This window comes from Mustela nivalis, assembly GCF_964662115.1.
Source record: "Mustela nivalis genome assembly, chromosome: 5".
In the NCBI taxonomy this organism is placed as follows: Eukaryota; Metazoa; Chordata; class Mammalia; order Carnivora; family Mustelidae; genus Mustela; species Mustela nivalis.
Window position 1 is genome coordinate 142946198 of NC_139024.1, and position 50776 is coordinate 142996973.

Here is a 50776-nt window from a genome sequence, read left to right on the forward strand (position 1 = left end):
TTAGAATTACAGCTTTTAGAGAAGGAAATACTCTTTACCTTGTTTCTCTGATTTACTGTGATAGAAATGTATCTTGACTTAATAGGTGTTCTGAGAAACAGTGCAACATGTAAATTTCGGTGCGCATATCTACATACAACTCTTTGTTCTTAGTACTTCTGTCATTTCTTTCAACTGAATTTTATTTTCTTCAGAAAACAAGCAACAATGATCTCACTGGGTGTGTGTGTGTGTGTGTGTGTGTGTGCAAAGATTTGGACAGCTTTATGTATGGATTTTGAAAGCAAAACAGTTTAAAAGTGTTGTGAAATTTTAACTCATCCTTGTGAAAATTAAATCTATAATATTTGACACAAGGCCTGACATAAGGAAGGAGGTTGTGTTCATTATTACTATTTCTCAGAGGACATCAAATATTTGGAGAGAGAGATAATATTATTATTCCCATTTTAAAGCTAGTTGCAGGCAGTATTCAAACCATATTTTTCAGATAATCAACCTATTGAACCTATTCCACTACTCAGGGTTTAGAACCACTAAGATGTGCAAGAAGATGAAATTAGATTGTCTATACAATGTGACATTATGCTGTAGTACTGTAGACCAAGAAAGGAAGATAATAAAGTGAAGGAAAAAATTCTCAATTGTCAATGTTTTTCTCAAAGGATCATATCATTTTATATTCCAGTTGATTTTGAAAGCTTTCTTCCGGGCCCTCTCTGAACAATTAATAAGATGCCTAAGTCTTAGGGGTGTCCCTTCACTTGCAAGCAAAAAATAAACCAGGAACTGTTTGTAGATTGGGCACAAGGTCATAAGATTGAAAGACACCTCAAGGATTTATTTGAGGCATTCCCTAACTTCTGCAGTGTGACTAAGCCATTCCTTGATTGCTACATTAATTCAGTATCAAAAATCTGCAAGGAAAGAAGTTACACATGTGACTTCTTTTTGCATTAACTCAGTTTGGAGTTTCATTACTCTGGCTATTGGGAAAATGTTCAGTTCTCTCAAGACTATAGGGTTCTACATGGTGGGTATCATTAGCTTTATCAAAGCAAAGACAAATTAAATGCAATACATTAGTCTAGAGAATAGGGACCTTATTCATCTACAAATTCTATAGACGAGGCCTCACATAGAACATTATGGATAGTAGGAGCTGAATAAATACTTACTAAAGTGAACTGAAAAGGAGGGAGAAAATTGTCAGGTTACCGAAGTACAGATCACATTGAGCCTTCATTGCTGTGTTTTACAATCTCATTTCCTGACATTGTTTAAATTTAGTTTAAAAAAATATGAAAAACAAGCAAAATGCCAACTCTTCTATGAAGTTCATTCAATTATTCATTCAGCTAATATTTATTGAATATTACGTGCTAGGCACTGCTGCAACTCCTGAATGTTTTAAATATATGCTACCATGTTTAAATAGTGTGTAACCAGAAGCACCCCAATTGATTCTATGTAAACTCACTAAAAGTTCTTGATGTGAGAGTTTAATGCAGCTGTTCCTATAAACCCTTCATCATGGGATGTGTTCATGTTTGGTTAGTGATACCACTAACCAAATAATACCTAGTCTCTTAATGTTGCCATAAGGTAACCTGCACTTCCCCATTCAGAACCTTAAATTATGGAGTTAATTACTGAGGTGAGAAAGATAGTGTCATTTGCAAGAAAGAGTTCATAGACGAGGAATTCAGAAACTGGGCTTTCAAGCGGTGTCACCTCTATTCAATCACTTAATTCTGCAGGATTAGTTTTCTACCTGTAAAATAAAATGAATTAGAAAATTATTAAAGCCTCTTTTAAGTCTGGTAGTGTATAATCTTAAATTAATTAAGATGTAAGACTTCTAAATGGTAGGAAGAAGATAAACTGTACATTGTGAGTTTTGGCTCAATTCCTATTAATAACGCAAAAATTTCCCTTGACTGTGTTGTAATATCCAACAGATAATACATACATATACACAACAGACAATTACATACATATAAAATTATTTTTAAAGTGGTCACCAAGATCACTGTCTTAGAGGTGATTCAGTCCCTCTGTGCTTTGGCCAGATATACTTGGTGATTTAGCTAACACATGAACTTCTTTATTTCTCTTTGTCGATTTTCTTTTCCAGAAAGCAGAGCAGTTGAAAAATGCTGGAGAGGAGGAGGGGGCTGCCTAGTGCATATTTGTTATCGCCAAAATTTAGCTTTAATTTTTCAAGTTAAAAGGTTTCATCCTTCAAGGAGAAGTTAATAAATGAATTTGCTGTAGTTGTAAATCAGACAGCTCCTCGGGCTCAGATTGGACACAGAGAAAAGCAGCAAGCCAAGGGAGAGAGTATAGTTTCAGTCGTAGGGGGGAAAAAAAACAACAGAGGCTCTGACAATTTAGATAAAAAGAATATTGCAACGAAAAGAGAGCGAGACTAGAGGACGGCATTCAGGAGTAGGACCCCTCCGGATCCCTGGGTCAATAGGTGATTTCGGATGCTAGCGCCACGGGAGGCCCAAATTCTTGAAGCGGGAAGGACTGGATGAATGATACAGCGGGTCTATTTCTGTTTTAGCGGCTTAGAAATGTATTCTGCAGGTTGTGACCTAGCCAGATCAGCTGACTTACTTGAAGAAAAAAAAAAAACAAAAAAACCGCAAATTTTAATACATCTAAAACGTTGAGATATTTACACCCTTAAAAAAAAAAAACAAAACTTGTACGCAAACATCTTTATTAAAAGCATTTTGAGGCCAAAGAGCTGTAATGCCACAGAACCCATCCCACGCGCGTGAGCACCCCGGCTCCCCACACGGTGGGTCAGGGCTGCCCCGCACGCTTCGAGTCCAGCATCTCCGCCCCCAGCTCCGCCCCGCCGCAAGACTCCAGCTCACACCAGGCGCGCGCCCGCGGTCTGGGGGCGGGGAGGGAGTGGAGGTGGTTCCCTCGGAGCACCCAATCAGCGGCGGGGCCGGGCGGTGGCGCTAGTGACGTAGGCCGCGCTTCCCTCCGCCCCACTGCGGGCCGACGCTCGGCGCCGTCAGCCACCCGAGCTCGCGCGCGCGGGGAAGGGGAGGAGGAGGGCTTTGGGGGCCGGCAGGCTGTCGGAGGGCGGCGGGTCGAGGGGAGGGGGGAGAGTGAGCATGCGCAGCGGCTCCGGGGACGGCGGGGGAGGTGGGGACCTGTGCGCGCGCGCACGAGCGGCCCGCCGGCGGCCGCGGGTGGAGGGGGCGGTTCCTCGAGTGTCCGCGGCCGGAGGGTGGACAGGCTGGCGGCAGGTGCCGCTGCGGCCGCCGCCGCAGCCTCCTCCGGGTCCCGGGTCTCCTCGTCCTCCGGCGGTGATGAGCTGGGCCCCGTCGGGGGCTGCACCTGCCGTCTGCCCATCACCCCGGGCCTCCCTGCGTGACCTCGGCCTCCTCGCGTGCCCGGCCCCCGCGGCGCGGGGCTGCCCCTGAGAGGGAGCGGCAGCGGCAGCGGCAGCGGCCTCTTCCGCCCCGAGTCCTCGCTCGGGGGCCGCGCGGGGAGAGCGCCCGGCCCCCTCCCCTCCCCCGTCCGCCGTCCTCAATGTCTCCCCGGCGGGGAGGGGGCTGCCTGGGAGACGCGCTGAGCTGCCCCCCCCGGAGGCCCGTCGGCGGCAGCAGCAGCGCCCGGCCCGGCGCCCCGCAGCCTTCCCCGGCGGCGGCGGCGGCCTGGAGGAGCCCTGCACCCGCCGCCGCCCCCGGAGCCTCGCAGCCGCCGCCGCCACCCGGCGCCCGAGGAGAGGGCGGCGGGCGCCCCCCGGGGAAGATGAAGGCGGAGGGGGGCGACCACTCCATGATCAACCTGTCGGTGCAGCAGGTCCTGAGCCTCTGGGCCCACGGGACGGTGCTGAGGAACCTCACGGGTAATTGATGCGCCCGGGGTGGGGACGGGGATGCGGTGCCGCCCCCTGCCTCCCTTCTCGCTCCCGAGGAGGGGCCGCGCTCCTGCCGCCCCACCCCCGTGCGCGCCGGCGGGCTGGCAGGCGGTCCCAGGTCCCGGCCAGGAAGGTGTTAACTGGGGGCACTCCACGCGGGTCCCCGGGGCCAGACGCTCGACCCACTCCCAGGGCGCTCCGAGGGGCCTGATCGCGGGTGGAGAATCCACGACCCCCTCCTCCTGCCGGCGCGGGGAGGGCTGCCGACGGTGCTGCCTTGTGTAGTACGCGCGGAATCGCGTTAGTGCTGAGACTCGGGCACAGTTAGCGCTGGTTTCCCCCACACCCCCCGCCCCGCAAGCGCGCGCACACACCCCGCTTCTTGCTGCTAAAATCCTCTTCTTTCTGGCAAATCTCAAACCGGATGCAGGACTTAAATTCTCTGTTCACCATGATCAGTTTGCTTCACCTGTTAAATTGTTGTTGCCCTAGATGACTGATGAAGTAGGTTATAGGGGGTCAGGGGCTTGGGCCAAGATCTAGTGCATTTCAAGCATTTCAGCTTAACCATTTTCTCCCTCTTGTTTCTCTCTCTCTCTCTCTCTCTGGCCACAAGCTGCCGCTTCTGTGACATTTGATTTTTTTTTTTTTTTTTTTTTTTTTTTGCATTTCCCTTCATTCGTCAAGGCTGTCAAGAGGGAATTGGACTTAACTACATTATAATAATTAACCTCAATTTTGGTGGTAAAAGTGAGCAGTAATATTCTTTTTTATCGAATTTGTAGGTTTGGTTTGTGAAGAAACTTCTGCATTAATGTGGAAATTCTTACACTCTGATTTCTGAATTTAAAAAATACTCTTTAAGATTAGTGGTTAGAGGAAAGACATTCACTTGCAATGTGGTGTCTCCTCAGTCTCTGCTTCCCAAGGAAAAAACTTAAAAACATACTCAGGATTTAATTCTTGCAAATGTATAAAGCTAAATTTGGTAGGAACATTTAAAATACATTATGTCAAACTTGTTAAGTGTGAGGAGTATTTTACAAATATAACCTGTCCTGACATTATATACACATGTGTATTATATACATGATAAATATAGAGTATCATTTATAATATAGTAACATATGTATATCTTTATTATAAAATCTGGCATGATCTGGAATTAAGATATCTGTAGAGAACAATTTTATAGAATTTTTATACCGTAGAATGAATTTAAAGACACGGATTTTCTTGAATGCGGCAACTATAAAATTAACATAGATTCTGGATTGATTCATGGTGTCCTCACTTTTAATCTGTGGTTATTTAACTTGCTACAAACTGACCTTACATGATGGTTGAGGGTGAGGAACATATTTTTATTTCTAAAAAGAATACATTGACAGGAAGACCATTTCATGATTCAATAGAACTTGGAGATAGCCTATGTTATCTTACTTCTGGCTTTGCTTATATTTATCTACTGTTCATATTTCAAATGTTGTTTCAATAGTGTTTGTAGGATTGAAGTGAAAAGTAAGAACTTAAATATATGTTTGTATTTGGACTGGCTTAGCTCACAATTTATTTAGAGAAAATTAGTTTGGGGAGCTATAGAGTAGTGTAAATGTAACTTACCACTTGGCTAGATCTAACAGTATTTCTAAAATATTGACTTTAGGATTCCAATCATTATAGTGGCTTCCAGTTCTATGAGTCAACCAGTAGGTTGATAATAGTTTCAACCCAGGGTTAACTCTCATTATTGCTTAATATAATCTTAATAATCGTCTGTTGCTCATCAGACTTTGCCATTTCGTAAAGGATATGCTGAACATCCAAAACTAGTTCCTTGGGTGGGACTGAGGAACATGGGGACCGCTTCTAGGAAATATCGAGCCTGACTATGCAAAATGCTGTTTGTCTTGGTAGAAACAGAGGAAGATGTAGGTCAGAAATACGCTTCACCAGCAGGTGAGTGAACCACATGTTAGGAATCCATTTCTAAAAAAAAAAAAAAGTGGATTCTGGAAGTGGTAACATTTGACGTGATGTGATTCACTGTGGCCCTCTCATGCTGGTGACCTTAGTAATCCTATGTGTACCTTGGTCATTAGTCCAGAGATGCTCGCCATGGTGCTATTTAGGATTTGGTCTATTCAAAACAAACACACACGTCCTAAGACAAGACTCGACTGCCACTTACTTTGTGAGTGCCTGCTATGTAGCAGACACTTTACATATATTGTTTCTGATCTTAAGAATAACTTTCCAAAGTAGAATTGCAGAGAAGAGAGGCGAAGTTGCCCCAAATCATATCAACAGTGAGTGGCTGAGCAGGACTCTGAACCCCTGTCTTTGACCGCAAATGTACTCTTTCCCTTCTGCCACCTTCTTCCGCTCCTCCTTTTTCTTTTGGCAGAATGAGTTACTTACCTCACCCTGCTGCTTCTGCTCCATATACGTGCTTTTATTATTATATTGTTCAATTATAATTTTTATTTGTCTCTTCCAGACTGAACTTTTGGGGAGGGGGTCATTGTTGTAATAATGAAATTCTAGAGTTTTAGCATTATTCTGCCTGCACATATAAATACTCAATATGTGTTTATCGAATTGCATTTCTGAAATAATACTTAACAATTGCATTAGTTAAACACTCTACTTGCATTAGTTGGTGTGAATATATTGTTAACTAGGGGATGAGTTGTGTAAGCAAATTTTATGGCTAGATGTTGAACCTTTAAACTACTTAATCCTGAAACTACTTAAAATGCTTATTAAATATACTTTTCTGTGCTTGTTATCATGCCTTCATGTATTTGATCTTTTCGATAATCTTGAAAGAGATTATTGTTTATCTTTATGGATTCAGACATGGAAGCTGAGAGTAACTTGCTCAGCTCTGATAGCTAATAAGTGAAAATTTATTACCTTTTTTTCAGACTACGATAACACATTAACTCAGAAGACATATTTGTCATCATGATAAACTTAGAAATGAAACAGAAAGGAGCATAGTGTAGAACCAAATTAATTTGGATTTAAGAAATGGCTGTGTGAAGGATTGCAGAAATCTGGTTAATAGGAACTCTGGTTAATTAAGCAAAAGGAGAGTGTGTTCTCATCTCTATTTTTTCTTTACACTAACATAAATAGCAGGTGTTATTTATTCTCTTTGTATTTTATCCTAAACAAAGGTGAAGTAGGGAAGTTTTTATATTGACTTTTTTTTCCTTAGACACTTATCTTTAGGCAACAGTCTTGTGTATGTATTACTTCAATAGAAATGCATTTTCAAAAAATGAAAATAAGAGCTAGAAATTAGAACAGGCTTTAGAACTAGAACTTACATAGTTTGCTTCATTTCAGAAATACTGATGTATCACATCATTAAAGTAACATGGCTGGGATCAGTTACTCAGGGACAGAGGCAGGCCCTAGAAATGATGCTCAATGATGCTTAGTTCTGTGCCTTTCATTTCATTCCACACAGATTTTTAACTCAGGCACATCTGGTGATAAATCTTAAGATACTTCAGAATAGCCTAGCATTATTTGCCCTGATAAGCCTAATAACGTGTGAATGGAACTACTTTTTGTCCAGCAAACAAAAGATACTGGAAAATGTAAGATATTATTGAATAATATTTCTTTCCCAAAATTTTAAGTTGCCATTGCCTGTGTAAAAGTTAGTGATCCATATTTATTATATATGTAGCTTTAGAAATCCTACCAAATTTGCTCTGCTATTTATTCTTTCTCCTTCCTGAAGACACAAGTATAGGGATTCCATATAGAACAGATTAGTACCTGGAAATTCCATCTCTTCTGTTAATCACCATTGCTAAAGTTCTCTTCTCTATCCATCACTTCCCAAAGTGTGTCATTCACGGGATTCCAAAATTATTAATGGTGTGTAGCTTATCCGCTTCTTCAGCTTACTAAAGTAGAGATAAATGCCTTCTTTATGAAATAGTTTTTCTTTCTTTCCATATGTTCTAAGTCTCCTTTCCTCAGTCTAAAATTATAGTCAGTATGCATGTACTCTTTCAGTTTTATGGGTATTTTGACTTAAAAAAATAATCTACAGTGTAATACATTCCTTTGCTTTACTTTTATTTTCTTCAACTACTTTGGCTCCCAATTTTGTGTTCTGACCCAAATTTAGTTGCTAAGAATTTAGAGAAGAATTTTTTACTTAGAAAAACGCAGGATCCCTAAACCCGTGTGTAAACACAGAGTGAGACTGGTACTGGGAAAAGATAATTGGTCCCTGGGAAAAAAGGCACAGGCTGGCCTCGGGCTCATCTCCTTTCACAGTGTCTGATGCAAATGGGTGGCAGGTGCCCCTCTTCTGTGGGTACAGACATCGAGAAGCTGGGAATTCAGGCTTGAATGAAGGTCAGATAAAATATATATGTGCTTATTTTTCCTGTTATACATACACACTATTCTAGTTCCCTTTTAGACTTTATAGTGGCTGAGCTACTTTAGTGTTAATATTGACTGTCCGCAAAAAAAAAAGAAAGAAAGAAAAGTGGGGGGGTTGGGAAGTTTTTTATCCATTTTGTGGAGTTGGAATTGTCCATACTCACACGGGAATAACCAGCATCTTCCTTCAGTATGCTCCCAAGAAAGTGTGCAGCTTTCTGGGGTACCCTGCTCCCTCGCTTCCAGTAAATTAAGTTCTTTCTAAATGCTCTATTACAGGAGGTTTTTCTGCAATACAAGTGAAAAATTCCTTACTCTTATGTGGTACAGAGCCCATTAACTAGCGCTGCTATGATTTGTACTTTATAGGCTTTCACTTTTTGGAAGTTTTACCTATATGTCTTACTGAGAATGAAGCTACTGTAGTTTTTCCAAAAACCAGAATTGTCATCTATGGGTTCTTACTTTCTTAATCTCCATCTCATTATCTTTGAATCATCCGTATGATTCATCCATATCCTCTTGCAATAGCAAGTCCTAGGTCTAGATGACATTTCTTAAAGCAGTTTCTGGGTACGTCTTCGGACTGTGTGAGCTGTAATTTTGACGCTTTAATAGACTCTTAATATAAACTTACCTTTGCTTTGTTTGGTGATTGAAAGGAAGGACCGGAAAAGTAAGGTAATTCAGGAAGAGGAGTCAAAATCACTAGAGGTATTTGTCTTGTGGAGAGAAAGCCTAAACTGCAGAGGAAGCGTGAGTCCGGGGTGGGGCAGAGGCAGTGAAACCAGGAAAGGAAATTGGGATTAAGAATAGTTAGGTGTAAACTGCAAAGCTCCTGGAGAAAACAGAGGCAGTAATCTTTTTGACATTAGCCATGGCAGCATTTTTCTAGATCTGTCTCCTTGGGCAAGGGAAACAAAAGCAAAATTAAACCGTTGGGACTATAGCACGGTAAAGCTTCTGTGCAGTGAAGGAAACCCATCAACAAAACAAAAAGGCAATATACTGAGTGGGGGAGAAGATATTTGCAACTGATATATCTGTTAAGGGATTAATATCCAAACTATCAAAGGAATATAGATAATACCAAAGAATGAATGATCTAATTAAAAAATGGGCAGAGCAGCTAAATAGTCATTTTTCCAAGGAACACCTTTGGATGGCCAACAGACACATGGAAGGATACCATGGAAGGATACTCAACATCACTCATCATAAGGGAAGTGTGAATCAAAACTACAGTGATGTATTGTAGAGTCAGACCAGGTAGAGTCAAAATGACAAGAAATAACAAGTGTCGGTGAGGATGGGAATAAAAAGGAACTGTCACGCACGGTTGGTGGGGATGCAGACTGGGGCAGCCACTATGGAAAACAGTGTGAAGGTTTCTCAAAAAATTAAAAATAGAACTGTCATATGATCTAGTGGTTCTAGTACTGGGTATTTACCCAAAGAGAATGAAAACACTAATCCCAAGACATACATGCAGCCCTGTTGTTATTGCAACATTATTTACAATATCCAAGGCGTGGAAGCTACCCAAGTGTCCACTGGTAGATCAATGGATAGAGAAGATGTGGTATATATGTACAATGTAATATTAGCTATTAAAAAAGAAAGATTTGTGACAAAATGGATGGACCTGGAGGATATTAGAATGAGTGAAATAAGCCAGACAGATAAATCAGAGAAAGACAGATACCATGTGATGGTACTTACATGTGGAATCTAAAACCAGAACAAGCCAACAAATAAAAAACAGAAACAGACCCATAAATACAAAGAACCACCTGACGGTTGCCAGAGGGGAGGGAGATGGAGGGGTGGGCAAAATAGATAAAGGAGATTGAGAAATACAGACTCCGGTTATCGAATGAATAGGTCACCCAGATAAAAGATACAGGATAGGGATTATAGACAATGGTGTTGTAATAGCATTGTATGGAGACAGACAGTGCAGCCGTAGCGAGCAGATGCATAGGGCAGCCTCCAGACTTGTCCAATCACTGTGTTGTGTACCTGAAACTAACATCGTGTGTCAGCTCTTCCTCAACTAAGAAAAAAATAAAAAATCAGCTGTAAGAAGAGAGCCCCGAGACTATATAGCATGCTGAATTTACCACAGTATCAGATGAAAGATTCTAATAAATACCAAAGCTCTAAAATAGTGATGTTCATTGAATATTTACTACATACCAGACACAAGGCAAAACATTTGATATGCTTCTTTTTTCCTGTAATGGAAGTGACCATGTAACTTACTGCTGTATTAAATGTATGTGGTTATATCAGGTAGGATAGACTAATTGTGCTTTTCGTGGCAAAGTATTTTAGCATTAGAAGTATAATATAAAAAAGTAAAATAAATAAAAAGTGTAATATAAAAGAAGTATGATATTAAAGAAAAGTAAAAGTAGTATAAACAGTGGCAGTGGAATCATTTAAAAAAAAGGTCTCATTAGATTATCCAATTCCAGTGACCTTAGCTGAGGAGATTTTTCACCAAACCTTGTACAAGTAGGAAGAACCAGACTTTTACCTGGGTCCAGTTGCCTGTTCTTACAAATCTTGGGATATAATCTAGAAGGACTTTTTGTAAGAGTGAAGTGATATAATAGGAGATTTCGGAAAGCAGGAGGCACCTGTATACTACTCTCATATCAATGTCTAGCTGCGATGTTTCTGTCAGTGTTGTGGACTGGATTTTCATGATGAAACTGCACCCCTCTCCCATTCCCTGCCACGAATTACTTTAATCCAACATAGTTTCTGAACTTTGCTGCCTATCAGCATCACCTGGGTTGGGTTAAAGGTACAAATCCAGGGTTCCAGTCCCTATTTATGGAGGACTTTTGAGAAAGGGGTCTATGAAGCTAACATTTTTAGCTAGTTCTGGGTGATTTTGTTATTGAGAGCTCGAGGTTTGGGAACACCCAATTTTTAAAGATAAAGTTTTTGGTGATCAATCTGTAGCTATATTGTGATATATAAAGCAAATTAATATGGAGAATTTGGTATAACTAAAGACTTATTAAATTTTCAATATAAACTACTCATTTCCAGGAGGATGCTCAAACCCAGTTTTTAATAAGTGACTATCTTTTAATCCTAATTATTAATATTATTTTTAATATTTTAATCTATTTAATATTTTAGTAATGTTTCTTTATATGAACCATTAACTGTAGAGAATAATTCCTATTAAATGACCATATTTTGAAAATTCAAGATGGCTTAGCTACATTAGATCTGAAGTATGTGGGAGAATTTAGCATTAGCAATATTTATGTAAACACTTAGATAATGTGCAGCTATTGGAATTCTTCCTTCTGGAATAATCTGGGTTCTGTCAGATACTTGTATGCAAATAAAGAGTCTAAAGAAACAGTAGGATCCCTGCATTTATGGATCAAGAAACTGAGTTTTATGCTTGACTGCAACTAAATGGATTTTGCATGTTGGACAAGTCTCATGTTTCCCAGGCTCAGGTTCCTTGTGTGTAATACAATCTGATGCCAGCCGTTCTCATGCTGATGTTATGGGAAAGCTGAGTTAGAAATTAGAAAGTAGGGAGAGAAAAGTTTAGTTAGGGGCACCTGGGTGGCTCAGTCCGTAAGTGTGTGCCTTTAGGTCAGGGCATGATCCCAGGGTCCTGGGATGCAGCCCCACATTGCACTCCTTGCTCGGCAGGGGGCCTGCTTCTCCCCCTCCCACTTACCCTGCTTATGTTCCTTCTCTCTCTGTCAAATAAATAAAATAAAATCTTAGAAAAGGAAAAGTTTAGTTAACTATGAGTTAAGGAAAACGCTTACCATTTGCATATAAACTTATTTCTTTAATCTTTAAAATTAAGAAATTTTTCTTTTTTAAGTGCTGCTTCCTCAGGTTTTTAATAGGCTGATTTGTAAGGTGAAGCTTAGGACCTAGAAAAATCCATACTCTCTGAACACCATTTAACAGCTCTTAGAATGGGGCCTTCTTAAAATTTGGTTTAGGAAACTCTGGATTCAGTATCTGAAATTATGTCTTCGTTTAATTTCTTTTTGTTTATCCGTGTGTGGTGTAACTTCTTCCTCTGGATTATTGTCAAGTGATGTCCAAGGTGTGACACTCTGACCAGGTGTGCACATTACTTGCTAAATTTTCTTGGTTGTGCTTTTATTTTCTGATCTGTCATTCATCTGGCCCTGTATTTAGATTTAATTTTAGGAGTTTATTACATCGAGAATTTCATTATATGTTATGCTCATTGATGTAAAAAGTTCAATTTTCAGTGTTCAGTGTTAATATCCCTTGGAAATACTGTGTCATGAGATTGTGAAAATTTTATCAATTGCTGACAAGATTTTTTAGATCAGTGACTGATTCAAACAAACATGTTGTTACTGACTTTTTTTTAGTATGACATGTATAATTTAAGATACTTGAGGGCATACAAGTAATAACAATTGAAATCATTGTATAATGCTATAATTTCATAATAGATTCAGATTTTGACATTTAATTCTTATGCTTTTGTAACTGAGTAGCTAATCAATTACAAGGAAGAACAAGATGAGTGACATCTTTTAGAAAGACAGTACTATGGCTTGAAGATAGAGCAGTATTTGAACTATTTTAAGTAGCCTTAACCTGATTGCTTTAAAGCAGTGATATTTTGATTGTTTTAAATTAAAAAACTTGCTTTTTAAAGAAATTTCTTTTACTATTCAATGATAAGTACTGTAATTTACAGTTTGAAATTATATAATTAGCTGGCAAAAGTGTAATTTAGTGAAAGTGGGTAATAAGTGTTGCCGTAAGCTTTGAGAAAGCCAATGAATTAAGGCAAACCTTGAAAGTATCACCATTGAATTTAAAAACTAGTGTTTTTTTCTCTCTTTAAAAAGCAGAAGCAGATAGCTTTAAATATTTACTGTAGCTTCAACTTCTATGTTAATTGCAGTTTCAAGTGGACGAATACAGTGACTTATTTTTAAGTCCAGTTAATATGTTAAGAATGATTAAAAATAAGGAAAAATGTCCTTTATGTTTACCTTCATTTTAACTTTCTTTTTTGTTCATTTCTTTGTGTAGAGTTAAGCTTCCATCTACTATCATACTCCTTCTGTCTGAAGAGCTTCCTTTAATATGTCTTTTAGGTCCACTGGTGATTAATTCTCCCAGCTTTTCTTCTTTTTGAAAAAACTCTTCATTTCACCTTCAGTTTTGAAAGCTATTTCTCCAAAATATAGATTCCTGCCTTTCCAGGTTTTTTGTTTTGGTTTGGTTTGTTTTCCCCTTTCAGTCTTTAAAAAAATGTCACTCTATTGTCTTCTGGTTTGATGGTTTCTGATGAGAAGTTTGCTATAGTTTTTAATCTTTGTTCTCCTATATGTAAACTGTTGCTACTACTACTTTCAATATTTTCCCATTATCTTTGATTTTTCATCATTTCACTATGATGTATCTAGGTAGTGTGTAGCTTATTTTTATTTTATTGTGTTTTGGTTATTTTGGCAAGTCTTTATCTTGCTTGAGATTCTCTTGGAGTCTTAGATTTGTGGTGTGATATCTTTCATTATTTTTATAATTTTTCAACCATCTCTTTTCAAATATTTTTCTTTTCCATTCTCTTTTTCTTCTCCCTCTGTGACTCCAATTACATGTGTGCTAAACCACTTGAAATTGTTGCATAGCTCTTAGATGGGTGATTCCTCTTTTCCCTTAATCTCCTTCTTTCCCTTATTCTCCTCCTTTTGTTCTATTCTTTTTTCTCTCATATTTTAGTTTGAATAATTTCTTTTGGTCCATCTTTAAGTTGACTGATTCTTTGCTTAACTGTGTCAGGTCTATTGGGGAGACCATTAACAGAATTTTTTATCTCAGATAATATGGTTTTTGTTGTTGACTTTTAAAAAAATGTCAAGCATTTCCATTTGACTTTTACTTGGAATTTCTATTTTTCTGCTAAAATTCCACATCTGTTCATGTGAGTTTTCTACCTTTCCCATGAAAGCCTTTAAAATGTAAATTATAGTAACTGTAAAGTCCCTTTCTGCTTGTTGTAAAGTCTAGGTCATTCCTCAATTTGGTTCTATTGATTGCTTTATTTCTTGACAGTGGATTGTTTTCTTTACCTTCATGCCATTTCCAATATGTTTATTATTTGGTTAAATTAAATTTATTTAAAAAAAATTCTTATGTGACAGTGAATTCTCTTGGGACCTCCTTTGACATTGTCCTTCTTGTTCAAGCTTCTCTTCCGCATTACATCAGCTACCCACTGTGCTCTGAAGAACCCGAGTTATTAGAATATATGCCATTGAAATCATTAACTAAACACTCAACATGGCAGCTCTTGCTAATATATGAAAGTACTGTATTAAATTAATTAATGTACCATAGTAAATATTTTCAGCTATGCAGGCCATATCTTTGTCATAACTACTCAGTTTTCCTTTTATAGCATGGAAGTAGCCATAGAGAGTCTGGATGAGTCTGACTATGTTTCAGTAAAGTTTTATGGACACTTAAATTCAAACTCTGTGTAATTTTGAGGTGTGAAATATAGTTCTTTTGATTTTTCAACCACTTGAAAATGTAGGAACCATTCTTAGTTCACAGACTTTACAGAAACAGGTAGTGGGCCAGCTACAGCTCATGGAGCCTACTTTGCTGACCTCTGATCTAGGGGACTTTTTCAAATTATAAGTGCATCATCTTCCTGAGACTCTAATAAGTCACCTAGGTGAGATGCATCCCCAAACTGAGACGTCACTGATATTGGAAACTAAGGGGAGTGATTTCCACACTTTTAGATTTGCTGGAATGAGAGCAAAGCTTGAGATAATCTAATGTGAACACAGACTATCTAAAGATACAATGTGGACCATTTTTATAAAGAAGGTAGAAATCATGAACAGCTTCAACAGAGAAGCAGGCTCTCCGTGGAGACCATCAGCTTAAAGATGGATCAGAAGAAATTATTCAAACTAAAATATGAGAGAAAAAAGAATAGAACCATGTCTTACTGGCATGGTATTTTCTGCTGGAGACTTTGAGTATGTCGAGCATACAGTAAGAGTTCAGCACCTGTTAATGATTTTAGTAGAAAGGTGAGATAGTCTCTAGAGGATTAAAAATACATTTAGTGTTGTTTGTCTAATGAGATGGTTTTGTTGTTTTTATGACTTTGGGATTTTTTCATAAGCATCTCTTCTGTAACTTTAGCATGGGGTAGTAATTCTAATTTCTATTCCATGTTGTGATTATTTGATAGAGTTGACGAAAGAGTTGTTCTTTAGGTCCTACCTCCAGAGATTACTTTAATTTAGGGTAGTTCTTGTGAGCAGCCTGGGTTGAGGAACTTTGGCCTAGTAGAGCACCTTCATTGATGAATTTTAGAATGAAAAACTACTTTTTTGAAGACAGTATGTTTGCAGCAAAATTAAAAAATATACACATTTCAGGCAGGTTCTAAAAAATATAAAGAATATATAAAATAATATCACCCATCTCTTATCTTTAAAAGATAGCCATTGTCAAGTTTTCTGTTTGTGCTTTTTTTCTGTACATAAACATTTTTTAGTGAATAGGATTGTACAGTATGTACCATTCTTTGACTTGTTTTTACCCAGTTAATACATTTTAGACATCTAGAGAAAACCATTTCTCATAAATAATTTTGCCCAAGGATTAAAAACAAAAGCACAGAAGATAATTTTTGAGCAACTTGGCAACGGGCGCTGATGAGAGATACAGATTGGGAGCAGGGCTATTCTAGGATTGTTTGGAGGCCGGGACACATCACAGTTCTCCGTGCAACAATTCAGGCAAAATTTGTTTACGGTGAAGATTCCATAATCTTTGAATAGGGAGAAATAACCAGAGGAGATGCACCCAAGAAGAAGGAATATTTCCTTCCAGTGAACTAAGGTGAGTGTATGGATGGCAGGCTTCAGAATTTTCTGCTTTGTGCATTGTATTTTTAAAATTTTGTGTTGCATCTTGTTTAGCATGCACCAAGTCTCCCTCTGGCCTGTCCTCCTCTCACCGTTGCTCAATTGCTGGAGGCTTGGATTAGGTGGGCTGTTGGCAGACAGGAACACTGGGCCTGTGGATGTCCACATCAGCTGTATGGCCTAGGCAGTTGAGGAGAAGGTGGTGGTATTCCATGCCTGTCCTCCTAACATCTGTCCTTCCTCTGGGGCTCTTGGACATCTGGTCTTGCTCTCCTCTTAGGATCCTGCAGTTCTCTTCACCTGAACTAACCCAGCAGGCTTCCTCTGTTTGCCAGTAGTGAGCAGGGCCTAAGACAGACTTGTTTATGCAGAGGAGATCAAGTTCTTCAGAAGCCCTATCCACGGACCAGGTTGCGTGCATCCATCAGGTAATTCACAAGCATAGTGATAACATGAGGCCTAAGTTAGCTATAGATATTCTCAGCAGAGTTCAGTTTTTCCAAGATAAATAATAACGATTTTTTAACAAAGACAGAAATATGAAAATAAATTTAAGTTTAGGTAGTTTGTGCTCAATCTGCTTAAGGGATAACCCTTGCCTGGTCACTAGAGGACTCTTCGAGGTTCTATTTTAGTTGTATAATTCTTTGATATCTTGGGGCTTCATAGAACATTAAATTTAAAATTTACATTTCCAAATGATCAGGCCAATTTATTGTTGAAGCCAATAACTATATAGTCAATAGACAAACACCATTATTTATAATGTCAAATAATTTCTCACTCATAGTCTTAAATATAGTTAATGCTTTCACCCTATTTGTATTTCAAGGACAACAAACAAAAGTGTTTTCTGGGGTAGATCTGGTAAGCTACCAGAGCTGGCTTGGCCTACGAGGCAGATGATTGTTTTCTTTCTTTTCTTTCTTTCATTTTATTTATTTGTTTGACAGACAGAGATCACAAGTAGGCAGAGGGGGGTGGGGGAAGCAGGCTCTCCGTGGAGCAGAGAGCCTGATGCAGGGCTAGGGCTCGATCCCAGGACCCTGAGATCATGGTCTGAGCTGAAGGTAGAGCCTTAACCCGCTGAGCCACCCAGGTGCCCCGATTATTTTCTTTCTCAAGAGTATCTGCCTGTTGCTATCGAACCCTTCTTGTCTCAGCGCCCCCCTGATGAAAATGCCTTCATGTTCCCTTATATTCCCTTATATTTCCAGTTTTTTAGGTTCACTTTGAAAAATTACATCTTTAAAGATAGAAATATCTTCTGAGCAGGTTAAGCCTTTTTGTCTTTAATGCATTTATTATAAATTGAAGCTATTTGTTTGGGATTGACAGCATGAAAACACTATTTTCCTGAAATCTGGAAAGGCAAGCTTTGTATTCTTTTCCATAATGACCAGCATCTGTCTCTTATGCCACTGAGAAGCATGCATGGTCCTTCAGCACACTTTGGAAAATATGTCTGGTGACTCTTCCTTCAAATTATTTCACATTAACTGAGTCCAATCTGATTGTTACTCTTAAGAATTTGGCATGCTGAAATGATTTTATTTTTTAATCTGTTTTCAGTGTATCCTCTTTAAAAAAAAAAAAAAAAGCTTTTTACTTGGAGATGATTGTAGATTCACATGCGTTTGCAGGAAATAATGCGGAGAGAACCCCCTTACCCTTTACCCAGTTTACCCGATGAGACCATCTTGGAAAACCACAGTATAATATCAAAACCTTGATACAGACCTCATTCAGACTTCGCCAGTACTACTTGGACAGGTGTACTCAGTTATGTGTGTGTATGTATTTCTGTATGGAGTGACAAAACTGTACACTTGTACAAAACCACTGCAGTCAAACTATAGAATAGTTCCATTGCCCAAGACCCCTAGTATTTACCTTGTTCTATCCACACCTTCTTTCCTTCATGAGGTGTTTTTTTTTTAAGAATGCATATATCTATTAATTTATTTATTTATTTGAGAGAGGGAGAGCGCAGGGGCGGGGGGAACAGAGGGAAGAGGACAAGCAGGCTCCCCGCTGAGCACAGAGCCAGGCGCAGGGACCCATCCCAGGACCCTGAGATCATGACCGGAGCCAGAATCATGAGTCAGGTGCCTAACCAACTGAGCCACCCAGGCGCTCCACTTCACACATCTTTAATTTGTTTCTCATTTATGGTCATTACAATAATTATCTCTTTTTTTTCTTTAAATTTTATTTTATTTTTTTCAGTGTTCCAAGATTCTTTGTTCATGCACCACAGCCAGTGCTCCATGCAATAGGTACCCTCCGTGATACCCACCACCAGGCCTTCCCACCCCCCACCCCTCACCCCTCCAAAACCCTGTTTGTTTCTCAACCGTGAGAGACTGTGGACTCAGAAAATAATTATCTTTAAAAATTATATCCATACGTTAAAAAGTTTATTTTTAGTGTGGTTAAAAAAAAATGCATAAAATTTCCCATCGTACCTATTTTAAGTGTGTAGTTCAGTAGCATTTAGTCCCTTCACACCGTTGTGTCACGGGTCTCCACATCTTTCTTGTCTTGCAGAACTGCAGTTCTGTACCCGTTCCCTCTCCCCAAGCCTCGGGCAGTCATCATTCTGCTTCTCTGAACCACACTGCTTTGGATCTACCTCATGTGAATGGAATCACACAGTATGTGTAGTTTTCTGTGACTGGCTGACTTTACTCAGTACGACGTCCTCAAGCTTGAGCTCTGTCGTGGCATGTCCCAAGGTTTCTTTCCCTTTTGAAGCTGACTACTATTCCATTGTATGTGCCATCCCCGTTGGTGGACACCCGAGCTGCTTCCGTTTCTTGGCTGCTGTGAATAATGCTGCTCTGAACACGGGTGTGCAGATCACTCTTTGGGATGCTGCCTTTAATTCTTTGGCTCTATACACAGAAGCGGAATTGCTGGATCGCATGGTAGTTCTTTTTCCAAGTTCTTGAGGAACTACTCTACTTCTCTTTGGCAGCGGCACCATTCTACATTCCCACCAACAGCATATACCTGATAAATCTGTTCTTATTCATCCATTTTTGTTCTTTCTGTTTCATGACTGTTTCATTGACCTTTCTTGAGGTCAATGAGAGAGAACGCTAGTGTAGATCGATACTTGCATTACGGCATGTTGGCTTACCAAGGATGATCCTCAAGGTGACATCCCAGCGTTCTGGTGTCAGCTCTTCCAGCTCTAAGTCACACAACTTGTTTACATAAAAAGGGATTTTATGACAAGGAAACTAGGGTGTTATGTGGAAACTAAGGGTGGTGATGTGGCAGGCCATAGGAATCACTGGAATGAGGGATTTGGTTGTCTCTTCCCTTTGTTGGGTATAGTTTTCTTTCGTCTTGTCCCAAGGCTCTCATCATGTGATGAAGAAATGGCCCTTCAGAGATCCCTCAGCCACCCAAAGACCGAGGTGCTCCCTTGGACCCAGTCCAGAATTCCCAGAGGAAGGGAAAGAGCGGCTCAGCTGGGATCAGTTGTCTCCCCTGACATACCTCACCACGGGCTTGGGCGGGGAGATGGAGTCAGTGCAAGGACCTGGCCAAGCCTCTTGGAGCTGCGTGGGTTGACTGGGAGGGTGCAGGAAGCCAGAAGGAAAGGGAACGAGCACAAGAGAGACAGAATGGAAGGTGTGCTCATCGACCGTAGCCTAAACCACAGTGAACAGTAATTAAGGACACTCTGAGGAAGGAACGATGGAGCTTGGAAAGGTCTGGGTAAGGACTATTAAAATTATGCGAGACAAAGAAATTAAAAAAAAAAAAAACAACCCATTCTGAGTGATGCCTTAGAATATAAAGTTGGGATCCAAGAGGGGAATTGCCTGAAATGCCTAAAATCATAAAAGATGAAATTGTTGATTTCTGGAACAATTTGAATTAAGAGGTAGATTTCAAAAATGTCAACACTGTTATTTGGTGTAGAAAATAGAAAATCCTATCTCAAACAGCAGTTAATAAATTTATTGCACGAGATTTGCAAATATGTTAGGGACTCTCTAGACACATGGATGGGTTATAGCTGTATGATGGAGACGGAGCCAGTCAGAGCGTCCTCGCCTTAATGTTTTGAAGGCTGAACTGTTCCCCCCTCGAGCATCAGTGATGATGATCATCGTTAATGTTGAGTTAGTGTTGCTATGTGTGAGGCACAGTACTGGGCACTTTTCTATCCGTTCTCTCATTTACCCTTCCTCCAAACCCTGGGTGCGCCCCTGTTCAGTAACCCGGGTTGTCTAGGTTGTTTCCAGCAGAACTATTAACCCTCTGCTCTTCTTTTCAGAGATGTGGTACTGGATCTTCCTGTGGGCTCTCTTCTCGTCCCTGTTTGTCCACGGTGCTGCGGGCGTGTTGATGTTTGTGATGCTGCAGAGACACAGGCAGGGGAGAGTGATCTCCCTCATCGCCGTCAGCGTCGGATTTCTGGCTTCTGTCACCGGCGCGATGATTACTAGTAAGCGGGTTTTGCTTTGCCTAAGGACCTGACCGTGCATGCCCTTTATTCTTACGATGAAGGGGGCGTTCATGTCCTCTCCCACAGAGGGTATTTTCAGCATTGATTACACTTCACCTGGAGGAAAAGATCCGTTCATGGGCTCATGGAATGGAGAGTTTTAGTACTTCTCTGTGAGGACTTGCTATGCCAGGTTCTGTGGCATCAAAACAACTTGTGAAAATTGACAAGGGGCACAGAAGTTCAGGGGGAGGTTTATTTTCTAGTGGACTTAGTTTTTGCTTTAAAGGAACTCCGATCTAGTCAGGGAGAGAGACCGGCACACCGATTTGACAGTGGTCATTGTCATTAAAAAAGTGAAAATAGAGCCCGGAGGTCCTCGATGTGATCTGCCGAGGACTACAAGGTAAAACCGCACTTTCTTCTTAAATACAATTTGTTACGACACAAATCTCTGACCTAGTGGGGATCGGCCGCGTGCGAGTGTCCTCGAGCCCTGATCAGCTCCTCCTGTGCTGCCTGAAGTGCCCAGTGGCCCTCGGCAGCCTTCTCTCTGCCTTTCCTTGACGCTAGAGCGGGGCCCCGCCTCTGCCTGGGGTTCAGAGAGGCGGTCCCAGTTCCTGCTGTGCTGGTAGAGCCGGGGCTTAGATGTCCTGTTGAGACCAGAGGGTGCCATGGCTGCTTCCTTGATGCAGCTCTGCCTGCAGGGGCTGCTGCTTCTCTGGGCTGCTGGGGACTTCTGCCATCGCCAGGGCATCATAGCAGCTTACATGGCCCTGCACTTGGGACCTGCTCCCTGGTGTCTGGGCAGCTCACTGCTGCACAGGAAGTACATCTTCCTTTCTGGTTGGTTTTTAGCCCCACAGATAAGAGTCAGTCCTTTTCTTCTCTAGTTCAAAGGCCTCCTTTTGTGGGAGGCAGTCACCTTTTCCCAGAGGGATTTGCATACCTTCCTGTTCCCACGTCCCAGTGTCTGTCCTGTGGCACTAATAGGACATTCATAAACAGCTGTGGGACAAAGTGTAACTATGATTTGTACTGGGATTTAAGGGAATGGAGAGGTTAATTTGGAGGGAACTGGTATAGTAAACTGTTCCCCCCAAGAACATGTATTAGATTTCCATGTCGTCATCTGTTTCTTCATCCTTTCTTCCCTCACCGTTCGGTTTTTCTGTGTTACTCTGTATTGGGTTTCGGTTGTTGCCGCAGGCAGCCTGTAACCCGATCGTGCGGTACCGTGTCCGTTCTGCCATAGCTGGGGTGTAGGGCGAGCGCTCAGGTTTAGCCGAAGCACAGGACATGCAGAGTGAAGCTAGAGATTCAGCTGGAAAGACAGTGGAACCAGATCCTAGAGGGCCGTGGAAGGCGAGCCAGAAAATTTGGGCTTTTTTCCTGCAGGCCATGGAAAACAAGTAAGATCATTTTGAATGGGGTTGGCAAGGGACAAAGCAGTCCGATGGAAAAATGTAATAGCTGAATATAGTTATACATAAAGAACCAGGAGGCAACTCAGAAGGGGCAGGGGCTTCGTCTCTCTTCACCACTGCTGCCTTCCTAGCAATAAAACAGTGCCGGGATCCTAACAGATCCTCAGAAAATGCTGGTCGGAGGGATGGGTTCAGTAGGGGAGGAGGTACAGGGGTAAGAAAGGAGGAAACGGGAGGGAAGAAAGGAGAAACGGAAAGGAAGGGGAAGTAAGAGACCTCACCTGTGATCTGAACTTGAGGCGGGGATCTGAACGAGAGTTGTAGCTGTGCTTGGACGTGACGGCTAAGGACTATGGCACGAGGAATCAACCCAAATTAGTTTTACTCACTGTGGTGGCATACACAGAGGCTTGGAAGGGACTGCAGTGTTTTTGGTGGGCGCCACTGCTGTGATTGCGAACCCACGAACAGAGTTGGGAAGAAGGAACATTGTGCTTAAGAGTTGTGAGCCGCGTGCAGATCTGTGCATCTATTGGCATAAATTACCGTAAAAGCTCAGAGATCAGGAGAAATGTCACTCTCCTTTAGTGTATCTCTAATGATGCATTTGTATGTTTATTGCCTAGTTTCAGTTCAGCCAAGAATAAAATATGCCAGTGATTTTAGAAACTGCTGTGTTATATTTTAAATCCTTAAAAAGAGAAGTCTGACATAATTTCAAGTAAAAATGTGTATCCAGGTTTCCAATAAAGCATTTAAATTTCTTCTGGCTAGTCTTTTGACCTACAGACACTTGAATTAAGAAAACTAGCCAAAATGAAACTATTTTAGCTATATTTATTTTCTTAATGCAATTTGTGATTGTCCGTATTCTCACAACTGTGTATTCAAGTCTGCAAATGATTGCCTCTGATCTCTTCTGAATAAGATACTGATTGAATATAGACACATCTCTGTTATATTTTGCTCCTCCTTAGGTTTTATTTCCAAGACAGTGATTTTTCATTTTAGTTGGTATTGATGGTTAATAACAAACTTGGGAGAAACCAGGTGTCTGTATATTGCCATCAGCCAACATTATACAGCTGACTAATTTTAGCAAATCTGAAGGTATAAAATGACACATCTGTTTGTTGGGTTAATTTGCATTTCTCTGATCACTATAGAGCTTGAACATCTCTTCTTATGCTTATTATATATTTAGATTTCTTTTTCTGCAAATTGCTTCTTTTGGGGTTCTTGCTTCCTTCTCATTAAATTATAGGGGTTTCTTATACACTAGAGGTATTGGTCTCTTGTTGGTTTTGGAATTTGCAAATAACTTTTCCATCTTTTATCAGTTACCATCATCTATGATGGTAGTTGATCTATTCTATGATTCTATGATCTATTGAGCCGAAAGCTTGAATTTCTGTGTTATCAGCTTAAAGAGTTTTTTGCCTTAAGAACTTCTTCCCCCCACCAAGGTCAAAAGATATGCTGATATATTTTCTAAGGTTAATTTTATTGTTTTACCTTTAGTACTGAGGTCTTCAATACCTACAGAACAGGAGTCAGCCAACCTTTTCTTAAAGGGAGTATGTAAACTTTGAAAGCCCGGTGGTCTCTGTCAGAGCTCTTTGGCTCTGCCACTGTAGTGTGAAAGCAGATACAAAAGTATGTAAATGAATAGGCATGGCTTTTTCTAATAAAACCTTACAAATACAGGGATTTGGCAGTCAGGAATAATTTCATAAATTCCTGACTTGCCTGGTTTAGAGTCTAACTTTGTATTTGGTATTAGATAGGATTCCAGGTGTATTTATTTTTCTTCCCACATAATAAGTTGGGTTTGACCACACCATCCATTAAAAATACCCATCATTTCCTCATTGATTCACCTTGTCTGTGTATTATGCTCAAGCACGAGGATCTGTCTCCGAACCCTGTTCTGATCTGTCAGTCTTTTTATGTGTTCTTGCAGCAAGGTCACTTTTTTTTTTTTTTTTTCTCCTGTGGTTTTGTGGTATTTCTTGATACCTGATCAGGCTGGATCCCTCTCATTTCTTTCTTAAGTTAACAAGGCTGTTTAAGGACTTTTATTCTTTCACATAGATTTTAGAATATGTCTACTCAATTTCTCAAAAAGTATAACTGTATAATGTTTATTGGGATTTAATTTAATGGAGAGGTTAACTTGAGAAGACCTGGCATAGTAAACTATTCTACCCAAGAACATGTATTAGATTTCCATGTATTCGGATCACCCTCTGTGTCTTTCGTTAGAGTTTAAAAATGTCTTTCTCAACAAGAGGGTTGCATGTTTTTGGTTAGTTCTTAAACTCTTACATCATGGTTGCTGTGCATGGTATCTTTCAGTGACATTAGTTAGTTTCATTGGTATAGAGAAACGCTGTTCAATTTTCTGAGTGGAGTCTATCAAAGATAAAGCAAAACAGTATCTTAGTATCTTTCCAAAGATACAGGGATTTGGCATTCCTGTATCTTTCTTTGGAAAGATACTAAGATGAATAATCACTGGTAAACTGATTTAAAAAAAAGTTAAGGCAGAAAAATAAAGTATAGAACAAAATAGAATAAATAAGTAGAGACCCAATGGTAGAGATAGAATAAAGAATTATAAAAATAACAGTTTTGCAAACAGGGATATATTCCTAAGTATAAAATGTCAAAATTGGTATAAAAAGAAACTAAATGAGATTAGGACAGTAAGTATATTTAAACAATTGAAATGCTGAAGACCCCCCCCCCACACACACACACAAAGGAATTCCAGGGTCAAATGAGTTCTACCAATATTTTGAAGGGACAGTTGAGTTCCTATTTTATCCAAATTTTTGAGGAAATGGAAAGAGTAAAAGCCTTGCACAGCTCATTTGCTGAGGCCAAAGTAATCTTGTTAAGCAAAATAAAGACTGTGTAGGAGCAGAAAAGTATAGGCTCATTTACCTTTTGAGTGTTACCCTAGGAATGCAAAAATAATTCAGGATCAGACATGACTATGGCTGTGTGCCAATAAAACGCTATTTATGGGAATTGAAATTTAAGTTTTGTATAACTTTCATGTATCATGAAGTGTTTTTCTTTTGATTTTTAAAAAATCTTTTAAAAATGTAAAAACCACTCTTCACTCCTGCGCCACGTCCGTGTGATGTGGTATGCAGGATGGACCTGTGAACCGCAGCTCGCCAGCCCCTCGTTGGACCACACAGGCTGGTGGAACCAACACTGTTAAAACCAAACCTGTGTTAGCCGTCACGTTTACTTTCTCTCAGGAAATTCGGAGGGCAAGTCAGGTCACTTTCTTTGGTGTGTCACTGTATATTGACATCTTTCTTCTGCTGGTGGCTCTTCTAGTCTCTCTTGACCTTGTAGGTTCATGTCTTTCACTAACTCTCATGTCAACTCAGCAGTATTGCTTTCCGCACTTCATCTTTACTATGCAAGAGTTAGCTAGTCCCTAGGTCCTCAGGAGCCTTTTCCTAATTTCTAAGTGATTCTTTCTGCCATGGTTGGTAGGGGCAGTTCCAGACATGCACCATTTATTTCAAGCATCCTCTTCTGCTTGGGTCTTCTTTATTCTTGCATAACTTAGCCTTGTACTTCACCAAAAAAATAAAGACCATAATATTTGTGGTCTTTCATCTGGCTAGTGTGTAGCAGAATACACTGTAGAGATAGTGAAAACTAAAGCAAGAATTGGAGGGACGACATTTGTGAATATATATAAATATAAAAGGATTAATATCCAAACTATATTTTAAAAACCCTATGAATCAAATAAGAAGAAGAAAACTCAATAGAAAAAAGGATGGAAAATTTGACAAGCATTTAGTAAAAGTAGAAAACCCTCCTGGCCTCTAATATGTGAAGAAAAGTTTAGTCACATTAATTATTGGGGAAATGCAAATTTATCACAGAGATGACATCTCTTATCAGATTGACAAAAATTTAAAAAATAGATACCAACTGCTTCTGAAGATAGGAAGTAACTGAAATATAAATTGGTACGACTACTTTGGAAGATAGTTTGGCATTCCTTACTGAAGTTGAAAATGCCTATCATATAAGGCTAAGCAGGGGCATCTGGGTGGCTCAGTGGGTTAAAGCCTCTGCCTTCTGCTCAGGTCATGATCCCAGGGTCCTGGGATCGAGCCCCGCATCGGGCTCTCTGCTCAGTGGGGAGCCTGCTTCCCTCTCTCTCTCTGCCTGCCTCTCTGCCTACTTGTGATTTCTGTCTGTCAATAAAATAAAATAAAATCTTTAAAAAAAAATACAAGGCTAAGCAATTCTACTTTTACTCGTGTATTGAAGAGAAATTTTTGACAGTGTACGTGGGCCAGGGGTCACGCACAAGGATCTTCACAGAATCAGTGTTTGTCATTGTTAAGGATTGGAAACAAATTTACTGGCAGTAGAGTGAACAAATTGTGGTATATTCATGCTTAGAATTCTATGCAATAGTGAAAATGCATGAATTATAGCTACACACCCCAACGTGGGTAGCTTTCAGACCTATGATATTGAGCCCCAATTCTGGAATACTTAACTGCGTCAATTTACATAAAATTAATTTATTTTACAAAACCAAATAATATATGTTTTTAGGATACAAGAAGGTGGTAAAGCTGACAAAAAGCGAGGGAATGATAAAAAACAAATTCAAGGAGGGAATGGGACATAAACTGAGCAGAGTACATGGGAATTTCAGAGGAGATAGTGACGTTCTTCTCTTCAGTTGGATGATGGTATTGGGAATTTGTTATTTTATAATCTACACACACACACTTCAAAGACTTATATATTTGAGAGAGAGTGGGGGAGGGGCAGAGGGAGAGAGAACCCCAACAGGCTCCACCCTGAGGTCACAACCCTAAGGTCATGACCAGAGCTTGAGACGAAGAGTCAGACACATAATCGACTGAGCCACCCAGGCACCCCCCAACGTATGTTTTTATAAATACTCTTTCATAGCTACTTCATATTCAATAGCAATGTTTCCAAATTCATTTATTAGGCATCTAAAATTGTTTTCTTGTAGATCTTTTAGATTGAGAATCACTGGTGCACTCTTCTGACCAGTGCGTCTGGGTGTGGAATCCTACAACACAGTGGGGATTTCTGTAAACCTGCTTCTTCTGGAGGAAAGTTGTAACTTCCGAATTGTTTCCTGACTGATTATCCACTGGAAAGAAAATGGTGGTTTATTTTCTGTATAACACTACATAGGCTTGAAGAGCTTGTCCTGTGTTCCTTGAAAGATTTTAAAGAAGAATAGTTTATTTAGTAGCTTTGTTTGTTTTTCCTCGAACAGCAAGGCCTTCCACCGTGAAATCCATTTTAATCACCAGAGCAGCCAAATACTTAGTAAAGGAGTCAGCTTGTTTGGGAAAGGAGATGCCAGTAGAGTGGAAAGGTTCTCAGTACTCATTTTCTATTCCTAAATCTTTTTTTTTTTAATCCCCTTCTCCCTTTGTCTCTTCGGGTATGTTTCCATGGTTTCTGACCTCCAGTTAAAATCTAACCCCCTACGGAGATGCCCCAAATGTGTTTTCTTGGGCCCTCTCCCTCCAGCCAAAGGAACCTACCCTGAACTTCAGAGGCACAGAAATAATAAATATAAGCACCGCCTCTTTTAGTTACATAGAAAACACTTGACATTGAACATGTACACAATTTTTCTTATTCTGTAAGATGTGCTACCTAGCTTAAAGTGTAATTTATTCCTTATTATTTGATATTAAGAATTCAGTGAACTTTGTCATTACCTACAAATATTTTAGTTTGGAAAATAGGATTAAAAGGTATTCTGACCTTGAGGATGAAAGTTTCTTAGACTTATAGAGAAGTATAGGCAAGCTGGCGTGGAAATTTAGATTTTTAAAATGAGTTTTAATTTCGTAAGTAATAAATGACTGCATATTCTCCTTGTAAAACGCAAAACATTATGGATGAGGCAAAGGTCTCTTTGGACTAGCACTCCCAAACTAGCGCTCTTCTCAGTTGTAATCCCTATTTTTAGTTTGGCTTTTATCCCCCCAGATTGTATGTCTATATGAATATTACATTTATTCATATTTACATGTATAAACGTTTACATACAGGCACACCAGCATACAGATGCATGTACTCATAGAGAATAGATACAGTTTCAGGTTTCATTTTCTTTGTTGCAAAAATGATATGTCTTAGGTTCTGTTCATATCAGTTCATAAGTTTTTTTATTTTTCTTTTGAAATTGTATGGGTTTCATCGTGTGGGCTTGATCTAGTTTACCCACTCCAGACTGAAGGATTTTGGGTCCTTGCTTTTGATTTTGTGGTGTTTGTTTGTGTTTGTTTTTGCTACTACAAAATGTACTGCCTTGGTTATCCTGTGTGTGTTTGTGTGTATGTGTGTGTCTGTGCTGTGGGTATGAGTCAAGTATTTTTCTAGTCTGTCCTTTTAGGGTTTTTCTCTTTTTTATATAGTTTTAAGCTCTCTTCTTTTTCCTAAGGTCATAGATACATTCTCTTCTGTTTTAAAGTTTACATTTATAAGATTGTTTTTAATATTTTAATATTTTAAGATTGTTTTTAATATTTTAACTTAATATTTTAACTTTAATATTCTTTAACTCATATGAAATATATTCTGGGGAGTGTTGTGAAGGAGCGATTTAGATTTTCTCCTTCCAGTGGCTGCTAGTTGTTCCAACATCATTTACCGAATGCTAAGTCACTGGGAATACCTTTTTCATTTTCTCCTATGACAACCATTAGCCAAAGCTGAGTGCATGCTAGGACCAGTCACTCTTTATCTTCATGCTCGCCCATTTTACAGTTGAGGAAATGAGGCACAGAGAAGTTGAGGGACCACCCCGTGTAGCATGTCTGCTAGCTAGTGGATTTCGGAGTTTGGTCCACAAGTCTGGCTTCAAAACCCGTGCTCTTCACCTCACATGAGAGTGAGATGTTTGACTTGATGCATTTGCTTCCCATTTCCTAGGAAGCCTGAGCTAGTAAGTGCTTAGATTTTCACTTCTTGGATCATTTTTGAAAACTTAGTGCTAGAGATATGGAGGCCAAATTGAAGAGAGTCGTGGAAATCTAGGGTAAATCCACAGAAAAATAGTATTTCTTCAGGTTTATTTTAATATTATTTTTGATAACAGAGAAAGCATAAAATCTTTAAAATATTTTTTTCTTTTTCAAAGATCTATTATTTTAGGGAGAGAGAGAGAGTGCATCAGGGAGGAAGCGGCAGAAGGAGCTCCGTGCAGGTTCAATCCCAGGACCCTGAGATCACGGCCTGAGGCAAAATCAAGAGTCAGATGCTTAGCCCCTTAGGCACCCATTTTTTAAAAATCTTTAACATTTTTTAAAGAATGTTCTCTAATTCTAAAATTTGAGGACGTCACCAGTTACTCTAGTGAAGCTTATTACTTGATGAGGTAAATGTTAGTGCCACTAGTTTTATTTAATGTTGAGATGTTTATCAGACTTTATGATTTTCTGAATTCCTTATTTTCTTTTTTACTTAGTACATATGTAAAATGATAGAATGATTTGGAGATTTATAGCCAGATTAACTGTTATTGAAATTCCTGCTCTTGTCCTCACTGTACTTCCTTGGGCTGGTCATTTAACCTCTCTGAACCTCTGTTTTTCATCTTTACATTAGGTGGTAATATTCTGGCCTGGGATGATATTTAAACAAGATAGTGTTTGTAAAGATAGTATTTGTAAAGTTGCTATCAAGATATATAACACGTAGTAAAAAGGGAGTACATTTTAATTTCCTTCTTAAAAAATGCACATATGAAGTCCTTGGCTCAGATCAGTAACTTCTCTTCCCAGTTTATATCTCTTTAAAGGAATATAGTTATTTTTGTTTGGGGAATTTTAAGAGAATGACAGAGTTCATTCTTAGCTAATTTTTTAGGAACAGATTTCTATCTCAAAGAACTGTCGTGTCAGTATCTCTGAATCATTTACTTCTGGTCTTGCATTTTGTTTGGCCATTCTAGGATAGATCATTTTTTTTTTCCCTAGGGGAAAGTTTGAAGGCCATCTCAATCTCTAAATTAAATACTCTACTTACTCTAAATTAAATGCTTAGAAGGCATACTCTAAATTAAATGTTTCATTATATGTAGTATATTAATAAGGTGAAGTGTTGAATCAGACGGGCTCTGAGACTCCTGGAACTCTAGGATTCCCGCATTCTTGGAAGTGTGCACGATTTAAACATTTTTCCAGAACAGACGTCAGGTTCATCTTCCATTTTTATTAGATGTCATGATACTAGTCTCTAAATAACTTTATGGTTGTATGCTTTATTACAAAATAAGAACTATATGGTAGATTCTGAGATGTAGCTGTCAATTCTTTAATACTTCATATCACATTTAAGAATTTTTTAAAAAATTTCTTGAGTAATTTAGGAACTGCATTAAACTGTGCAGTTTTCTTTATTTTCATTTGTGATTATCAGTATATTGAGTTGTATGTTTATAAAAATAGTGATTGGCCAGTTCAACACCCAGGTGAGAGGTTACAGTAACAGATTACTCATGTTTATGAACTTGCTTAGTGTCAAGTAAACAGCGTGTGTTGTAAATACGTATTTTGCTGCTGAATAGAAATCCTGTTTTTCCTGGAAGCCATGTGGTCAAGGATGACTTTCACGGATCCCACGGAAACCTCCGTGGACAGGTTAGAACAGGAGCGTGTAGGTGACTGACTCTGGTGTGCAGAGATGGAGGACGATCTGACGTGCCCACGGCGCAGGGTGTCAGGAAGGGAATGAACGTGTTCTTGTCTTTCTCTGCCCCTTGTCACCCAGGCGCAGCCGTCGCGGGCATCTACCGAGTGGCAGGGAAGAACATGGCCCCCCTGGAGGCGCTGGTGTGGGGCGTGGGACAGACTGTATTGACATTAATCATCTCCTTCTCAAGGATCCTCGCCACACTCTGAGCTGTCGGTGGGAATGTCTAACTTCACAGAAGGAAACAGATGTACAGATTCTCAGAACACGGCGTTGTGAAGGAGCGGGGATGAAATTGAGCAAGGAGAGCGTGGAAGGAGCAGGTCGCTGCAGAAGGCCTTGAGCTGTGTGCGAAGATCGCCCTCTGGTGTCCAAGTGATTGCACTACCGCACCGCACCTTAACGTGCCTCCGTCCCAGGCCAGGCGCATCCTGGAAGCCGTGAGCAGAAGCACCTTGTTCAGCTGCCAATCAGGTTAACACTGGTGTTGACTTATCGTTCTTTAACAGTGTTGTGTTGAGTTACGGGGACGTTTTGAGGAATTGATATATGTGCCAAACTCTTCTCTCTCTCTCTCTCTCTCTCTTTTTTTTTAAAAACATTGATCATGTGACAATTTGCAAGTGTAGATGTAGATGAGTGCTGTGAACCACATTTGACATGAATTCAGGTAACGTAGTGAGATTTTTCTTTCGTGACGCTAAATCCCGTGTGAGTGCTGAACACCGAATCCTTTAGTATGCGGCGAACTTTTTGGTTTTTAATGTTGAACGTTTCTGGGATTTAGGGCTTTAATATGTTTAGGCATTATTGTTATTTAATTTATGTGGAAAATAATACTTAATGGAAAACTAGCTAAACTCTTGTAAGGACTCAAAGTAGACCCATAGGGTGCATCCTTCCCACTCACTTAAATAACAAACACTCTTTTAATAGTTTCCCTCCTACGTAACTATTCTATTGATATGAATTCAAAAACTATGGGTCACACACATTGACTGTAGTTTGTGTGTCATAAAAATATAATTTGAAAATTTTCTTATAAACTTTGTAAGAAAAGAAGGCTGAAATGCATGTTGCATTCTTTGACCCTTCTAAAGAAAGTTTTTGCCATGTATCTCATGGAGAAAACATCTTTATAACTCGTATCTCGGTGGGATTATATTACTTGTTGCATATATCTTGATTTTTGACAAAACATAAAGGATCTTGCATTCTGGAGTATTACCTATATTTAAAGAGTGGCCTAAATTAGGCTGTGAAAACAAAGAGCCTCATTTGTAGATAAGTGACAAGTTATATAAGAAGAGTAATAAACTATCTTACATTGGGCATGTGGTAACATAATTTTGCTAAGTAAAAATTGGGGAATATAAGTAATTTAAAAATTTGGCACTTAATCTCAGCATATCAATACAGTACTGAACATATATTAGAGCCGTTCTGTCGTTCAGTTCTCGATTTGCACTATTAAGTTTCCTAGAATCAGCGACGACATTTAATAGAATGAAAAAGTACTTAGTAATACAACATTTTAAGAGGTTTTGGCAAGATGGAGTTGTTTTTAAGAGTGCAAGGAGTAAGGGGGACAGAACCTGGTTGAATTTGTCTCCATCTGACTGTTTTAAATTCCAGGTCCTCTGATAAATGTGCTAACTCAGAAACCCACTGCAGAAAATGTGAAGTTAAGGGCAATCCAAAAAACAATCTGCATACTCTAGCCTCACTGTTTTATACCCCGATTTGCTAAAAAGTGCATTTCTATTAGGTCCCATTCAAATTTAAGACCCTCATTACCCACACCACTTCTTTTCCACCAAAAAGCAGAAGATCTTTCAAAGACTTCACAATAGGGAGTTGGGGAGGTGATACTTTTACCAGTATGGAAGCCAGTCTTGGGGGTTTACTAATGCTGTGGCTTAGAAATCTGTTTTTTTTTTTTTTTTTAAACCAATAAGCAACTATGCATCCCTAGAGATCTTTGAAGTAAACCTTAAAATTGATTCTTTTTATCATGTACAAGCCTAAAAATTATTTTCATGTGTTCTTTATGCTCCTGATGCTTTCCCAAATTAAATTTAGGCATAAATTTTCCAAGTCAATTTGATTTCTCCTTTTCTTTCAGACTTGAATTGTGTTCTTCCTTTACTTTGGCTCTTCTATTGGTCATTTCAAGTGTTCATATTCTTTGAGAGGAGTTACCAATCACATGTTCACATTGTTTCAGATCGACGATAGGAATATTTCTTTGAACATTTGGTTGTTTCATGTAAGAAAGTTACCTTGGTAAGGGAATACGAGCACATGGTTTAGAATCCAAAATTAGCCAGAAAATAACGCAGACACATTAAATCCATCCGTGTGTGGACCAAAGAGATTCTAACTCCTGTTTTTACTCTCGAATGGAAGTATAATTAGGTGGTTCTTAATTAGTCTATGGAGTGTCCTGCAGCTCTCTCCATCAGGTTGCTTTACATTATGAATTGTGTCTGTGTGTGAGCTCTTAACCTTTGGAGAATTGCTGGTTTCTTTGCTGTTTTCAGTTCTTTCCATTGGGATTTTGTGCAGATGTCACTCTCTTGATATTTTCAAATGCAGTTGAATCGTGTGAGTTGATGAAATTGTCTTAATAGCTCTTCCTGTGCCGAGATTTTTTTTTTTAAATCAGTGGTTTTCCTACAGAGACAACAAATGCTTAATGTTATATATTCACACACACATATATATCATTATATACATATATGTAAAGCTGCTACATATGAATATAGTCTAATTGGAAAGCTTTTGTTCAGTGAACACTTTCCCGTTCTAGTAGAGAATTTTATATATTTGTTCAGTTGAGTGATCTTTTAAATAAGCAAGGATATTTGAGATTTTTTAATTTGGAGAAGTTTTTCTTGGGTTATTAGTGCTGGAGACCCTCGTTTGTGATATGACAAAAAGCCCTTATTGATGTATTTGGGTTAAAATTTATATATGATTTAGCAGTAAACTTTCTTTGTGATAAATGCAGGAAGGAAGGGGGAAATCTTTTAGAGTTTATACTCCTTTATTTAAAAAAATTTAAAAAAAGTTTACTAAAATACTACTGATGGTGAAATCAGTTCCCCAAAGAAGAGACCTATGCCAACATCTCCAAACTAATTATACTTAACATACTGGTTAGAACTGTCCATAGATCAGAATCGATCAGGGGGGCCCACTGAAGCTACAAATAATGCAGAACTTTTAAATGAAGGCAGTGCAGGTGGCCCCATGGGAGGACTCCACTGGTTGCCTAGAATAAGGACATTTCTAAATGGTGGCTGTATTCAATGCCCACAGCTTAATCACTCTTACTTTACATCTTACTGTATACTAAGCAGTCTTAGTCTGTTACCTGGGGTACTTTCTTAGTATTTGCAACGTATATTTGCACAGCCCAAAAAAGCATAAGGGTTTTGTTTGTTTGTACTTTAAGTGAGAAGTAAGGAAATGAGCTGCCCCGTATATCACGCATCTGTGATATAAGGAATGGGGTAAGTTAAAGAGTGTTGAAAACGCCTTTAAAGATGGACTAATTAAGACACAGAGGGCTCTGCCATGTTGCTGTGCCCATGCCATGCGGCACTTCCTCACCAGCTAATTCCGTCTGGTATGCATGGCTCTGTGGCTTTCCAGGTTCCGTCCTGAGTATTTCTATAGTAAATACAAGGAGGGAGGGGGGGTCCCTGCCCTTGAGTCCACCAAGAGCTAGCAAGGTAAATGTAAACCCTAAAAAGCTGGGGCATTTTACTTCCCGATTCTGTTTGAGAGTTTAAGTCCTGGTCCCCCTTCCCGCTGCCCCCAGATTCTAGTTTTCCCAGTTTATCCACTGAATGGACTTTCTGAAAGTGAGATACCATTGCTCTGACAGTGTGGACAGAAGGCTAGACTGTAGCCCTCTGCCTCACCTCGAACCCAGGACCTGTCTCTCTTTGAATGCACAGCCGGAACTATTTGGCAGTAGGTGACCAAGGGAATCATTAGGATGGTTTCAGTTACATTTTTAACACCAACTGAATATGTTGTTTTGTAAAATTCATCTATTTTCTTCCATTTCCACATGTTCCCCTACATCTATTTTAAGAAGGAAACGAAAAAAAATGTCTCATAATCTTGCTTCCTTTACCTCCTCTCCAGCTCTTTATTTTGAAAATGAGCAGATTCTGCAGGACCACTTCTGGGAGTTGGAGGGGGTGGAGATGGCCAGGACGAGCAGGATTAAATTCGTTGGTTTATTGCTAGTTCAACTAGAAAAAGGGTGAGAGTAGTCAGCACTGACACTCCCCCTCCTTGGCCGGTCTTTGTCTTAGCCTGCTGTGCTTCCCTTGGATCATTCAGCCTACGTCCACTGAATGTCTACCACATGCGGCTTCACTGTCCTTGTTTCGGGGATGGCACAGGGTGTCCTCCGTGCCCTCCCCCCCCCCCCCTGCGCCGCCGGCTTCAGGTGTCCGGTCAGTTCTGTAGGAAATAGATCTGGGCTTCGGTGCCTGCCGTGCCCCTCCTCCCACGGACCAAAGGTGCTTATGCCCTACTTGTTTCTAACTGCAGGGGGTTCTGTTATTTTTGATTTATGTCAGGTTATAATTCATGAAGTCACAAGACATGAAGGATATTTTCTGAAATATTCTCAAACTACTTCACTCTTCTATTACCTTTCTTCCCCCCTCTCTCGAACGTCTTAATCAGAATCTCTTCAGAGTCCTTACTTGTTTGTAAGATGTGAAGAACATAGAAGGTCACGAAGGAGTTCTGGCCGACCTAAGGGGCAGGGAAGTTGGGAACCACCTGCTGGGTCGCTGTGTAAATGGTTGTGGTTTTTAATCGTCAGGGGTGAGAATCTCAGTGCGGAAAGTTGGCTAGTGATCCGATCAGTTGGCTCATAATCTCTTAACTCGAGGGGAGACTCTTCATGCAAAAGGACATTATTCGATTAAAGATGACAAGGTGTTTCAAACACTGTGGTAGCATTTTGTAGCAGGGGGCAGTTTTTCCTTTAGGCAGGAAGAAGCTGGAGGGGAAACACCGCAAGCCAGGGCGAACACAGCTGCCCCCGGTGGTAGGTCTGTAAACTACACTGTGTGAGGACGTCTGCTGTTCATTTGAGAGACTCAAGGGAGCATTCGCAATCCCTGTGTGTGTGTGTGTGTGTGTGTGTGTGTTGATAGGTTAGCTCTTCTCATAGAACGATCTCTGTTCAGTGTAGACAGTACAGTGTTTTTAAGGAGGCTGCTAAGGTAGTTATCTAAAAATATATTTACGAATTTGTTTGGGGGAGTAGTACTTAATATGTTTCAGTAAATGTGGAGGTTTACCAGTGAATACTTGATTAAATCGATGGAAACGCCCACATTTCTGCATGAGCTGAGCTCTGAACTGTATCTCACTCCCCGGAGGTTAGAGGACTCCTCCTTACATTCATTGCGCATACGTTGGACTTACATAATGACCCTTTGTCAATTTCAAGAATGAATTTTCCAGTTTCTTAAAAATCTCCCCCTTCCTTCCATACCAATGTCATAAGTTAAAGGTTAAACCCAAGTGCAGTTTGTTGATAGACTCAGAAGCACTGTTTAGAAGAAAAGGCTCTTAACACCTTAGGGTCATGCAGTTATAATCTCACTGAAAAATAAATGTTCCAGGCAAGCCAAGAAAGCATGAACCTCTTCCATATTTTTTGGATGATGTTCTGCGTCCTCTCAATCTGGCCTCAATGGTAATGTGACTGTCCCCTCTTTGGGAATCTATTTAGGTACGGAACTGAAACTGGAAAGCAGTGTAACACTAATATATAGAACGAGGCACCATCATCCATAATGACCATAACTGTAATACCTTTTCTCCTAATTTCATATTGAAAATTTCCAAAGTCCATCTCTCGTTTTAGAGCCCTGTACGAATGAATGTTAACTTGACAGTACTACTGATTAGGAGAAATCTCTCTTGTTTTTAGACTTAAATATTTGCACATCATCACTAAGTATCTTGGGGGAAGGAATGTTTTAAAGTTTCCTCCATAGAGAGCGAAATAGAGGCCCTTGTTTGAAAAGAAGTTAAAAATGATTTACTTTCAGTACTGGATGAGTTGGTTGTCTTAACTGTTGACCCTTTCTTGGTGTTTGTGGTAGCAGATGCATTTATGTGGAGAAATTTTTAGTTTCCACCCTCAATACACACAAACGTAAGCTGTACACATTTTAGATGAACAAATAAAACTCCACAGTATTTTCCATTACAGTCCTATAACTTACTAAAATTTATAGGATTCTGCCATGAAGTATTAACCCCTGACTCTAGACATTTGAGGACGAGGGGATCCACTTCAAATGAACCAACAACAATGGCTTGATTTAAATAGCAACAAAATATAGTTTACCCGCTAGGTATTAAAAATTCACTTTCAAATTGTGTTAACTCTCAGGTCACTGATGAGTCATTTAGTAAAACGCAGCAGTTTTTAAAAGCTAAATGATGCCTTAGTGCCTTGGAAGTTAAGATACTTTTGCAGAGTGAATTTGACGGGATACAGGACTGGCATACTTGTTACTGGAGATTTAGAATTTAGGGATGGTTTTATTGAATTCACTCCTTATGGTGAATAAAAATCAGCCATTTTGCCATTGACTCTGACAAATGACAACTACTTTCCTTACATTTTCATGATGTGGTATTTGTCTATAATTTTTTTTCTTTTTACAAGGAAGTTCGAAATGGAGAAAAATGTAGTCAAGACAATGAAGTGTGGGATTTTAAAATTCAGTTTTGTCGTAAACTAGAAATTCTAGCGTGGACAGTGTTAGTTTTATATCGTAGTATTAAAGGGCAGAAACTTTATGTAACCTTTAGGAATATGTTTACCATCAGGGATTTCTTTTTACTATAGAAAAACTTAATGTACTGTGAAGTTTAAAGACAGGAAGAATAAATGTTAGGCGGGGTCACACACAAAAGCAAAGGCGTATGTGATGAACTACCCCATATTATGTGAACACAATCCCCTCCTTCTGTTAAGACTATAAACTACACTGTATGAGTATGTGTACTGCATGTTTACATAATACAGTTTAATTTTGAAGGATTATTTTAAAAACTATGTTTATGTATAATACCTAACGAGCTGTAAATATTGTATACTATTGATTTTTAATTTTATATAAGCGATTTTTTTATTTCCCAATTCATGTACAAACCTCATTGTGTATATAGCCTGATTTCCTGGAGAACACAAATTTTGCAGTGAACTTTATTTTAATTGTGGTAAGCATCAAGTTAGCCTTAGGGATGTTGGTCTTTATTTTCTTTATTTTTCACCACTCATTTTCTTCAAAGGGCAGCAATAAACACATGCAAGTTATTTTTGACTCTAGAAAGTTGGTCTGCAAACACAAGATCTAGGTTCCAATTCATTGCTTTAAAGAAAAGATGCACAATTACTATCTACTGTCTGATCACAGGACCATTTCTGAGGTCCGTGTGTCTCTCCTCTTTGTAATATACAGGGTGAACTCTTTACTGACACACACAGGACAACTGTTAAAAGCGAATCCAGCACTTAAACGTCATTACACAGAATTTATTGGATTAAAAATTTGTAATATACAGTATTTTAATAAAATTTCTGTATTCAATTTCATGCACTTATATATAAATAAACCTGTCTTTAAAAGCTTTATGGGGCGTTTTGACTCTTGACGACAGCTTCTCAACTCATTCACTGCGGACTGGAATGTTTTTTCTCTTACCCTTCGGTCAGGTTTTCTCGGCCCGTTTTACATGTGGATTTTGGAGGTAGTCCTGCAAAAGTAAGAAGTCCAAAAGACAAACTTGGTTGAATTTCTTGTTTTACCCAGGACTAGTCATAGGCCACATAAACATCTTCTTCTAAGAATTATTGTTTTACAAGGCACACTCTCACTTTTATTAATAAATGACTGCCACTTCTGGAGTGTTTATTATCTGTTAGACACCTTATTCTTTAACACGGTGATCCTTCAAATTAAGTGGATTACTAAGGTTTGCAAAGGTAATCCTTTGCAAATGAAGCATTGGAGGTTCTGAGAAGGTGAGAACTTCTCAAGGTCACACAGCTAACAGCGCTGTGCTGGGGTTTTCTTACTCTCTTACCTGTGTGTTTTCTCCGCCAAGCCCTGTCGGCTTCCACAGAGCATTCTGGGAGCTCCTACCTGCAGGAAGAAAGTCTCATTCTTGACCAAGACCAGATGGCCTCACGGGGATTTGAAAAATGATCAACTCGGGATTTGTATTGTCAAATTTATGAATACTCGGAATTTTTCTTAGGGATTTCAGGGGGCTGGTACGGGATACCCAGGTAGACTCCTCTATTCTTCTGCCTGAGAAGAGATTGGGACTGACAGAGCCAGTCACTGTCATCGTTACAAACCCCACAGGAATAAAAGCTAGGTAACTGTAAAAACTCTACAAGCAAAACGGAAGTAAACAGGTTTTTTTTTTTTTCCATGTACATGGACATATTAATTACTGAACTGAAATAATTTTTCCTCGGTACCTATAATAATTATAAAATTATTATATTTCTCCTTTATAAGTCTTAAAAAGTTCTTGAGCAAAACATAAATCTTGAGATTAAAAAAGCATTTCCTGACGCACCTAGGTGGCTCAGTGGGTTAAGCCTCTGCCTTCAGCTCAGGTTGTGATCTCGGGGTCCTGGGATCGAGCCCCGCATCGGACTCTCTTCTCGCCGGGGAGCCTGCTTCCTCCTCTCTCTCTCTCTGCCTGCCTCTCTGCCTACTTGTGATCTCTGTCTGTCAAATGAATAAATAAAATCTTCAAAAAAAAAAAAAAAACCCTCATAGTCTATGTTGCTTCTATTATCTTTGACACTTAAAGTAATACTTTTATAATGTTTTTCTAACGGGTAAGCTATCCTTGGGTATTTTGATATTTACTGAGCATTGAGAAAAAATGTCAAATTCAGACTTAGTGCCGCTGGTGCAGAACAAGAGCAGGGGGAAAAGGTTCGGGTGGTAGACTGAGCTCCGTGAGGGAGCGTGGGTCCTACCTAGTGAGACTCGTGGAGGCAGAGGAGCTCAGACTTCCTGGATAGGCACCTGGGCCGTCCATGTGCTGAAATGGAGCCCGTGTCAATTAGTGAAATAGTACTAAACGTTTCGGGGTACAAGGAGAAAGGAAAACAGGACCTGCCACTGATCTTTAAGAAGTAGAATTTGGGTTCACCTCCAGCTTCTAATGGAGTCTTACCAGAAGAATTTTGACAGAAGAATCGTTTCCGTTCCATTGTTCTTGTTGACTGCCATTCATTTCTCATTACTTGTTGTTATCAGACAACTTTCTTTAGGCCAGTTTTACGAATATCTTTCAGGCTCAGAGACTTCTGGGGACTGATTTGCAATATGGAATCACCATCGGGTGGTTTTCTTGCAGAGCAAGAGTTTTACCACTAGATGGCGCAATGGCTCCATTTTATTTTTCCCTGCTTTCGTCTGGGCCGTTCCCTACGCACAGAGCCTGTACTTTTGGACTCAATTCTGTAAGATACATCTAATGTTCATTTTTTTTTCCGACAAAAACACACATGAGGAAAGTAAAGTTGAGACAAATCAAGAGCTATGCCTTATCACTAACAAATTTAACTTTCCAAAGAACATTAAGATCAGGTTCAGGGGTTATTTGCAAATCAGAAAAATCACATTAACTGTATGATTTTGGTAAGTCATTAACCTGGACCTGGATTTACGTATTTTTCTCAAATTTGTTACTCTAACCCCTAACATATTTTTTTTTCATTGAAAAGTTAATGCTTTAGTGATATTTAGTTATTTAGTTGGTCAACTTGTTGGATCAAAGGGGATACCCCAGCATAACGCCTTGTCGTAGCATGAGACTTGGTTGTACATTTCTGCTCTGCCATTTAGTGTGTGGACTTGGCCAAGTTATTTTCCTTCTGTGACCTTCAGTTTTCTCCTCAGTAAACAGGGACACTATCTCCTGTTGCATGTAATGGGTATTCAGCAAATACTCCATCCCGTTCGTCCTCTCGTGTAATGTGGGCACTGGAAGGGTCATGCCCTTCTAGACTTTGCCCTCAGTTGTGGTAGTTAAGTTCAGGTACCTCCATTTCCAAGTCAGAGCCGGATCCTCTTTCCACACAGTGCACAGTGTATTTTTAGAGAGAGGATTCGTTCCAGGTTCAAACTGTCCCACTGAACCGTGTGCTGCTCTGGCAACAGTCCGCTGGGGGAATTTCTCAGAGACATACCTCAGTAGACAAGAGCCTGGTTAGAAAAAAAGAATGGATAAACTTGCTCAGCAAGCGAATTCCTTGCGTTTTGCCAACCAAATACGTACAAGATGAGGAAGCCACAGCAGCCAACATCGATTCAATTCCCCGGTGACGGTTGTGACTCGCCTGTCAGCTGTACACAAAGTCATCCGTCACCTCAGATCCTGCTTCAAGTGGGCTTCTCGGCTTTGTTTATTGTTCTGCAGAGACAGGGAATTGTTGGGCGTCTCAGCTCCCGAGTTTCTGACCTTAAAAGCACAGGCGGAGACAAACATGCCTGTGCACTCAGGGTCTTAAAGAAATCGAGACCCAACTTGAGCAACCAGAGAAGGTACCCAACTGATCTTCACAAAGTGACATCACCCCCATTCCCTCTGCGTTGTTTCGGGGGGAGCTGGTGTTGGTGGGTGAGCCCAGCTTGTGATACAAGACACTGGTGTTCTCTTCGGTGTGGAAATCAGGAGGAGGGATGGAGATGCGTGGGAGATGTAGGGCTGAAGGAACAGCAGGTTTGAGAGACTTAGGACTTCTGGAAGCCCCGTGGTATGGACTGATGGGGAAGGGGTCAGATCTGGGTCTTCTCCCTGGTTCTGACCCCATGTGCCCATGAGACCTCACATTAGAGTAACCTCTCTGTGCCAGTTTCTTCTGGAAAACAGATTGGCTCTTTCTGTCTTCTCTTAAATGTGGGCTGAAACGTTCCATGGGACATCAGTACAGATCCGTCATTCAAGGATCTTACTGGACCCAGACTGGTTTGGCATCCTGGACCGGACATTGGCCACATCTGTTACAGTTCTAAGCTTTGGCCCACCTTGTGATTTTTCTTTTCTTTTCTTTTCTTTTTTTATTTTTTTTTAAAGATTTTATTTATTTATTTGAGAGAGAATGAGTGAGAGAGAGCACGAGAGAGGAAAAGGTCAGAAGGAGAAGCAGACTCCCCAAGGAGCCGGAGCCCGATGCGGGACTCGATCCCGGAACTCCAGGATCACAACCCGAGCCCAAGGCAGTCACTCACCCAGGCGCCCCATCTTTTGATTTCTTATCTGAAGCTTGTTTAGCTTGGAGACTTTTTGCAAGGTGAAGGAGAAGGGATGAAATTTTCAAAACTAAGGTACAACTTTTTTTTTTTTTTAAACAAGTATTTGGAGGAAATGTGTAAAACCTGTGTGGGTAATCCTTGTAATAATGTTTTACTCCCAAACCATTTTTCACATCTATAATCTCATTTTATTCTCATAATTCGTTCTTATTGGAAGAAAAGAGAAAATGCCTTTTCTTTCTTTCTTTCTTTCTTTCTTTCTTTCTTTCTTTCTTTCTTTCCTTTTTAATCAAAGCCATTTACCTGGTTAAATACAGATTATTACGATCAGATGCTAATAAGAACAGACCGGAAAGGGCCACAGCAACCTAGTTGCCGGACTCAGGTAACCCTCAGATGCCTGGAGAGATCCCCTTGGAAACTGCTTATTTCCTGCATAACCCACGACTAGATCGTTCTTCCACAATGCTTTGGCCTAAGACATTTTCAGAAAGGATGCAGAAGGCCCAGATGGGTTCTACTGAGAATTTATTAAAGAATCAACCTATTTTCTTCCAACAGAAATATCTTCCTGGGGCACCTGGGTGGCTCAGTCAGTTAAGCATCTGGCTTCGGCTCAGGTCGTGATCCCCAGGTCCTGGGATCGAGCCCCGCATGGGGCTCTCTTCTTGGCAGAAAGCCTGCTTCTCCCGCTCTTCCTTTGCTCTTTCCCACCACTCGTGCTCACTGTTTTTCTCTCTGTCTCTGGAATAAATAAGAAAATATTAAATAAAAAAGAAAGAAAGAACTTCCTTGTGATGAACATTTTTAGTCCTATGACTTCCGTGCCCAGTGTTGATAGAATGCTCATATCGACAGAAGAGCCACCATATTTAATGAAGGTTTTCCCACGAGTTAGCTTCACTAAGCAAACAATTCCTTTCATAAATAAAACAGCATGATTGTCAGAGACTCTTGTTTTCACCTTAACTGGCTGAATGCACACTACAAATTATCTGGACAGGAAAACTTGCCGAGTCAAAGCAAAACATTAAGTCTTCCTAGACATTTTTGCGTCCAAAAGAGACCAAAGAAAAAACTGTAATTTGGGTATCCCGGAGATGGGAAGCAATGTGTTCGGGCTATCTGTAAATTAGGGTCTTTGGTATTTCCGTAGCAGACGCGTTGACTACAATAGGCAGAGTGGACAGCACGAGTCAGGACTAAGTGAAAACACATCCGCGCTTGACATCAACAATCTGTTCGTGGTATTTGAGACTGTATTGAGAAAATTATTGAAAGCTGGAACCCAAACCTCGATTACAGCCGTGTCCATGAATAAAGATCAGCTCAACATTATGTCACCCCACCTTCACAATTGAGGAAACAAGAGGCAGAGATAATAAAACGGCGGATAACCCCCAAAGAATTTTTGCCTGACATTGAAACCCACACTGCTTTATCAACATCACTTTGTATCTTAAAGCATTTCTTTCTCAAATGTATATAAACTTGGTCTTCACTCACCATCTCTGGAAGGGGGCAGAGGTAGTTAAGCGTTGAAAGATTTCAAAGGATTTTGTTACATGCAGAATACAGAATTAAGACGGATTGAGCAGATAAGATTCTTCTTCTTTTTTTTTTTTTTTTGGTCAAAACAACCCCAGAAGTTTACGAAAGAAGCCCTCGAAATAGATTCTGACACAAGGGTAAGGTTTCTTCCATAAACTAAAATGAGAACAATCAAGCTAAAAATAAGGACGAATTGTTTTATTTTTGGAAATATCCATTCAGTGTCTCTATTATTAGAAAATATCAGATGTCAACTGGAGAAATGTATCAAATCATTTGGTAGGGTTCCAGGTTTTTGAAGTGCACCTCTACTGTTCTGTAATTATCTTGGCTGTGATTAATCCAGGCTGGAATCATTTTATCTGAAGCTAGCAATAACTCGGGCTCTTAATATAGTAAAAATTTGGTAAACCAGGCCCAATCTCTCTGAAATTTCCCAGTCCCACTGCTCTCTGAGCCATGAAGAAACACAGGTTTCACATAAATGTAAATAGGGTTTATTAAGGATATTCCAAAGTTCACTCTTGAGAAAAAGAATTCCAGGGACAATTAAGTGATAAAACTTGCCTCGCATCTTCCTAACTTAGACTGTCACAGTTCACCCAAGCCTCCTTAGGATTTTGAAAAACTTTGAGTTAAGAGCCCTGTTTGGCTTTGCTTCATTGCCATGAGCCCTCTGAAAAGTTGTCCATGGCAGTAAGACGGATCTCATGGCTGATCTGGGGGTCTTTTGGAAATCATTTCCAAACACATTTTTATTTTTAATATATTTTATTTTATTTTTTTGTGTGTGTGTTTTATTTTTTTATTTAATTTTTAAAATTTATTTTCAGCATAACAGTATTCATTGTTTTTTGCACCACACCCAGTGCTCCATGCAATCCATGCCCTCTATAATACCCACCACCTGGCTTCCCCAACCTCCCATCTCCCGCCCCTTCAAAACCCTCAGGTTGTTTTTCAGAGTCCATAGTCTCTCATGGTTCACCTCCCCTTCCAATTTCCCTCAACGCCCTTCTCCTCTCCATCTCCCCATGTCCTCCATGCTATTTGTTATGCTCCACAAATAAGTGAAACCATATGATAATTGACTCTCTCTGCTTGACTTATTTCACTCAGCATAATCTATTCCAGTCCCGTCCATGTTGCTACAAAAGTTGGGTATTCATCCTTTCTGATGGAGGCATAATACTCCATAGTGTATATGGACCACATCTTCCTTATCCATTCATCCGTTGAAGGGCATCTTGGTTCTTTCCACAGTTTGGCGACCATGGCCATTGTTGCTATAAACATTGGGGTAGAGATGGCCCTTCTTTTCACTACATCTGTATCTTTGGGGTAAATACCCAGTAGTGCAATTGCAGGGTCATAGGGAAGCTCTATTTTTAATTTCTTGAGGAATCTTCACACTGTTCTCCAAAGTGGCTGCACCAACTTACATTCCCACCAACAGTGTAAGAAGGTTCCCCTCTTCCGCACACACAAAACAGACAATCATATAAAAAAATGGGCAGAAGATATGAACAGACACTTCTCCAATGAAGACATACAAATGGCTATCAGACACATGAAAAAATGTTCATCATCACTAGCCATCAGGGAGATTCAAATTAAAACCACATTGAGATACCACCTTACACCACTTAGAATGGCCAAAATTAGCAAGACAGGAAGCAACATGTGTTGGAGGGGATGTGGAGAAAGGGGAACCCTCCAAACGTATTTTTAAATTTCCACCTGGTGAGCCCATCTCAAAGATCCCTGGATCAATCATGCTAAACATGAAGTAGGGTTTTAATATCTAAGTTTTAACCCACATTTTTAATCCCAGCGGCCCGGGGCTGCTCCTCTCTGGCTTCCAGTATATGCTGACCTTCAGGCTTCTCACCCTTGGCTTGACCCAGACCTCTGGATGCAGGTGCCTTCCCATTTGGCCCTGCGAGGTCATGCTTGGCAGAGGTATGTCAGCATTGCTGTAACTAGCATACCCTTCTGGGGCTTCTTGGTCCCAGACTGGCATTTGCCATCCATGACCCAGGCTCAAGTTAGTCATGTTCACTGGGATTTTCATGTAGACTCAAAGGTTGCACCTGACACGTGTCAAGTGAGAGGTACAGGCTGGATGTCACGGCATTTCCAGGCGTGAGAAGGTCAGGGACAGCTTCCCAAGTGACATGGCGTCAAGGCAGGACTCTGAAGGGTGTTTCTCCAGCCTCTGTTGAGGAGGAAAAGGATAGAGCTGGACAGTGCAGAGGGAAGGATAACAGAAACCCAGGCAGTGGGGTGGGATGTGCCAGGAGAGCGACAGACAGGAGAGGGGGAAGTGGGAGATGGCAGAAGGGGGCCAGGATGGTGCATAGACACCACATGGAAGAGCCCTCACCTGGGCTCATGAACTTGACTTTGATCCTAGAGGAAGAAGGAGCCATTGGAACTTCTGGAGAAAGAAAGGCACACCTCCATCTGACATGAGAGGGAAGGAGAGCGCTGGGGCCCGGGAGTTCCCTGGTCATTCCAGTGTCCCCTTCTCGCTGTTAGAGGAAAGAGCAAGGGCTTCCATCCAGAATCCTCCTCCTGATCTCACTTATGATTCTGAGAAACGTAATTGGCCTCACAAAAATTTCAGTTTCCCCATGTATGAAATGGTTGCAAAACTACCTCGGTGGGGACCCAGTTCTGGTGAGCGTCCGAGTTCCACCCTTGTCAAGAGGCTGTGCTGTTGGAAGAAGACGCGGCCGCCCACCGTTTGCATCCATGCGGATGGAACCGGAGGGGATTCTGTTGTGCGAATCAGTCAGAGAAAGGCCAAGGCCATCCTAGTTTTCTGCTCAGATGTGGAGTGTAGGAAATAGCACAGAGGATCCCAGGGGAAGGGAGAGAAAGCTGAATGGGGAGAAATCAGAGCGGGAGACAAACCATGAGAGACTCTGGACTCTGGGAAACAAACTGGGGGTTGATGGAGGGGACGCGGGTGGGGGAATGGGGCCACTGGTGGTTGGGCATGAAGGAAGGCACGTGATGTGATGAGCCCCGGGTGTTAAACGCAACTGATGAATTACTGAATGCTGCATCTGAAACTAATGACATACTTACTATAGGTTGGCTAATTGAACTTAAATAATAATAATAATAAAAGACACGGCTGCAGACAGCTGCAAAAGCCATGCCCTTGGCCATCACTCTACTCTTCTGGATACAGAGACGTTGATCAGCGTGCCGTGCTGTGCACCCCGGCGGCATCCCTGAGCCAGCATGGCCCAAAGTGCCCAGGACAGATAGGATCCTGCCACCTCCATGCTTCCCCTTCTTGAGCCGCTGGGTTCGTCTGTTTGCCAGGAACCCCCTACCACTGCTTTCTTCAGCAGCATTAGCCCTAGCCTTAGCTGTCATCTGGAGAAAAGCAGCCACCTGGCCTGGCTCTGGGAGCAGGAGGGCTGAAACCCTATCTGCTCAGATAGCTCCCGTGCAAAGGAGACTGTCAGAGGAAGGTGAAACCCATTGACCTCAGCCTGGCTCTTTTCACAGAAAGCTGGAAAATCCCAGTTCCCTCGTGGCTTTCCCCTTTCTTCTTTCTGAAGTTCCTTAATTGGGGGAGGGAAGGCCAGATGGGAATTGTCTCGAAGAGCTCTTACCTGGATGCTAGCCGGGGCCCAAGGTGTTGAAAATAAGCAAAAGTACATTGTCATCTATGGGATTTTATTTACACTGTAAGACACTTAGTACATTGCTATTATTAGCTAACATTTCATTTATGTCCCTTCTGTCCTTATCTTGTCTCTATATGTCGGGATTTTACAAAATTGATTTGAACACCCCAGGCACCTGGGGGGCTCCGTCGGTGGAGCATCCAGGTCTTGGTTTTGGCTCAGATCATGATCTCAGGGTCGTGAGATCGAGCCCCACGTCAGGCTCCTGCTGAGTGGGGCGTCTGCTTGAGATGCTCCCTCTCCCTCTGCCCCTCCCCCTGCCCACTCACACACCCTCTCTCTATCTAAAATAAATAGATAGATCATTTTAAAAAATTGATTTTAACCCCTCAACCCAGACTCTCTTTCTGGACTAAAGGCCTTATCTCATTCTCCCCTCACGTGGCAGCTTTTTAAATAATGTGTCCATTTGGTTCCTTGTCCCTGTCTTTGTGTTTTCCACCTCCTCTAGGCTAGACACCCACCCTGGCCCTACTCCAGGGGCCGCTGTGCCTGGACTCATCTTCTGGGGAAGAACTTGGGTAGACTCTGAGTTATGGGGATAAAAATGCCAATGGAGAAGGAGGAAAGGTGACCGAGAAACAGAGAGGAAGACAGAGAGAGGGAAGGGAGGAGGGAGAGACAGAGAGAGGGAGAGCTAGGGACAGAGAGAGAGGAGAGGGAAGGAGAGAGAAGGGAGATGGAGGGAAAAAGAGGAGGAGGCAGGGAGGGAGGAGAGAGAACTAGGGAATAGGAGAGCTGAAGAGAGACAGAGGGAAGGGAAGGAACAGAGAGAGGGAGGAGTAGAGAGATTGTTGGAGGAGAGAGAGAGCACATAGCCTCCAGAAGTTCCCACAGGGTGGGAGAGGACGAAAACCTTGACCTCCTAAGGCTTCTCTTGCAATGACCCGGAAGAAAGGGATAGAAGACTGTGTGTGGCTGTGGGAACGTACATGCCATTGCTACAGTATCGATATCACATGATCATGAAATCAGCACATATCCTCCCGGTGGATAACGGTGAGGGCTTGCTCTCTCTCTCTCTCTCTCTCGGTAAGAAGGAAGAGCGCCGGAGCCAAGGTAGGTCATGTGTTGAGTTCAGCACTTCTAGCTCTTGGCTCCTGCTGTGGCTGTTGGTTGTGCATTTTCTGGTCTCCTGGGGTCCTGGGGTCATTTTCATAAAGAACATTGCAAGTCTACATTTCCATTCTTGTATACCCCAGAAGCCCAAATCCTGCTAAAATGTTGAAGACTGTATTTTGCCTCTTCGACTTCCTTACAGATTAATTGCATTTAGAATGAAATATCAGATCTTACAAATCAAGCTGATGTCAGCAGGATGGTCAGAATATCTTCCCAGATTTATAAATAGGTATTTAGAGGTCTTCTATGAGGCAGTAACCAACGTAAACGTAGTTAGATAAAAAAATAATTTATGGTGCAAATCATTTGTTTTTAGTAGAAATTAGTGGGAAGTTTCTCAGGAATGGTCTCTGCAGTGCACCACATGTTTTCCTTTTGTTTCATGACAAATAATAAACTGCCTAAAACTGCGCTAAGACTTTTGGGATACATTAGAGTCGTATTTTATGGACTGGAGATGAAATATATCTTATCAGTGTTCAGTTTCTTGAATTTGATAACTGCACTGTGGTTACAGAGGAGAACCTCTGTTCTCGGGCAAACACTGCTCTACCCTGGGGAAGGGAACATCTCTCAAAAAGATTAGGGGAAAAAATATGGGGAGGGTGAGTCTGGCTACGTGGACTTAGCAGGATTCTTGCCGAACTTGGACAATGCAGAGACAAACACAGAAGCCCACAGGTCAAAGGCTAGTCTGGAAGAGTTTGGAAGAGGCTGGATTTGAGTTTGGTCAAAGAGAAGGTGTATCAAATAGCCAGTGGTGGTTTATAGAGAGAATAATGTGAATTGAGTTAAATAGTCAGAATGAGTTACTACCGGCAATTAGATCCTTTCATTCTACATGCCCTTTGCTACTAAGACTGCCCTTGATCAAACACTGGTCAGGGTCATCTGAGCCTTCTTTTATACTAGGTCTTAAAATTGACCCCCTTCCTGTACTTGGCCTACCCCAGCCTAGACTTAGCAAAGAATCCTGCTAGGTCATCTAGCAAGAGTCCCCTATTTTGGACATGACCTCTGAGTAATATCCAACCACACCTCCCCTCCGACCCCTTACTCCTTGGGTGGAAACCCTCAGATGTTCTTACCAGGTTCAGCGGTGAGTCTGTTGTCCCTCCCCCAGGGCTTATGTTTCCAGAGATGCTAAGATTGGTCCCAGCTGGGGTAGAAGTGCTTAGGATCCAACACAGAGAGCGTGGGTGGCGTGAAGAGACAGCCATGCAATAGAAAAATGATGAGAGCAAAAGTAACAGGGCTAGGAGTCAGTTGCTGTGAGGATCTAGACTGAAGTGTGTGCTAAAGAATGGGTACAACTTTGCCACGTAGAGAAACAGAAGAAGGAGTGCTCCAGGAGGAGAGCTTCGAATGGGGACCTTCCATGTCTTGGCTCAAACAACTGATCTACTGGTAGGGATTCCAGACCCTGTCTGGGGGTCCCCCTTAAATCACTCCATGGGGCACCCAGCCCTGCCCCCAGGAAAATGCTCATTTCAATGACCCACATGCTACAACGCCCTGCCTTGGTTTATTATCAAGGGATTTATTAAAGAGGAACTTTGGCCCTTTGGTTTGAAATGTCAAAAAAGAAGCGTTTCTCTCTTTCTTTAAGGACACGATCTTTCTTTTGGTTCTTCTGAAAGTGACTGAGAAGACCAAAAAGGGTGAAGCAGGGAAGGAAGAAGGAAAATAGAAAGCTTGGCACCGGGGCCTGGAAAACGAGCCCCTACGTGTGGAAAATGTTTTCGCAGTTTCTCCTAGGCAGGACTCGACGCAAAGAAATCATGCAGAAAAGCCCATGGAAAATTCAAGCAAAATATTTTTAGCTAGTTGACCTTTTTGTAAGAGTAGTATCTCCTTTAAAAGGAAAAATGATCGAAAGAATGTTATGGTACTAATACTTGGAAGGGAGGCCGGAGCAGGAATAAGCCAGAGGTAAAAATATCCAAGTTGGGGTATACATTTGTGGGCCCTGGGCACACAGTGCCTCATCTTTCTGGACTGGATGGTCTGGGGCTCTTTTCTCTTAAATCTGGTAGAACTGCGCCCTTTGCCTCTTGGAATATGTCTCAGGCTCACTTCTCCCTTCTCAGAAGGCGCCCTTACAGCTCCCTCTCTCCCCCTCTTCCTGTCCCCACCACCATTTCC

The 50776-nt window shown here is 40.8% G+C and overlaps 1 protein-coding gene across 2 annotated transcripts; it reads left to right on the top strand.

The window, feature by feature from the left end:
• The first annotated feature begins 3552 nt into the window (after nucleotides 1–3552).
• Nucleotides 3553–38594, top strand: TMEM170B (transmembrane protein 170B). Of its 2 annotated transcripts, XM_082730389.1 has the most exons (3): nucleotides 3553–3880; nucleotides 20555–20725; nucleotides 30979–38594. In XM_082730389.1, the coding sequence occupies exons 1-3, from the start codon at nucleotides 3562–3564 to the stop codon at nucleotides 31107–31109; spliced, it is 621 nt and encodes a 206-aa protein (XP_082586515.1). In that variant the 5' UTR covers nucleotides 3553–3561; the 3' UTR covers nucleotides 31110–38594. The 2 variants fall into 2 exon arrangements, with proteins under 2 accessions (XP_082586515.1, XP_082586516.1); XM_082730390.1 differs by lacking the exon at nucleotides 20555–20725.
• The last annotated feature ends 12182 nt before the right edge of the window (nucleotides 38595–50776 follow it).

Bases quoted from the DNA above. Each gene is read 5' to 3' on its own strand.
- TMEM170B (XM_082730389.1), top strand. From the start codon at position 3,562: ATGTCTCCCCGGCGGGGAGGGGGCTGCCTGGGAGACGCGCTGAGCTGC. The intron at 3,881-20,554 runs GTAATTGATGCG...TCTTCTTTTCAG, and splicing joins GGTGCTGAGGAACCTCACGG to AGATGTGGTACTGGATCTTC. The intron at 20,726-30,978 runs GTAAGCGGGTTT...CTTGTCACCCAG, and splicing joins CACCGGCGCGATGATTACTA to GCGCAGCCGTCGCGGGCATC.